Below are 72,089 nucleotides of genomic sequence, written 5' to 3' on the forward strand. Positions count from 1 at the left end.
GGAGTCGCAAATGGAAGAGACTGTTCTCAGTGATGACAAGCCCATCTATAAGTGCAACATAGTCGAACACTATGATAAAAAATGGTGGGCAGGACGATCCCTTGTTTCTCATTGTATAAGTAAATGTTACATTGTGCACGACTTTATACTAGGCGACAAGGCTCTTGGAGCTGCGCTTTTGTGCTGAAAGTAAGCTTCATCGCTCCAACTTCACATACACGGTCATTATAAAGGAGAGGGATCTGTTAAGTTTTCTCTCTTTCTCTCTTTAGCTTTTCTAAAAAATTAATAAAGCAAAAAGCAATCTACAGTAAAAAATAAAGCACAACTCATACCATTAGATTTTTTCAAGATCAATGCCTAAGAGTGTGACATGTGGTTCAAGGAGGGCTCTCAAAACCAAAACATGCCTCTAGGTTGCCTATTGTGAAAAAATAATCACTAATTAAAGCTTCAAAATTAGCTTAAGCCCAAACATTAACACACAATTTTTGACCACAAAATTTGAGCACATTTTAGTAGATCCTTTATTTGTAGTGAAGGGTAGAGAGGAGAGGGTGAAAAGAAAATAAGTGAAAAAAGATGAATGACAAATGTCATTCAATAGGCCTGCCCAAAATAAATGGGGAGGCGAAGGGGGAGGCTAGGGACGAGTGGTGGAGTGAGTGAAGCTAAGAGAGAGAGAGACTAGTGGTGGAGTGAGGGAAGCTAAGAGAGAGAATGGGGAGGCGAAGGGTGGGGGGCTAGGGACGAGTGGTGGAGAGAGAGAGAGAGAGACAAAATCATTAGTTGTCCATAATTGCCCCATTTATTGGGTTGACAGCTTCTAGAATTTATGAAATTTAAAAACTCCCCTATTTTAGCTTTGCAAAAGTAGAACCATTGCTAAGGCTACCTTGTAAGGGCACCCCAAAAAGAGAAGAGGGGAGGAGTGATTAAAGGTTTTAGATTGTTTAAGGGAACCGTTAGGAGGCTCTCATATCTTCATGACAAGTTAGCTTAAGAGCTTCATATTGATGATTGAAGTGCTAGTCATGTCAATTAATATTTAGGAGCATGATAGTGTGACATATTATATTACGAAAGGCTTAAGATCTAGGGTGGAGGTTTAATAAGGGAGAGGAAGAGGAGGAGGAATAAATGAGCAAGTGGGGTGCTTGTCATACTCTTAATATACCTCATGTTAATAAAGGCTCCCCAAATCTTTAAGAATCTTAAATTTAAAGCATATTAACTAATCTCAATATTACCATTGACTCAAGACGCTCACCATAATTATTAACTTTTGAGTGTAATCCATGGATAAGGCAAGAGCAAATCTTTTTTGAGGGGACGAAACCTAGTCAATAAAATATGGAATTGAGGATTTTGAATTGATTGGGAAGAGGACAATGGGGAAATTGGGCATTAAAAAGCGCGAAGCAGCTGAGGTAGTGGACAAGATGACAAGGAGAGGGAGTGGAGAGCAAATTGAATGAAGAGCAACCTAGGAAGAAGCAAAATCTGTGTGATTGGGAGGGGGGGGATATAACGACTTTGTTCGTTGTGTGAGTAAAATATAAAAAGAATAATAGTATTGGAAAGGGGAGGAGTCACAATCAGAGGAAATCTTGGGAAGAAAAGGTAGTATTTGTAGTACTACTAGTAATGATAGGGGGAGCGTTAGTTGTGAATATTTAATGCACGTTGCGCCGCCCCAGAATTCGTGCTATTTAAAGCAGCTTTCTGCCTATTTTCGGCAAACGTTCTTCTTCGTTAGCATGAGTCGCATCTTATTCTTATTCTTCTTCTTCTTCTTCTTCTTCTTCTACTGTCTTTCAAAAACTGCAACTTCTCTTAACTGCTAGCACGCATCACGCACCACGACTCAACAACATCTACGTGCTTTTCTCCCCCTCCCCATCCCCTCTGCATGCTCCCCCTCCTCCCACTTTCTCTCCTCTCCCTTTGCCATGCAGCCGCCTCCCCTCCACTCCCTCCAGCCCTTCTTCCCTTCACCACCCTCCATTTCCCCCCCTCCCTTCCCCTCCCCCGCCAATAAGAAGCCCAAGCTTGAGCCCCTCGACCTTCCCCAGTCCCACTGGGGCCTCGTTACATCTGTCGGCGTCACCGGGCCGCCCGCCTCCAGGATGCTGGATCCCATTGATGTCAAGGGGCATCAGCAGACATCGCTCGAATTGCCGGACGACTTCTTGGAGCCTCTTCCCGGTCTCCTTATCGATCCAACCCCTCTTTCTTGTAAACCTCCCCCTCTTCCTCAGTTATACCACTCCGCCGTAAGAAGTCAAAAGCGTGGCTCCAGGCAGTTTTGGAAGGCGGGTGACTACGAAGGCCAGCGGATTCCAGGAGCTTTATCCACGGGAGGTTAGCGACCTTACCTATTTCTTGCGTCTTTAGAGATCCGTGTAACCTCTCAATGTCTATAATGAGGGGGTTACATAGAATGCCTGTACTCACTAGGGCAAGTATGGTCTCTCCATTGTCCCATATTGTCAAGCATAATGGACTAAACATGACAGCGCGTTGGATTGATGTCCCCTTTTGAAATCCAATGTCCATTTCTGCTCTTCGCGTAGTGTTTTCTCAAGCACATCTCATCGGGAAGCATGCATTGCTTTGAGGTAGAGCTGTAGTCCATTTAATAACGCCTCTTCCGTAAGCTTCTTAAAATCAGCTTTTGCTTCAACCTTCGGGCCCATTGCTACGTCTTGCGTACACGGAAAGAAAATAATGATGAAACATTACCTGGTGTTGCTGACTAAGTTTTTGTCAGCGCAAGCATGTTATTAACATACGTGACCTGTACTAGTCGATAGGACACTGATGGTGTTAAGGGTGTCTAGCCCAGCGTCTGGTCCTTTCAACGTATGGCTGGTGGTATGATGTAGCGTGACGCTGAGAACTTGTTGCTTTAAAGTTGGGTATAGATGAAATGAGTGTGGCAAGTTCAACCCATGTTTCTGATATTCAATTACTTGTTCACGGGGGGAAAAGATTAGGGTAATAGCGGATGAAACCCTGCAGAGCTTAAGGAGCTCAGATCGTGCGAGTTCTTAAAAAAAAAAGTCCTTTTATATTGGCATGATTTTTAGAGTAAGAGCATGATAGCACGTGAGAAAAAGGTCAGCGATGAAAGTGCATGTAGGCATGTATGACTTGGTTGGAACTTTGAAGAAGCTTTGTTGATGAGAATGTGTAGACCGAGTACATGAAGCTGAAGCAATTGGGACCGAACCGTTCCAAAAATGATGGGTCCTTTCTTGCATGTCCTTTAGGCTGCAGTACATGCTTGTTTGGGGCTTGACTATCACTCTTTTGGGACCATTGCGCTTGAGCTGAACGCATAGGTTTGTGAACAGAATGCAGAATCGAGAAAAGTTTGTAAGGTCGGGGTGGGGCACAAATAAAGAGTTCAAGCAAAGATACTATCATATCTAGACTATGCTGTCTTCTAGGCTAGCTAGCGAGGCTATTCTTATACCAAGTATATTTATTTTTTAAAGAAGGCATGAGTAGCTTTATGCATTAAACTCCAAAAAATTGTATATTTCTCCTCAAAGAGAAGGATGCATGCAAAGTAGGTCCAACATGTATGTTTTGCCATTAAACTCTAAAAAATTGTATATTTCTCCTCAAAGAGAAGGATGGATGCAAAGTAGGTCCAACATGAATGTTTTGCCATAACTACCTTTTGGGCAAATTGTTTAATGCTATTTGTTCTTACATGTTGTGTGGGTTGTATTTATCCCTATGAATGATAATTGCTATGTACTACCACACATTTTTTATGAAAGGGTGTTTAATAGAAATGCATTATTTTGGTGACAAGATGGTTGTAGCAAAGGATGAGTGCGGATGTGTGATGTAGCAATGCCGCCAGGAGCAAAGGATGAGTGCGGATGTGTGATGTAGCAATGCCGCCAGGAGCTTGCCTGGGTTAGTAGGAAGTTAGGATGCTAGATATTATGAGCAAAGGATGAGTGCGGATGTGTGATGTAGCAATGCCGCCAGGAGCTTGCTTGGGTTAGTAGGAAGTTAGGATGCTAGATATTAGTTAGTAGGGTTTGAGTGACCTTGGTGCCCAAATAGAACAGCTAGGACAATTAGTACTAGTCCTAGGTCTTAAGTTACTAGTTTCCTAAGAAGTACATATTTAGAAAGTGACCATTAGGCTTAGAGATTTCATGCAAGGGGGGGTTTCTATTGACATGGTTGAGAGGTGAGATCTTTCTATCACACTTAGTTTTGTCAGAAGCTCACGTATGTGTAGGAGCTGTATACTTGGTTGCAAGCGTTCACAAACTTGGGATTTGTTGGTGTTCTAGTATGGACTTAGCTTGCCTGATTATCTACAGTTGGATGGTTAGATAGAATGTAGCTGTAAAACATATGTTGTGTGCTTATGCTAGTTAAAGGTAGAGAAATTGAGAAGATTGTCTTTCAATTTTAGAGTTTGCACTATAATGGTGCAAAGCACTTTACTACATACTCTAGGCCATTCATGCTAAATGTATGGATTGCAGCCTAGAGGTCCACCACATGTAGGTTTGCAAGGGGAAAAGGTACATGCAGCCAAGGACTTCTCCAGGGTGTGCATTAGATGTTGAAGCAAGCCCAATACAATATTAAGAAAGTTCATGATAGAGCTAAATGTTGTGTTAACATGTATTGAAGAAAGGTGGAATCGAAGAAGGTGAGTATATTTACTTGAGAGTACCAAGTCCTTTAAAAACCCTTACGAGTGGAGAGTGCCCTTCTGTTATTAGTACTTTAGAGGATTGGTGAGCTTGCTTACAAAGCTAGTCCGATTGGAAGGATGTATAATGCATCTAGTATTACATGTTAGCTGTTTGAAGAAATGACTCATTGAAGTGCTTCTTGTTGACTTGATTGAACCTTAAGTGCTTTCAAGATGAGCCAAAAAGGATTCTTGATGTAATAGAAAAGCATACACACAATACAATTTTTTAAAGAATATTCTAGTGAAGTGGAAAGATGGTTAAAAAGATAACGCTACTAGGAACTTAGAAAGCAATTTTCTAATATTATTGTCACGGATGCCATCTCTCTTTTAGGGGGAGGAAATGCTAGTAATGGATTCTAGAGGGGTTGCAAAAGTGGACCATTGGAGTTGGGGAGGGGTGAAAGTGTTTTGAGCTTGACTATTGGTCTCTAGGAGGTGAGACCACTAGTTTTGTTAGAATCTCACATTTGTATAAGACTTGCAACAATGGGGGAGAAGTGTAGATGCATGTTGTTTAATGCCACGAGCATGTAGTTTATGGATTGTGCTTGTTAATGCTGTATATAATCTTACTTTTTTACTTTTTAAACATGATGATTGCAACGTGCTAGTCAACTTCATGCTAATGATGAGCAATTAGGGTGGCCTTAGTGAGCACATAGGAGAGTATAGACAGTAAATGTTTTCTTGTGTATCCAAGTCTAATTTTCACATGCAAAGCATTCTATTCTACTAAAGATCAAAGGATGTTCTTGTAGTGTGGATGTCCAAGAATTGGCATCCAAATGTCATTCAAATTTGACTAAGTAAAAGAACAATTGATGTAATGCTATATGCATATATTCAAAACATCCGTTTTTTGCACACCTCATTATGTTTATCTAAAGACAAAGAATGGAAGGTTTTGGGCGTGTTGCAACTAATCCAAATATCAAATTTCTATTGTGCAAGTCCTATTATCTCTTTTATCCTTTAAGCACCATGCTTGTGTAGGTTCCGTCATCATGTGTGGTATGCTACTGGCGTCCATTTTCTCAATTTTGTTGAGGTAAGCTATGAATTGACATAAAGCTTCTCCTTCTATAGGTATCAAACTTGTTTCAGCCAGTAGGATGGGGTAGGGCGTCTGTGTGTTAATCCATAGTTTCCCTATCAGGAAACGTTTATGTATAGTTTCCATTATTTCCCAATATATCCTAGGTAGCCCGGTGCCCAAGCGGGACTTCAGTGAAGGACGATTGTTTGCACGAGCATGGTGTGCAAGAACTTTCTCATTTTCCAATTCCATAGATGTGCCTTCTTGCATTTATTTTGGAAGCTATACAGAGCTTTCAAACCCCCGAGAATCCTTCTTTCCATGCATGCATTCCATTTGTAGTTGCTTGTGAAATCCAGTCCTAAGTATATTTATGAGCTAATTGTTTTTGACGGCTCCCCTCCAAATGTGACATCCACTTGTTTGTCGTGTGTCTCAATAACCATTACGTGCCTTATCTATATTAACTTGCATCCTTGAGTGTCTGTAGAGATCTCTCAGTGCATCCAAATGTGCTTGTAGGCTCTCCTTATTCGTTGCAACGAATACTACATCATCTATGTAGATAAGCATTAATAAAGCGTACCTTGCTATTTGAACCCTTTCCTTGTTATGTATTGTCATCAGCTCATCAACAAAAAGAGCGGAGAGTGCCGGTGAGAGGGGGCACCCTTGTTTAACTCCTATGTCACTTCTTATTATAGCTTCCCCTATTACAGCTTCCCCCTTGGAGCATGACCCACTAGCCATTGTGCTAACTTCGCTAGTACCTTTTCATAGAGTCGATATGTGGCTTCTTTGAGTTTTTGAGGAACTTTGAGCTTTTCCAATCTTTCCCATAACTTCTTACGCAGCACTATGTTGTAGGATTTTTTGAAATCTATGAAACAACAGGCTTTCTCGAAGGCTTTCTTGAAATCTCAAAGGTGCATCCAAATGTGCTTGTAGGCTCTCCTTATTCATTGTGAAGAATACATCATCATCTCTGTAGATAAGCATTAATAAAGCGTATCTTGCTATTTGAACCACTTCCTTGTTATTTATCCTCATCCACTCTTCTAGCTCATCGATAAAAAGAGTGAAGGGTGTTGGTGACAGGGGGCACTCTTGTTTAACTTTCCTGTCACTTCTTATTATAGGTTTCCCCTTGGAGCATGACCCACTAGCTGTGGTGCTAACTCAGCTAGTACCTTTTCATAGTTGGTATGTGGCTTCTTTCAATTTTTGAGGAACTTGGAGCTTTTCCAATCTTTCCCATAACTTCTTACGCAGCGTTGTGTCGAAGGCTTTCCTGAAATCTATGAAACAGTAGTAGACAACCTCTTTCTTCCCTTCGGCTCTTTATGTTGCAGCCCTAATTGTGAAGAATACATCATCATCTCTGTAGATGAGCATTAATAAAGCGTACCTTGCTATTTGAACGACTTCCTTGTTTTGTATCCTCATCCACTCTTCTAGCTCATCGATAAAAAGAGTTAAGGGTGTCAGTGAGAGGGGGCACTCTTGTTTAACTCTCCTATCACCTCTTATTACAGGTTTCCCCTTGGAGCATGACCCACTAGCTGTGGTGCTAACTCAGCTAGTACCTTTTCATAGTCAATATGTGGCTTCTTTGAGTTTTTGAGGAACTTGGAGCTTTTCCAATCTTTCCCATAACTTCTTACGCAGCATCGTGTCGAAGGCTTTCCCGAAATCTATGAAACAGTAGTAGACAACGTCTTTCTTCCCTTTGGCTCTTTATGTTGCAGCCCTAATTGCAACCAGATGGTTAACCATTGAGTGCTTGGAACAAAACCCTACCTCGGATGGTGCCCTTGCTTCCTATTCCTTTGCCCATTTGCTCAAGGATAGTGCCATGTATAACTTTGGTAGTAGGTTGCTTGCCATGATTGTTCGATAATTCTTTGGAATTCATTGTTCAAGTTCACTTTTGTGTTATCATGTGCTAGCATGCCCTTACCCTTGCATTCCTCCCATCTCCTCCTCCTCCTCTTCCTTGAAATCGTGAAGGAGACTAGCTCTCCACTTCTCAACCTTGAACTCCTCCTAAACCCTGTAATCTTCTCTACACTGTGGAACTCCGAGTTAGCTTTCTCAACTTTATCTCCCTTCTAAATCTTGCAATCCCCGTGGAGATGAGAACCTTGTGATCAGTCCCTCTTTTCACCTAAGCGTGCACGAGAGCTGCTTTTCACGCCTATAATAGAGGTCCCACCCTTGAGATCCCCTACCAATGTAGAGACTCTTACCCTAGAGGTCTCCTACAAAAAAGGTCCTACCCTTGAGGTCCCCTACAAAAAGTAGAGACTCCTACTCAAGAGGTTTCCTACTCAAGAGGTCTCCTACGAAAGAGGTCCCATCGTAAAGTCTTCTATGAATTGTGTAGAGATCGACACGTATAAATCTCTCTGAATGGAAAGAAGCTCCCACTCGTTGGCATTCAGTTTTCGAGTTGACTTTGGTATGATCTCCCTTGCATCCATGCTCCCATATACTATCGTGTTTTAGCATGGGGGGATTTTTTGTTTTGTTTTTGTTGTCTTTCTTTTTTCCTTTTTTGTTGTGGTGGAAATTTAACCCAATTTATTTGTGTGTGTGTGTGTGTGTGTGTGTGTGTGGAGAGTGAACAAGCTGAGGGGATACCCAGAGAGTGTTGCATATGCACGATATGTGAGCGACATGAAGTCGAGTCAGAGGAGCACTTTGCATTCAAATGCCCCGTCTACTTTGAGATCCGTGGTCGATATCACTGACTCTTCAAAGACGGTCTTCGCCTCCTCTCTAGGCTTCCTTCATACCCAGAACAGGGGTGCCTTGTTGCTTTCCTTCATGAGGCCCTTCGGAGCAGAGGGCACCTATCAGAGCACGGAGACAAGCCTCAGACACATAGTTTGATTCCTCCCAGAGTAGGATCACAAAGGCTGTTCACTTAGATTGTATGGATCACACAGTCCTTGATGGGAAACGCATTAAAGACCCAGAGTTTGAGACACGCCATACTCGACAGGGGACGGACACACAAGTTACACTTAGTGACCTCTCATCCCTATTTAGACTTGGAGCACGGCTCTCATGAGTTACAATAGCTTTGGTTAGGAGCAATGTCATGGCCAGGAGATCAAGATGGACTATGCCTAAGGATAGCCGCCAGTGCTCCATCATTGGGTATACATTTGCATGACCTCGTCCTCTCCCTCGAGCTCCCCTTGACACCTACACCATTATGACGCATTGTACTGATGAGGATGATGATGATGCCACTACTGATGATATATGACTATGCATCTTTTTAGGACTTAGCACTTAGCATGGGTGATGATGCTCGCTTAGTAGCTCAACTCTTCTGCTTGTTGTATCAGGTTATGTACTAGTCTCATAGACCCATCGGTCTTTCGTAGACTGTAATAAGCTTTCTCTCTCTCTCTCTCTCTCTCTCTCTTTCTTTTTCTCTCTTCTTTCTTTCTCTCTCTTCTTCTTTCTTTCTTTTTTTGCATTTCTTATACTTATTTTTTTTTCTTTCTCTTAGGATTTCTTATACTTATTTTTTGCTTTGTAGCAAAGTTACTGTGGTTTGGTTTGGATTTCAAAGCTGAGTGCGTTGGTTTTATCCAAGAGATTCCAGAATCTCATATGGCTGCCTATGCTTGGGTATTGATGTGAACATAAGCGTAGCTTTGTTAGCTAAATTTTATTTTTCTCATATACTTATAATTTTTTCCAAACTCGCTTGCAAACTCCATTTTCTCTTTTGTCCTTTTGTTTGTAATATGAAAACTTTTAATTTGTAAGATTGGATATATTCTAGTCTTATGAAGGTATATATTTTCTCTCTTTTTTTTTTTTTTTTGGGGTTCTTTGTAGATTTTTGATCTTTAGAACGACAAAATTTCTAAATTTGTATGATTGGACTTATTCTAGTCTTATGAAGGTATACACGGTGTGGCATTCTATGTCTCATTATCTAAGTTAAGGTCTTGCATCCTCACATAGTCTTTTGAAGGTGATAATTTTCACATAGTCTTTTGAAGATGATAATTTTCACATATTGAAAAAGATGATGCTGTTATCAACTTATGAGCTTTGGCAAAATCATAGATATTAGGACATACCATTGAGTACATTTGAGGATTGTTTCAAGTGAATGGTGATGTCACCTCTTAGAGCCATGATCTTTCATCATTCATACCACAACTTGGAATATCTTATGGAACCCTATGGTGACATGGTTTCCATATACTTCACCTTTCCATACCCATGCAACTCACCTTGGGGGATGAGCTTTACATTCTTACCTAGACTAAGATAGCAGAGTTGTCCTTTGGAGCAAGGTGTTTAGGCTTCCCCACTTATTTGACATTTCTTTTGAAAGACCATAAGGGTTTCTTTTGAAGGTCTAAGGTACAAGTCTTGTCATAAAATTATAGGTTATACATGTTCTAGAAGAAGAGAGAAGACATCAAACAATATATCTGACATAGCAAGACAACATATGGTGTTGAGGTGTTGAAAGTTTATGACCATTGGACAATAACCACAAACAAGAATCAATTTCACATGCCTCCGGGTCCTTGTGAGTCCCATTTAAGATAGTTTGTCTACTTGAAGCCATTGTTTTCACTTCAACTATGTATTTGCGCTTTTATCCATATATAGCACATTACATTTTAGATTAGATTATAGTGGTTTCAAAATTCTATTCATGATGTATATCTTTAAGCTCTTACTCTTTTGGGTGGAATCTTTGTTTTTATTACCATTCAATGATGACTAATTGTTGGATAGTTAGAATCAAAGATTAAGGTTTGTATGGGCTTTTGATGCACTGTTTTAGCCATGCGACATGGCTACTACATGAAATGTGAGAGCACATGGGTTATAACCAATTGGCTTTGGTGGTTTCACCAGAATCGGTGTGGCTTCTCTCTCAAGCACTGGCCAACGTGTGCATAGATGGCATATATGAGATCTATAAAGCTTTCATGTTGCTTGTCTAGTTTAAAGCTTTTTCAATCGCTATGGTTCTTTTGAGAGATGAGGCTTTTCTTCATTGAGAGTATTCTGCAGTAGATAGTTTGTCTAGATGAGAGTCTCTTTCCCTCCATGCTTTGTATCTAAGGAGTTGTAGCTTGAATGAAGAGATTTTGGACTACTTTTTTTATTAGCCTTCTCCTTTAGTGCTAGCCTTCGTCATGGCAGAGTTTGCCCTTCACCTTCGGAGTGCTGATAGAAACCTAGTACGAAGGCTTTGTATAAATGGGTGCTTGGGTGTGTGGATTTGTATGTGTGAGCATATTCTTATACTATGGTCTACACCCATCGTTAGGCATTGATGACGTCATTGGGGATGTCATAGTAGCATAGTTCTTGTTATGCGTGATGGGTTTATGGTTTTGAATCTTATGAGTGACTATTGTGAGATTGAAATTGCACTATGTTGTGTTTTTAGAGGATGAGTTTGGGAATGTTCCTTGATTCATTTAGGTATATGCTTCTGCATTTAGGTATATGCTTCTGCCATATTAGTGGACATGCAGATTTCACCTTGTTAAGTTTTCGTCCATGTTGCGGCCTGGAGTTTGCCCTTCTCCTCCGGAGTGTTGACAGAAACCTAGTACGAAGGCTTTGTATAAATGGATGCTTGGGTGTGTGGATTTGTATGTGAGCATATTTTTATACTATGGTCTACACCCACTATTTGGCATTGATGACGTCATTGGGGATGTCATAGTAGCATAGTTCTTGCTATGCGTGATGGAGTTTATGGTTTTGAATCTTATGAGTGACTATCGTGAGATTGAAATTGCACTATGTTGTGTTTTAAGAGGAAGAGTTTGGGAATGGTCCTTGATTCATCTAGGTATATGCTTCTGCCATATTAGCGGACATGCAAATTTCACCTTGTGAAGTTTTCATCCATGTTGCGGCCTCTTGGTATTCCGATAATTCTTTCCATCTTAAATGGTGTGTTGCCCTATCAGTTGGATTTAGATTCTCGTTTGGGAGAGACTACCGGAGTGTTGACAGAAACTTAGTACGGAGACTTTGTATAAATGGATACTCAAGCATGTGTGGGGGTGTTGGTCTACACCCATTGTTGGGCACGGATGATGTTAGTGGGTATGTCATAGTAGCTAATGCCTGCTATGTGTGATGGAGTTTATGGTTTTCTATCTTATGAGTGACTAACGTGAGATTGAAACTACACTATGTTGTGTTTTTAGAGGATGAGTTTGGGAATGTTCCCGGATTCATCTAGGTATAAGCTCAGTGGGGATGCGCTCTTGTGGTTCTTTACAGTAGACATATTTTCTTTCTTATTGCCTTTCTTTCATGTACTTTTAAATTCTGGAAGTAATCCAGTGTGAGAGCGAGTCGCAACACTTGCACTAGTTTTCAACAATTGGTATTAGAAAAGCAATGATGGAGACCTCACGCGAAGGTTCTAATGGCTCGAATTTCCTTGCGCGGCAACTTGGGGTTCCGTTGTATCTCATGGAGAAAGGATTGTGGTCGAAAGTTGTGGGAACTTAGAAGAAACTTGGGGGGAATGATTCGACAGAAAATATTGTAGAGTGGAAGACCAAGAATGAAAGGGTGCGATGGACTCTTCGGAGAGCACTTGGAAGTCAAAGCTTGCCAATGAAAATTGGGTGGCCATAGAAACATTGTTTGGGTCACGCTTGAAGTTTACGACCAAGTTGCAGTGAAATTAGTCTCAACAAGATGATAGCTACTTTATTTGATGAGGAGTATTGGCAATTCTTGTACCATATGAAGGTGCATAAAGAAGTCTGGTGGAAAGAAGAAGAGAGAATACTCAATTGACGTGTGGATACTATGGTAAAGGCGGCCATGTTGCAAAGTTTTGCTATATGAAAGCGTACAACACTCAAAGGAAGAACGAAAAAGTTTGTGCTATTGAAGAAACACTACGAACCAATGAGTTCGCTTGGAATGGCAGTAGTAGATGAGAGTTTGAATGAGGAGGACATTTAGGCCTTCTAAAATTTCGTCAGTGTTGCTTGATTTCTTGGTCTTACCTTGTGTGGCTGACCTCAGCTTTGTGTGGGAAAATTCTCATTTCATGTTTTGCCCTGTGTGGGTGGTGTGCTCAAGCTCTTGTTGAGGTGCTTCTTGTGAGAGTTATTTTCTTGAATTTTTACCTTGTCTTCTTCTCTGATCAAGGGAGATCGTTGGATAATTATAATCAAAGATTAAGGGTTGTAGGGGGGAGTAAATTTTAGAATTGGCTTTTGATGCATCGTTTTAGCCATGTGATGTGGTTACTACATGAGGCGCTAATGCACATGGGTTGTAACCAATTGGCTATGGGTTTCACCAGAAATTGTGTCTTATTTCTCAAGCAGTAGCCAACGTGTGCATATATGCGTAGAGGAGTTCTACAAAGTTATTATGTTGCTTGTCTAGATTACAGCTTTTCTAGTCTCTCTTGTTCTTTGAGAGATGAGGCTTTTCTTCATGAGATTATTTTGCATTAGATCGATGGTAATGTCTTTATCTGAGCAACAACCCCAGTAGGGGTGCCTCCTATGTTCTTTACAATTAGACAGCTTTTCCTTCTTATTGAGACAATTATGTTGCTCTTTCCTTTTTTTCATATACGTTTAATTATGGGAGTAATCGAGTGAGAGAGAGAGAGTTGCAACACTTGTACCAATTTCCAACAAAAGCTATCAATAAAATCGGTTAATTTAAATAGAACAGTTGCACATTGCAATGATGCTTTTGTTGAATTCTGGATCTTTGCAACAGTTCTTTGTTCTAATTTGCTTGTTTAAATGGATCTTGTAGGTGGAATTGACCATGTGCGGGTGCATCCTAAGTTCCTCCACTCAAATGCTACGAGCCACAAGTGGGCCCTCGGTGGTAGCAATTTTCTCAATCATGTCTCAGATTTTGATATGCAAACTCTTTGTAATGGAATATGGAGATACGTTTACAAGTTAGCCTTTTTGACAATAAATGGGCTCTAAAGGGATGAGATTCAAAAATAAGGCTAGAGGGATCATTGAAATAAATCAGGATTTTGTAGCTGCATGATTTAACCTTTTCAATGCTAAGTGTTGATGTCCACTATTTTCCCTTTGGATGTTCACTTCTTCATGTACTTATATACTTAAGAGATATGAAAGCATTGTAGTGCTGTAGGTAGTGCATGGTCTACGTGTATGTGTGAGATAGCCTCACAAGCAATGCTCAGTTTGTTTCGTAGTCTTGAGTAGAACATAACATGTCTTTATAAAATGCCATTAGATATTTCACATATTGTTATCTTTCTTTGCAGCTGTTGCTGAGCTTTTGGACAATGCTTTGGATGAGGTGATTGTATTCTGAGACAATTTGCATGTTTTTGTGGTCTAAAATGTACGAATTGTTTAATCGCATTACATGATCTATCCCACTGACATGTATGGACGGTGGATGATTTAGGTCGTAAATGGAGCGACCTTTGTAAATATCAATATGATAAGGAATCTGCAAACTGGAGGACCTTTATTATTGATTGAAGGTACTGTGTTGATGCTTTTCAACTTATTTCATGTAGCTCCATGATCATGAACACTACAATTCAACTCAGAATGCTACTGTTATAGTTAATAGAACAAGTTTCTTTAGTCTTTAATATTTTCACCATGTGCTGTTTCCAACAGTGACACAATGCCTTGCATAAAATATTATGCCAGTGTGCAAATCGTCCCATGTGTACTACAGGAGGATTCCTGATCTTCTTTCCTGTGAGAAGCATCCCGTGAGAAGCATCCCAAACAGATAATTGTAGATATGGTTCATTCTCCCATAGAGAGTAAAACACCAGTTAGGAGTGTTCCCAAGTAAATCCTAAAACAGGAAAACACCTGCTCTATTCTCAGTTTAGTAGAGTCAAGTATCCCTTGTTATTTTGGCTCCAGTGTGAAGATCCATTCTTAGTATCAAGAACAAGGTTCAAGGCTGATTGGTAAAGGTCCAAGGCTGTGGAAGAGCCTGATTCTTTTCAAGTGAAGACCTCTTTTCTTCCATAATCTAAGCATTAAAGCCTGCAGTGGAAACATCAAGGCCATTCCATAGAGGTGTTTTGCTCTAGTGGGTGCACACCAAGATTAAAACATGAAGAAATGCAGTATATAGTAGGATTTGATCAGCAGTTTGGCCTTGTTGGGTGCCACCCTAAGTTAGAAGGCTACGGTTGGTGAAGGGTGATCTCTTTGTATGGTCGGTGTAGAGGAATTTGTTTTTTTGTTCATATTTTGGACTGATTCTTTACTTTCCTCAGGTAAGTTCAGCTCACACGTAATTGTAATGTATTTTATTTGGATCATGTGGTTTGTAGATGATGGTGGTGGAATGAGCCCTGATCGCATGCGCCAATGTATGTCACTTGGGTACTCTGCCAAGAGCAAGAGTGCCAACACAATTGGCCAATGTATGCTCTCCTTTATCTAGATCTCGGTCTTTCTTTTGTCTGCAGCTTGGTGCTTTATTGCTTGTGGTTTTCTATATTTTTGTGTGTTTTTTCATGGTTCTTTCAAGTATGAATAATTTAACTTGTCATTTTAGTTGTGGATTGACAGATGGAAATGGTTTTAAGACAAGCACCATGCGTCTTGGAGCTGATGTCATTGTTTTTTCACGATGTCCTGCACGGGACGGTGGCAGGTAAATGGCCTTGAGAGATTTACCAGAATGGCATAAGTTATTTTTACTCTTCCTGCTCAGCAACATTACCATAGCAGATGCGTTTATTGTTCCTAGCACCATTTCCATTTCTGATTTTATAGTCATCCCCATGTATCAAAGAGTCGTCAAATATGTCTCCTTGAAGGAACACCAACTGTCTTGTCAGTTCCTTCCACACTAGTTGTTATATATATGGAACATCTTTTGAATGTTGTGCCATGGCTTCTCTCTCTTCATGTATTGCTTCCTCCACTTCATGGCTACTATGGGAGTACCTTTAAACATTTATTGTGGGTTACTTGTTATGTGTGTGCTGAATTCAGCAAGTGGCCAAGGTGAATTCTCAACCAAAAAAACATCGATGCTGTCATCTATGGTGCAAGGCTTCTTTATTTGGAAAAGGATTACTACTCCTTGTGCATGTAATGCCTACGATATTTGCTAGAAAACATGATTTTGTTCTAGGTTCTTGCATTTGAAGTTAATATACTCTTTTTGAAATGGTGGATGCTTTACTATCAATCATTTCATGTGTGTCAGTGGTATTTGGGCTAGCAGACTGCTGGCAAGGATCGTCACTCACATTTGTACAGAGCAATGATCACTCCTAATCATTGTAACATGCAAAGGTAATGAGATCGTGTAATCACAGTGAGACCTTCTTGAAACCTTTAGCGAGGAATCAACGTCATGCACTATAGAGAGAGAAAGGAGATAAAGGTAAAGAGAGAATGGAGTTGACAACCGATTGGGTCCCTGTACCCACTGAGGGTCCCCTCCCCCAATCAAGGGAGAATTTTCTTTATACTTGGAGACAATCTTTGAGAGAGCACGAAAACGCGCTTCTGAAGAGTACACTGTGCACACATATTGCAGACCCGAAGACCTGAGAGGCAACGCCGACCAAAACCAAGACCTTGATGCTGTCCACAGTGACAATGTAGGACACTTCTACAAGGCAAGGAAGAGGCTTGTGCTGTCCACTAGGATGCAGGGTTACTGTATGAGTGAGAGTGAAAGTTGGGAGTAATAGATTCTAAAGAGAGCTGAGAGATGACTGAAATATAGAGCTGAAAAGTGAGCTGTGCAAAATTGTAAAGAAAGGTGTAAAGAGCCGCTGAAAGAGTACCCTGAGACCCCCTTTCTATGGCTGGTCCCTTGGTCCCATAACTTGGCCCCATAAAAGGTGGCCTAGGGAGGGGTGCAGGATAGCCTATAAAGGCAACCCTTCCCTTGCCATTTTTCCAGCCCTGAGGGGGCCCAAAAGGGATCCTATCTTAAGCTGGACCTAAACCTAACTCTAAAAGATGGAAACATTGGGTACTAATGATCCTATTAAGGAACTATTATGTACTTTTCGATGTAGCCAATGTGTCACATTGCACCCAAGTGCAGGGGTGCATGTGACAATCACAGATGTATATAATCGAAAGAGCACAAGTTGGGCTGAGAGAACTAAGTGCTGTTTTGGGAAGCATGGTAGCATTATGCATGGAATGAAAGAATAAACTTTTCCTCCAAAGCGTTGAGTTTTTTCAAATAAAGTTTTTGTATGCCTCTAAAGTAAAAAGAATATAACACTATAATAATACTTCCAGTTTGTGAAAACAAATAAAACCATTGGAAAAAGTAAGCTTGGATAAATAAGCTTCAAGTGAAACAAAACTATCCTCAACTGTTTTGGGAAGCATGGTAGCATTATACATGGAATGAAAGATTAAACTTTTCCTCCAAAGCGTACGAGTTTTTTTAAATAAAGTTTTTGTATGCCTCTAAAGTAAAAAGAATATAACATTATAATAATACTTCCAGTTTGTGAAAACAAATAAAACCATTGGAAAGAGTAAGCTTGGATAAATAAGCTTCAAGTGAAACAAAACTATCCTCCCTGTGAATAAAACTATCATTCCTGTCAACTGATTAATGATGCTACATTTTCTGGATAAAATAAAAGCTTATTGAATGCACTATCGTGCAAAAAAGACATGTACTGAAGAGTTGCAATACGTAGCTTTTGCAGATCTTTTGATCATAGGATGTTTTTAGTGTGAATACATTATTCAAAGCTATGATTTACTTCTGGCTTGCTGTTTATGCTCTTACATAAGACATGATATTTTATTCAACTATTAAAGAAAGCCTCGAAAAGCTTATCTCAAGACTGAGAATATACTCCATAGGACTCAACCCAATCATGAGAAATCAACAAGTACAACAGGGGGGAGAATCAAGAGTGGTGAGTCTTGCCATTGACCAATTTCAAGAAATATCCAATAAGGGGAGTTATGCCACCCTCACTGAACTCGAAAAAGACACTCTCCAAGGAAAGTCCAATGCTTTGTTTGGGTGGCTGAAGAGTTTCAAGTGTATATCATCGCCTATCCTCTTGGCAGATGGTTGTATACAATGGGCACATGAGATCCTTTAGAGAAAGATGCTAGGCGTAGATTTGATACAGGAGTGAGGATGAACACGTTGCAATGGGAGTATGTATAATGGCAATAAACATGGTAAAACCTAGTAGTGTATTGAGAATTTATAGTTGCAAGCTTTGGCTCAAGGAACATTGTGGAAGCCCAAAAGGAAGTGAATCATTGTCGAGAGTTGATTTAAATTGATTGTAAAAGCTGATGTCCAGTCTTAGTGCAAGCCAAGGGACAATGTGGAATGTGAATGACAATGTTGTCACACTCACATTGAACATTGAAGATGTTCCTATCATGCATAGCCATGCACTCACAACTATGGCTCAATGTTGAGTAATCAAACAAAGAATGAAATCTTTCCTTTCTTGTCTAGTGAGCAGGGATGTCTCTTGAGTGGTGCCCTGATTATTCTAGTGAGGATCGTTGCTAGGGTGAGGCTTTTTGGAAGATTGAAGAATCCTTTTGCAATTTTGGAAAATGTAGCCTTTGCTTTAGCAGAATTTGTTGGAGGAGAATGGGGGAATTTTTTGCAAAAGCCTTGGTCCGAAGTCATAAGTTTATGGTCAATTTGCTTTGGTCTTAGCTCCATAAAAACAGGGCTTTTTAACCCCTCTTGGTACCTGCAACAATTTAATGAACCACACCACTGCGGCAACCATTAACTGTTAGCTTTTTGCATGCAAAAATAATCTCTAGACTAATCCTAGTCTTTGTGGGTGTCCCCATCAAGAAAAACCAATGCTCACGCCAAACATTAGTTCACTGGTTGACCAAGGTCAACCCTCTTGACTATAATTAAGGGGCTTCCCTGACTGAAGTCAAGCCTTCTTGACTGAAGTTAAGTATCTTTGACCAAAGTCAATGCTTTGACCAATCAAAAGAATTCTTTGACCATAATTAAAATAAATAAGGAATTCTTTAACTAATGTCAAATAGAAGGTCAACTCTATATTGCACTTGGATTATAAAAAGGATTCAAGAGAAGATGGCAAGTCAAAAAGCTTAAATATTATTATTGTCCACAAATGAAAAGTTGTGATAGAGACTATGGACAGCAGGTCCTAAGTCTGGAATGATTGAGGACTAGTCAGAATTAAATTTGGATAAGAGTTCAGCAGATTACTTGTCAAATCTCTTTTAGAGGGCCTTGAAAGAGAGCTGAATACCTTAGCATTTGACACATGACACATGGCTGTTCTGCAAGTCACAAACCAGCAATTCTTATCAAGGCAATCAAAATACACGGGGTAGTTTCACCATCTTCTTGAGAATGGATGTTCCAGATGTTGATTCAGTTGTTTCAAAGATTAGGAAAAACAATCAAACATACCTAGTTGCAAGTCTGTCCTGCTCATGTAAAAGTCATATGTGCAATTCCAGTAGAATTTAGATTGTGATAAGTGCCCTTCTTAGCAGCTGTATTTTGGTGGGCTTTCATACTTTTGGTAAATTGAGCTGTCTTGCCCACCTGTACAGCACCAGGTTATATGTGCTGTTTGCTGCTTTCTTGTATGCAAATTTGTGTCAGTTTTTCCACAAATGAATCCTATGTTTAATGATCTCCCCCTTAACTGTTGCAGTGCTACTCAAAGTATAGGCATGCTTTCTTATTCATTTTTGCGGGACACAGGCCAGGAGGACATTATTGTGCCCATGGTGAGAGAAGTGTGTCAGAGTATAGTGCAAATATTTCGGTTGTGGATGCATGTAATTTTCAGGTTTCTTGGTATAGCTTATTAGCCAAGGTTTGATCTTTTGAGCAGAGCTAGGAACATACAAATTTCCTTGCGCATGGAACTTTATATGATTTCAGTTTTTAAAAATCTATTGCATTGATGCTCCTCTCTTCCCAGGTTGACTATGAAGTTGAGCCTTTTGGGTTGCGCAAGCTTATACGAAGTAATGTAGATGATTGGAATTATAATATGAACACGATCAAGCAGTGGTCACCATATGACACAGAAGTGGACCTCTTAGATCAGGTTTGTCGAACTTATGCATTGCAGTGTGAGGTTCTCTTGTATATCATGGTTACTAGACAGAAATATTGTATCAGAACTCCTCAATAAAGGAATGGGCATCTCTGCAAAGAATGCTATGTTTAGTTTTGACATAAGAGAAAGGTCAGTTTCATGCTTTCTTTGTGGTTGATGATCTGAAGCCTGGTCTCAGCATTCTTGCTGCAATATCTCTTGTAGTGATTGTCTTTATGAATCTCAATAGCTTGTAGAGTTCTGGAACCTCATGGTTGCAATCTTATGTCCTCCTCAATGTTTGCAGTTCAGAGGAATGAAGCTTCAAGGGACACGAATTGTCATATACAATCTTTGGGAGGATGATCAGGGACAGCTCGAGCTAGACTTTGAATCAGATCCTTATGTAGGTCTGCATATCTGTAAATGACAAACATTTAGCTAGCTCATACATCAAGGATTTTCCAGGGTGAATTATGCGCCTTTTGAAAGAACCGCCATGCGAGTACTCATAACATGGCCAATAATTGGGGTGAAGGTTCGAAGCAGACTTACTCCTGTTTTTTGCAGGACATACAAGTACGAGGTGCCAACCGTGATGAGAAAAAAATATTAATGGCAGCCCGTTTCCCAAACTCTAGGCATTACTTGACCTATAGGCATTCTTTACGGGTGTGTTGATCAGAGTCCTGCATGTTTCTGATTCATTGTGTGCCTTCTTTGCAGCATGTAAGCCTGTTATGTTTCTTAACTACTGGTGCTGGTATCTTTTGTGAACAGTGAAGATGTTTTAAATGAGAAATGCTTTACTTCCTGCAGAGCTATGCATCTATTTTATACCTGCGACTCCCGCCAGGGTTTAAGATTATTTTGCGAGGGAAAGTTCTGGAGCATCACAGCTTGGTGGATGACTTGATGTTTACACAGGAATTGACATACAAACCGCAAGGTGCAGCTGATTTTACTCAAAAAGATATAAACGTAAGCTACCTGAAAGTTGCATTTCTGATGCCAATTCCAACACTTGCATTTGTTGTACTCTTTTATCTCTGCCTTCTCAATTTATTCATGTTGGTCAAGCCACATGATCATGTTTGTATATATTATACTGCCTGCTAGTGTCTTCTCTTAAAGGCTTGCGGCTTCGATAGCCTAAGGATTCTTGTTGGTGTCTATCAACGCCACCTAAACTTTTGCTTCAAATAAAGTAGGCGAGTATCGTGATAGAGAAAGTTGGATATCAACTACTCACAGCTTTTTGATGAGCCAAAACTAAGTAGCTAACTACAAAGGGTATACACTCCTGTAGTTGTGAGTAATTAATGGAAGATAAATTCTTGTGAGTGATATGGGGAGTAAACTTCACAAGAGAACGTGCATCAAGGAAGGAGTGGCAGAGAATAGAGGTATGAATTGATGAACTCTTTCTAATCACTCTAGATGCACTCACAAAGAGAGCCTCATTGCTCGAGCGGGGCTTTGGACCTCGATGTGGCCTCCCTTGGGAATGGCTCCTGGTGTTGCTTGCCCTCCAAGTAAGCCCTGCAGATGTAGGAATAGGGTTGGTCATCTCCCCACCTGTGAGCCCCCATATGAGGAGTGCAGGGGGGGAGGGGTTGGACCATAGATTGATAGGATGGGTCATGGGGCTGCCACATGGGCTGCCATGTGGGCAGTAGAGAGAGAGTGGAAATACCTGGAAGATCAGGGCCACCATGGTGTGCAAAAGTGGTGCAGGAGTGCCACAGGGCTGTCCATGGATGGAAAGGACAGGCATGTGCAGGGAGACCAGCAAGAAACGACTGCGTGGACAGGCAGGATGACCTTATCCAGGATATGGAGCAATATGGACTCCAGTACAGATTGTTTAGAGGCTGCTTGGGACCTGGAACAAGGCTGAAGGCGCTGTGTGTCGGCATTTTGGAGGGCCTATGGGCCTGGAAATCAGGCTGGATTATGGGCGGGCCTGCCTGGGGCAGCCTGCCAGTTGGCCAGGCAGGGCCATCCAAAGTTTGGAAGTATGCTGCCAAAGGCGGGCTTTATAGGCTGCTGGAAAAGTCGGCTGATTTGGCCTGTTTGAATCGGCTGGCAGGGGCAGAAAAGTTGGCTGATTTGAAGGGGCAACCAGCCCCTATAAAAGTGGGTCATTTGGGCTCCTTTGGCATCACTTGGAGCAGCCCTCAGACAGCAGCAGTTAGGGCTTCCTTGGGCCTATACTTAGGAGGTGAAGGAGATGTAGAGGAGCTGCAGACTAATCTTGAGGTGTTGCTTGCCTAGGCTGGCTACTCGGACAACAAGGTGGAAGGGATCACTTGACAGGGAGTCTACATAAACTCAGAGAAGCACGCGGGCTCGGAGATCTAGAGGTGCCATGCATATAGTAGGAGGACATTTTGGTAATGTACTGTGTCCAGTTTGTGGACAGATAGAAATATATGTGTTGCTTCTATATTTGTCTTGGATGCATTGTCTATTTTGGCTTGTACACGCACATGAATGGTTGTGAAGTGCACACACTATATGAACTAAGACCTCTTGCCGTCAAACTTTACCTTCATCTCGTTGTTGGCCATTTGACTCCGAGATAGTAAGTTCTTACAAAGATTACCTTCTCTTCTCGTCTCCCAATTCTGTCTTAAATGGAATGTTGCCAATACCCATTCTAGAGCAAGTCCTACTGTACCTCACCGTCACCTTTGACTCTGAGTGTGGAGGCTCCATGGCTTTGAATGATGCTTTCTTGTTGGACATACGTTCTAATGCTCTGCTGCTTACATACCAGCCTTGCTTGCCTTTGGTCATTGCATGAGCCCATCAATGCTCAATGACCACCTCTAGCTCTCCTGTAGTCATGTTGGCTGATTTGGATTTGGACTCCTTGAGCTTGGACTCATTCCTCCTCTTCTGATGGGCCTCTTTCTTTCGGCAATAGAAACAATTCTTGTCCCAATTTCTTACTCTTACCATGGCTAAAGCCTTTACAAAGCATAATATATCAAAGTTTTTGTTTGCTCATTTCAAAGGCTAATCTTTAGCTATATTCCCATTTGTATCCCACAACATATCCAAGGCACCCAAAGCCTACTCTAAGCTCGTTCCAAAATGAAATAAAGGCAAATTTAGTCTCCCTGAAAAGCATTCTTCCAAATAAGTTTTGAACTAGTTTTCAAGCAAATAAAGATATCCATCATGGCAAGAGGTTCCATTGTTTTAATCACGGCCTTTCAAATTGGAAATCTTATGAGGTATTTCAAGGTGCTCCAAGGCAACCAATAAAACACAAAGAAGGTATTATTCACTTGAGATATCTAGATGTCAAAGGCATTTCAACATCTAGATATCTCAAGTGAGAGATTGCACGTGAAGGATAGTTGTGAGCAAATACTACACATTAAGAGCGATTCATAGGATGAAGTTTACATGCAATAGCAACCAAGTTTTAAGAGAAAAAGAAATTAACATATGATATATTAAATTAAAGAACAGACTTCATGTTAAAACAAGCTTCAAGATCTTGATATAGTAGGACTGATGTGTACTTTATGTCAAAAGAATTTATCAATAATGAAGATGGTTACAGGTTATACACTTAGATATAAAATGTAATCTAGCCATTAATACATTATATGTGGATAATGATTTGATCATTGCAGGTAACATCATAGAGATGATGAATCAAATCAAGGTAAACTTATGTAAGCAATATAACATGAGAGATGTGTTAGAAATGCATCGCATTTTTGGCATTGAATTCAACAAGAATTTAGATAAAGTGAAGATGTAATCTTTCTCAATTAGAGAAGGTACATAAATGAAATGTTCAAGCAACTTGATATGCGAGAATGCAAATCTGTCAACACATCAATTGGAATATGTCACAATACCTTTACGATTGAGAGTCAATACGTCAAGATGCTACATTGTATTGAGAAAAAGCTAGCAAACTGATGTATCTGATGGCCACACCTAGATCATACATTTGTTGCTTGGTTAGTTGGCTTGTGGAAAACCCTTGTGAGCATGATTGGAAATTGTTGAAAAAGATCTTTAAGTACCTAAAAGGTACAATGGACCATAAATTGCCATGTATGAAGGATAGAAATAAAAAACCAAACCTATATAGACTAGGGTGGAGTTAAATAGGAAAAGTGAACAATTTTTTTTTCCATTCTTGCTCCATGGTATGGTTAAGCACAAAGCGAGACATAGTTGTCTTGTCTGCAACATAAGCATAGTATATTGCTTTATCAAAGTGGGATTGTGAAGCAATATGGCTAGGAAGGCTTTTACTTTAGTTCAAGGGGAAGAAATTACGACCTTGTTTTATAACAGGAGGCATTTGTTTTAGGAAAGAATCCCAAAAATCATGGAAGGCAAAGCATATTGATATTAGTTTCTCTGTAGACTTATTCACCAAGGGTAACGTCTCAAGCATTCAAAGAAATCCAATGTCTATTTTGTCAAAGACAAAAATTCAGGCATTCATAAAAACTATATGTATCATAGAAACCAAAATTGCAACGAAAGGGGAAGTGTAAGAATAGTTAGTATTATGGTCTCATGGTGTACATAGGTTAGTATGCCGGTTGAGTTGTACACCACGGAAGTATCCCAAGTACTAATAGTGCTACTTGGCTTTTTGGACCAGCTGAAGCCAAGTTGATCTCTCACCACTTTCACCTGCATGAGATGGTCATGTACTTGATCCCCTTCCTCCATGTTCATGTTGAACAACCTAGTCTAGGAGAGATAGGATCCTCGACGTGTTGTCCATCTCATACAAACCCTTTAGAGCTGTCCATGCCTCACCAGACGTATTAGTACTCTAAAGATGTGGAATGACAGAATCCGTTGTCTTTCTTATGATCGATGCAAGGGCTTGGGCATCTTTGTCTTCCCATGCTTGCTGAATCTACAACCATTGTAATCATTCTTGAAGCATCCTTCATGTCAGTGGGCTTCGGATCCACCCCTATTGTGATCTTCCAAAGCTACCTACCCACAACGCCACCTGGTGGTATGGGATACCAGGTTGGTTTGGATCTGATTGGGAGTTCGTGCCAGTAGCTCAGCTCGTGGCTCGGAGGGGACATCTCCTGATTCGGGATCACATCCCGTAGATGTCATGGTTGGGTGGTGAGCAGCTTGCTCAGTTTCTCACGTTGCGTGTGTTTGTTTTGTAGATCAGGGGTTTTAGGAGTGCTGGGATGTGTCAGTGAGTGTCATGTGCACGGATTGGTATCTGACGTGTACTGGGTACACAAGACTAGCTCAGGTAGCCTGGGGAGGCTTAGAGCTAGGCAGGCTTGATTCTCGGGTTGAGTGGCAAGGGTACGAACCATTTATAGGTCTTCGCTATTTTTGGCGTTGGGACCCAAGTCTATAAAAGGGACCCAGGGGGTTCAGTTTTGAGTGTGCCGATGGGAGCAAGTTTCGTTCCTAGGTGCTAGGTCTGATCCTGGATTGAGTCGCGGACGCACGCTTGCATCTTAACATAGCCCAAGGCCCAGTGGCAGATCCCAGGCTTCACAGCGCCACCTGGACACCAGGCTGGTTTGGATCTGATTGGGAGTTCGTGCCAATAGCTCAGCTCGTGGCTCGGAGGGGACATCTCCTGATTCGGGATCACATCCCGTAGATGTCATGGTTGGATGGTGAGCAGCCTGCTCAGTTTCTCACGTTGCGTGTGTTTGTTTTGCAGATCAAGGGTTTCAGGAGTGCTGGGATGTGTCAGTTGGTATCGGAGCCAGCTCCTGAGGTAGGAATTTCTGATGCGAGTACTTTGGACGATTTCTTCCTCCAGGTATGCCCTAAAATTCGAAATTTGCTGCTGCAAATTCTGCTTGGTTCATGGGTTATTAGGGGTGGTCAGGATGTAGGGAAAAGGTAGGAGGAAGAAGGAGAGTGTTTCGAATTTACTGAAGGGTTTAGGAGAGAGAAGGATGAGCATAGCTGGGAGACAGCGGAGGTGCAGGAAGGAGAGGCGATAGAGTAGCTGAGTGCAGGCGTGCAGATCGAGGCTGATCGGGGCTGCGTGGGAGAACGCCGAGGTGTGAGGCTGTGTTGGTGCGCGATGGCTAGAAGGAGTTTCGGCCAGGGCAGGGAGATGCGCAAGGGGCTGGAACAGGGTGCGGCCACCCCACCCTGTGGGTGGTGTTGCTTTTTTCGAAAAAGCACCACCCTCCAAAGTTGGGAGGGTGAGCCTTTCTTGGAAGCAGGGCTTCCTAATTTGGCTGCCCTATTCCCTATATAGCTTGGCAAAGTCCCAAGCTCAGCCATAGCCTTGTGCAAGCAGCCCTCCCCGCCATCGTCGTTGATTGTGCCATCAAGTTTCGGGACAGCCAGCGTCACCTGTCGTTCTCCCGCGCCAGCTTTTGTACATCTGCGTCACCAATTGTACAAACTGCGTCAGCATCCGTACAGCTTGCGTCAGCTACCGTACGCCCACGTGAACAACTGTACGGACTGCATTAGCGTCCGTACAGATCACGTCAATAATTGTACGGATTGCGTCAGCAACCGTACGGATCCCGTCAGCAACCGTACAGCCACGTTAGCCATCTGTACTGATTGCGTCACCTGTACGGTCAGCAGGAGGATTCCGTACGGTACAGATTGCTGCAGAATTTTGTACACTGCAGCCTGCAGCGAATTCAGCAAGAGGAAGACTTCGGGTTTATTGCGCCCGCGGTTCGTCAGTTTTCAGCATCTTCTTCCGTCAGCATCTCTTGGGACGGTTTACGGTTTTTCTCTGCTCTACTCTCCTTTCAGCTTTGATTCTCTCAGTTATTTCTCTCAGTTTATATTCGTTCAAATCAGATTTTAGATATGTCTGATCCTGCAAATCCCGAGTTCACCATGGGAGAACAGGATCTGGATTACACTCCTGTGGGAGAGGAAGACCAGGGTCTTTATGACTATTTGATTACGAAGAAGGCCTTCAGTGAATTCACCACTGCTCTGGATGGAAAATTCGAGCAGGTTAATACGAATCAAATGGGGTTGATACAACAACTCCAAGGGATTCAAGCGACTCTCACTCTTCTGGCTAGCACTGTGCAGGCACTCACGCATGTGGATGCCATGGCTTCAGTGCTAGGTCCGAACATAACTCCAGGCCCTTTTCCGGGAGATCAAAAGTCTCGAACTAAGGAGGTAGTTGACACTTGGTTACACAAGTGACAGGTACACTTCCAGTTCCACCCGTACCCAGATGAGAAGAAAATCCAGCTTGCAGTCGGTTTCATTTCAGGAAAGGCGTTGCTATGGTGGAAGGAACTCCAACCTAAGCCAGATACATGGATAGATTTTGAAGGAGTCTTCAAGAAGGAGTTCCTGAAGAAGGAGGACGATTATGATATCGTTGGCAAGCTTAAAGCCCTCGATATGTCAAAGCTGAACTTGTCATTTGAAGTTTATCTTCAAAGGTTTCGGGATCTGTAGCCCAGGGCCACAAAGATGGATCCAGTGACCTTGTTAGGTTTCTTTGTGGATGGTTTGTCAGATTCGTACAAGTTGTAAATTAAGAACAACAAATGTATAACGTTGCAAGAGGCTATGAATTACGCGCGTATTTATGATGATAGCATGGCCGGTGCAAAGGCAACTACAGTTTTCGACACGAGTGGAAAGAACAAACGCAAGTTCTTTCAGCCTACGACTGGTACCGGGGAGACGAAGTCTACGGACAACGCCTCCAAGATAAACTTGACTCAATCAAAGAATGGTCGAGTCCGTTTCCTTCGCACATTGAAGCTTAAGAAAGAAGGACGTTGCTTCTATTGCAAGGAGCAGGGCCACACCAAGAATGAATGTCCAAAGCGCAAGAATCAAAAGTTAGTGCTTGGATCGAAGCTCCAGGCGGATCCAGGTACCAAAGCCAAGGGAGCGAACCAAGTTTCGATGACAGATATTTCTGCAAATGTCATTACCTGTTCACTTTCTTGTAATTGCACTTTCAATACTTCGTTGTTTAGTTCCCATGATGTTTTTCGAGTTTATATGGACCAACAGGTTCACATTCTCTTTGATCTGGGTAGCTCTCACAACTTTGTTAATTACAAATTTGTGCAAAAGATGGCACTGTCTACAGTATCTAGTGATCACACCTATGAGATGCAGCTTCTAGCTAAGAAGCAGTTTTGGGATCGCAAGGTTGAAGCGCTTCCTATCCGGATTCAAGCTTACACAGGGACTCACGTGTTATGTTATGCACTTGGAGCATGTAGACTTGTTAATCGGAATAGAGTGGTTTAAAATCCACAATATTCAGATTGGATCGACGGAGCATACACTTTCTTTTGTAGATAAGGACACCCAATTTTGTATTTAGTGATATAAAATTTTCTCTTCTCAGGGACCTATTGTGTCTGCGATGCAGCTTCGGAATATATTAAATACTTCTCATTATGATGTCTATCAATGTGTTTTGATTCCGCTTTCTTCATTTGTTGTCTCTGTAATAAACAAAACTGATTTAAGTGTGTTTGAACACCGTGAATTGAGAATGTTGTTAGATAGTTTTCAGGATGTATTCCCTGCTCAACTGTCGGAAGGTTTACCTCCTGAACGGGAAGTAGATCATCGCATAGACTTAGTCCCAGGGGCTCTAGCTATTAGTGTACCACCTTATAGGATGAGCCAGCTAGAGGATGATGAGTTAGCTACCCAGCTACAAGATTACCTGGATATGGGCTACATACGCCCAAGTAAATCACCTTGGGGTGCACCTAGTCTCTTAAGAAAGAAAAAAGACTCTACATGGCGAATGTGTATAGATTATAAATGATTAAATAAAGTGACAATTAAGAATCGATACCCTCTACCTCGTTCCGATGATCTGATAGATCGTTTGATCGGAGCGTAGTATTTCTCTAAGATTGATTTGCGTACGGGTTATCACCAAATTCGTATCTATGCTAAACACATAGATAGAACCGCATTCCGAACTAGGTATGGTCATTACGAGTTTCTTGTATTACCTTTTGGTTTGACCAATGCTCCTGTCACATTTCAGCAAATGATGAACGATTTGTTCAGGGATTTTCTGGGCAAATTTGTTGTAGTGTTCTTAGATGACATCTTGGTATATAGTCAAACGCTTGAGGATCACATAGGACACCTCCGGATTGTCTTAGCTATTCTAAGACAGCATAAGCTCTATGCCAAGATGAGTAAATGTGAGTTCTTTATGAAGGAGATCATTTACTTAGGACACAAGATTTCTTCTGAAGGTATTAGCATTGATCTGGATCGTATCCAGAAGGTTTTAGAATGGCCTATGCCTCAGATTGTGAAACAACTTCGTTCTTTCCTTGGATTTACGGTATTTCTACAGAAGTCTGTGCGTGATTATTCACATATCACCGCATCCCTGACAAACATATTGAAAGGTCGTGGACGCAGGTTTAGCCAGTCAATCTCTTGGAATGATGCAATGAACATGGCTTTTGAAACCTTGAAGTTTTCTATCAAGGAAGCACTCGTTCTTGCATTACCCGATCCTACCCGGCCTTGTGTTTTAGAGGTCGATGCGAGTGATTATGCGATTGGGGCAGCTCTATTCCAAGAGGACAGACCTGTAGCTTTCGAGAGTAAGAAGCTAGACGACACTCAATATCGTTGAACCACACTCGAGAAGGAACTTTATGCTGTAGTGTATGCTCTTAAGGATTAGAGATACTACTTGTATGGTTTAAAGTTCCTTGTATTGACTGATCATCAGTCAATTAAGTATGTGTGTGATGGATGAGAATTGAGGGGACAGAAAGCTAGATGGGTAGAATTAATGCAAGATTTTGATTTTGAAATACGTTATTGTAAGGGTTCGTTGAATAGTGTGGCAGATGCCTTAAGTCGAGTTAAGTTTGTAAATGCTTTGTCATTTATGGAAATATCCTCAGACCTATTTCAATCCTTGAGAGGGCTATACGCAACTGATAGTCATTTCAGTTCTTATTGGCAGAGAGTCCAAGATGGGAGCTCCATGGTTGACCAAGACTTAGGGATTGTGCCACCTACGGTACAGGCGGCGGGAGGTCAGTGGATGATTAAGAACGGCTTGTTGTTTCGGAATGAAAAGATTTGTGTGTCAGATGTTTTGGACCTTAAATCCAAGATTCTCTGGGAGTGTCATGATGCTCCTAGTGCTGGACATTCGGGTATACATAGGACTCTTTTTCTTGTGAAGCATACCTTTTATTGGCCTAAGATGCGTGCATTTATCGAGAACTATGTAGTAGGTTGCTGGGTTTGTTAGGTTACTAAGGCAAAACGCCTTAGAAGCACGGGCTTATTACAGTCATTACAGATTCCAGGTAATAAATGGGAAAGTATTTTCATGGATTTTATTACTGGGTTGCCTCGTACGCGCAAAGGTCATGACTCCATTTAGGTCATAGTCGACCGTTTGAAAAAAATGGCTAGATTCTTATCTACTAGAACAACTATTTCAGCTGTTTAGCTGGCTCACGAGTTTGTGGACCACTTGTTTAAGCTGTATGGTTTGCCATCTGACATAGTCAGTGACAGGGACTCAAAGTTTACAAGTAACTTTTGGACACTTGTTTTTGAGAAGTTAGAAACTACTCTAAGTATGAGTTCCTCGGATCATGCACAATCCGATGGCAGTACAAAGAAGGTTAACCAGTTGGTTGAAGACATGCTTCGGGCATATGTATCTAAGAGACAGTCTTCATGGGAAGATTATCTACCAATGATAGAATTTGCTTACAACAGTGCAAAGCATTCTAGTACTGGTTACAGTCCTTTTATGCTTATGTACGGGTTTCAACCTAAGTCACCAGCTATGGTTGGATTAAAAGGAATTCAAAATGATGCTGCTAAGAACTTCTTGCTAGACATGCAGGAAATGTTGCAGTTTGCCAAGGAGTCTATTAGAATTGCCCAAGATCGAGACACATTTTATGCTAATAGACATCGTTCACCTAGAGAGTTCTCTCAAGGAATGATGGTATATTTACGAATTCCCAAGGAATCCAAGAGCCTAAGTACTGGTTTGGTTTCGAAATTATCGCCCAGATACTGTGGCCCATTCAAGGTCATTAAAAGAATTGGACCAGTTGCATATCGACTAGAATTGCCTCCTGATGTTAAAGTCCATCCAGTCTTTCATGTCAGTAGACTGAAAGAAGTCTTGGGTGCGGATGATCAACTTGTTTCTCCTCACGAGATAATAGAAGTTACAGATTTGACTTTTATTCCACACGAACTTGAGTGTATTCTTGAATTTCGTGACAGACAAATTCGTAATCGATCTATCATAGAATACAAGATTAAGTGGAAGGATCGTGTTGAGGAGGATGCAACATGGGAGACATTACAAAACCTCCAGAGAACATTTTTGAGTTTTTTAGCGAACTCAGGAGTGAGTTCTTAGAGGAGGGGGAGTATGTCATGTGCACGGATTGGTATCTGACGTGTACTGGGTACACAAGACTAGCTCAGTTAGCCTGGGGAGGCTTAGAGCTAGGCAGGCTTGATTCTCGGGTTGAGTGGCAAGGGTACGAACCATTTATAGGTCTTCATTATTTTTGGCGCTAGGGCCCAAGTCTATAAAAGGGGCCCAGGGGGTTCAGTTCTCAGTGTGCCGATGGGAGCAGGTTTCGTTCCCAGGTGCTAGGTCTGATCTTGTATTGAATCGCGGACGCGCGTCTGCATCTTAGCGTAGCCCAAGGCTCAGTGGCAGATCCCAGGCTTCACAGCGCCACTTGGTGGTATGGGACACGAGGTTGGTTTGGATCTGATCGGGAGTTCGTGCCAGTAGCTCAGCTCGTGGCTCGATTCGGGATCACATCCCGTAGATGTCATGGTTGGGTGGTGAGCAGCCTGCTCAGTTTCTCACGTTGCGTGTGTTTCACTTGCAGATCAGGGGTTTCAGGAGTGTTGGGATGTGTCACTTGGTTAGTCCACACTTGGAAATGAGCTCTAGAATAGGCTGGAATTCAAATCACAGCAGGGGAAGGCAATCACAGTTGCTTGGCACAAATCGCATATGGGGATGGGGCTTCGAAGCCTCAATGGGCTGGAGCAAAGAGGTGCTAGGGTCCTTGCTGAGTGCTATATTGATCTAAAGAGCTCATTAGCTCGAGCAAAATTAATAATAGATCAGATATTAATTGAAGTAGGCTGATCATGTATGTGTTGCCTCTAGTATGTTTGGGTGTGTGGATTTGTATGTGTGAGCATATTTTGATACTATGGTCTACACCCATTGTTGGGCGTAGATGATGTTAGTGGGGATGTCATAGTAGCTAGTCCCTGCTATGCGTGATGGAGTTTATGGTTTTCAATCTTATGAGTGACTATCGTGAGATTGAAATTGCACTATGTTGTGTTTTTAGAGGACGAGTTTGGGAATGTTCCTTAATTCATCTAGGTATCTACTTCTGTCGTATTAGCGGACATGCAGAGTTCACCTTGTAAAGTTTTCGTCCAAGTTGTGGCGTGTTGGTATTCTGATAATAATTTCTATCTTAAATGATGTGTTGCCTGATCAGCTAGATTTAGATGCATGTTTCGGAGAGACTAAAATGAAATCGTTTAGACTTCACAAGCTGTTGTAGCTTGAATGAAGAGATTTTAGACTACATTTTGATTAGCCTTCTCCTTTAGTGCTAGCCTTTGTCATGGTTGAGTTTGTCGTTCACCTTCGAAGTGCGAGCGGAAACTTAGTACGAGCGGAAACTTAGTACGAAGACTTTGTATAAATGGATGCTCAAGTATGTGTGGGTGTGTGGATTTGTATGTGAGAGTATATTTTTATACTATGGTCTACACCCACTGTTGGGTGCTGATGACGTTAGTAGGGATGTCATAGTAGCTAGTCCTTGCAATGCGTGATGGAGGTTATGGAGGGAAAGTGAGTGCCTTGATATTATCGGCCTTTGGGAAAGGGACCATGTCATAAAGGACACGTGTGTAGTGACTGTAGCTAAGCTAGAGACCTCTTTCAAGACTAGTAGGTTGGGTTGATTCAAAGAGATGATTTTTTTAATACATGTTTTTCTTGATCATTGATATTGAGACAATTAATACCATGATTTGGCTAGAGGAGAATTAGTATTTTTAGAATTTCAACCCAATCATAGAGCAAAGGGTTTGCTTTGTAAAAAGGACTAACTTTGAAACATGGATTGAGTGATTCCGAAATCATGATTAATAAGGCTTGTAAGCCCCTATTGATTCCAATACCCTAACTTTCAAGATGCTCAAGTATGTGTGGGTGTGTGGATTTGTATGTGAGAGCATATGTCTAGTATGGTCTATATCCACTTTTGGGTGCTGATGACATCAGTGGGGCTGTAATAAAAGCTAGTCCTTGCTATGCGTGATGGAGTTTATGGTATCAACCTAATGAGTGTCAATCATGAGATTGAGACTGCACTATGTGTTTTTAGAGGATGAGTGGGGCATGTTCCTGGGTTCATCCAAATAGCTTCTTCCTCTTTGGAAGGATCCTTGTGTTGATCTAAGTTTTATGGAGCTGAGAGAATCGTTCAATGTTTATCAAGGATGCAAGGTGTGCTCTTTGGTTTGGGGCTAGAGGCAAGTAGGGCTAGTCAAGGTTGGGGTTGATAATTTGATGATTAAGAAAGGTGGGTATTTAACATTAAACTACATGACTAACAGTGTTTCGAGAATTAGGATTATCCCGTTATTTTTTTAAATCTTTCAGTATTTAGTTGTGGGATCTAGCATTTTGCCGCACAGTTGATGCAACGTGTGCACTACTTACGTAACGAGCGACGGTATGTGTAGTAGTGTGTGCACCATCCCTAGCCATGGCTAGATATATATGGCTATGGCCATATGAGTGTGTACCATTGTGTGCATCACTTACGCGATGACAATATGTGTAGCAGTGTGTGCACCAACCGTATGATTTTATGCATGCGAGAGTAAGTGGTGTTAGTGTGATTGATGGGAGCCCATGAGGCTTTCAAGACAAGCAATAACTCTTAAAACATCTTCTCCTGTGTTTCTAGGTGTAAGCTTGGTGTCATTTGCAAACCGTTGTTTAACCTTTTGATGGCCCCATTCTTCATTTCATGTTCTAGGAGCCATCCTAAGCATCTGTAGCTATAGCAATTAGTAGAGGAGCGAAATTAGAAATTATTGCCTTACTAACCTCTTCAAGTGGAATGGACTGGAGAGCTCATCGTTGATGTCCAAGTAAAAGCCTAATGAATCCCATGAATTCCATCTCAATTCCGATCCCCTTATCCATCAAGGATTGAAGTAGAAAGTCCCAATCCATCTTGTCACATGCCTTTTCAAAATCACCTTTTATAAGGTGTATATCTTGCCCTGCATACTCACAACCAGCTCACAGAGTTTAATGAGAACTTTCAGTATGTGCCTTCCTTAATGAATCATTTCTGCTCTGGCTTAATTCAAGATTTTATTTTTCTACTGATTTTGAGAGCTAATGCCTTGGTCAGTATCTTATTGTTACATCAATTGAGACTTGTAAGGGGTCTTCAGTCCTTCAGTGCCTCCATGGGGTCTCACTTTAGGTATATGTTTGGTGATCATGCCAAAGTCACAAACTCGAGCTTACTGGTTTGTGATCATAAAGCATCAGAATCATAGGGTGATTTAGAGGCATAAATTTTGCCTCTCTTGGAATTTGCAAGTTGTATGTAGACAAGCTAACACCAAGCTCAGCTAGCTGCAGATTCTCTTTAGCTTCGTCTCACTTTTGGAGCTCATCTCCTCTAATCATTATCTCTTTCCCTAGCAGTCTGTCCTTTCCCCTAGCAGAATGAAATGATGTCCATGAAAAGGTAAATCAGTCCAAAGGTCCTTCCTCAAGATACGAGAGGTAGGATAGTAAAGAGGGACGTGATAGGGACGCAGTGATTGTGTTGCCGCAGACAGCACTAAAGGAACATTCGTAATAATCATTCTCCAAAGAAATCTGTCTGTCTTGGGGGTCTTCAGTGAAACTCTTCAGGAGGAAGCCAACTAGATTGTAGAATTCAATGGCTCTACCCCCTTTGCCTTTAATATGGTTAGAAGAGAACCATGTTCTTTGGAAATTCTCTTCATTTACCTAGACCTCTCAAGGGGCAAGAAAAGTGGCAAAGAGCTTATTGTACCCGAGCCATTGAGATAGCTCCATAGCTCTGAATGGTCTGTGAGACTACAAACATTGTAAATAACCATTGAGATCTGGTTAATTAACATTGATTTTCTTTTGGACTCACCTCCAAGACATCTAACCTGGTTTGGGGTGAAGAGTGGCCATTGCCTGAAGAGAAATAGCATCCTTTTGTGAAGCTAGCTTATGAGCTCTATCTAGTAGTTCATCCTCTAAAGAGACTTCATCCGCATGCCATGGGATTAGCATCCTTGCTGTTCAGGCTCCCATTTAAAAACTGAAGGATTCCACGCTAGCATTATTTATTTCTTAGAATCTTCCTTTTCAATTTCATCTAGTAGCTCATAATGTGAATCTTGAGGTCTTTTGTGACAAGTGACCTTTAGGGAGCAATGAAGGGCTATGTGGTATTGTTGGAATGCATCATCCTACTCTCCTTCAACTTAAGTTATCCTTGGAGTTGTTCGCTTTCTCAGCATCCACTGTGGTCCCTTCTGGTCCTTCATCCATATCTTAACTCTGAAGGATATCAAAGGCATTCTGTAATGGGAACATCTGATACGTTTTTATTGTTCATGTCTGCAGTTTTTTGAATTTGAGTGCACTTTCACTATGAAGGGGGAGATCAATGTTCTTGGACTTCCACTTCTCTGCACCTGTTTACCCTTCTGAACATCAGCACATTGACAGACTGGCCTAGCTTTTCTGGCAGGGCAATCTTTGACAATGTGCCCTTGGTAGCCACATAGAAAGCATGATTACTGTACACCACTGGCTGGTCCCTGTAAACATCATGGATATTGAGCTAGGAAAGCTTCCAGTAGTGTCGAATTCCACACAAATTAGGGTTGCCCCTTGGTTTGATGAAGCTTTCCTTCTCCACCCTTTCTTATTCCCTGACAAAGATTAGCAGCTAGATTTGTTATGGGGAGGGGAAGATCTGGTAACATCTAGGAGTATCTGCAGAAAAGTCTCAAGGCAAAGCTGTCAATTCTTAACTATAACCGGTCGTTTGGCGCTACCTCTCTTATAATTTTGGGTTTGCCATGATATAATTGTGCAATTCCAAATACAGTTACAACTTTTGCATATTTCAGAGAAAGTGAAAAGATTAAGTGACCATTTGTAATGTTTAAGATGACAGTGTAGTACGACATCAAAATCCAACTGAAACAATGTGGAGTTTCCCCCCTTGTTTTGAGATCAGCAAAAGGATAAAGATACTGTTAATAGTTATTTATTAGTTTGAGCATGTGTAAATTTTGTTGATATTTGTGACATCTGCTTCAGATGTTGCAGATGATGGCTGTTGTGACAATTGGCTTTGTGAAGGATGCAAAGGAGCATATTGACATTCAAGGTTTTAATGTTTATCACAAAAATCGGCTCATTAAGGTTTTACCTAATCGTTTTGTCCTAATGGAATAGCATTCTAACGACTATTGGTCATGCCTTGTAATTTTTTAAGTCGATATTCACTCAGTCTCTATTTGAAGTTCAATTTGCCTCGCACACAATGTTCATTTCATGGTTTTTTCCCATTAACTTTGTGCCTTTTTCACAGCCATTTTGGAGGATCTGGAATTCTTCTAGCAGTCAAGGGCGGGGAATAATTGGTATGCATGGAATACCCAGTCTCTTTTATTTTCATTGGATCAAATTCTCCTACCATTTGAAGTAGGTGGATACGACTTCAAGGCTCTCTTCTGGGATAGTCCTTATACTTGAATTGAATTTTTTGTGAATATGATGGCATATCATTTCTAATTTATAGCAGCATTGCACAAGTTCAGAAGTGTGGAAGTATGTGAAGCTCATCAGAGCCTGATCATCAAGAGATGGGACTCTAGTAAAGACACAAGTTTGAAAAGGAACTCAAGTGATTGAATAGTTGTTGGCATAGATGCACGCTCTATCTGAAGAGCTTTTCTTTGCAAATGAAGAAAATGTACTTGTATTAGGCTGGCATGCTGATCTGGATTCTGTTGCGCAGGTGTTCTTGAAGCCAATTTTGTAGAGCCCGCTCATGACAAGCAAGGCTTTGAGAGAACCACCGTGTTGGCTCGTCTTGAGACCCGCTTATTACAGATGCAGAAGTCCTATTGGTGTGAATTTCTGATACCAAAAAATTGAGATGTGACTATGTGTCAGAAGCAGTCCTTTAGACAAATCAGGAGATTCTTGATATTTACATTGATTGCATTCATGTTGCAGGTCTAGTAACTGTCATAAAGTGGGTTATGCCAGTGGGAGTGCCAAAAGAGGACGGCCAAGAATGGGTTATCCTCATAAGGGTACCTTTTTAACTCTTTCCTTCAGTTTGAAAGCAGTGTCTACGTTTCTTCGAAACCATGCTCTTCGGCCTTCTTTGTTATGAAATGTGAATTCTTTATTTCTTCAGTGAAAATTTACACTCATTGTAATTTTTGGTTCTCTGTATGGACATGAATAGTACAAGTTTTCTTGAGCATTGTGCCCTTATTTATACATTTCCTGAATCTGCTCTTTGCAAGAGTAAAGGGGGCTCGGAGCATGCAATCCACAAGTTACCAGAGAATAACTTAGAAGAATGTATTGGTAAGCAAACAAGAGTGATGTGGTCTGAAACACGCTGTGTCCGTGACCAACCATATGAAAGTGAGGCTATTTCAAGAAGATCAAACACATTGGACGAGGACCGTTCAAGATGTACAGGATTTCCAATGCATAAAACCTCGACAATAGCACAGGTTGCTGGAGCATATGCAAGAGCATCAGCATTTTCAAAGGTAACTATCTATTTTCTTTATGGTGCTTCAGAAGTGCAGTAAATGTCACAGTTCTCAAGAATATAAAGAGAAAAAGTTTTCATTTTGCAAGCCTTTCTATATACGAAATTTTCAATGCGGAAGGGAAGATTGGGATGTAGCCCTGTGTGTTTTGAGAAAAGATTGAATGAGGTAGTTATCAATGGCATCAAATGCAAAACTAGGATATATCTCAGTTGTTATGTACATGGTCCTTGGTTGGTCCTTGATTCTTGAGGATGTGCACCTTTGATGGGATGGTTTCTAGTCCTAGCGAGCCTTAGAAGAGGTTTGGAAACTTTGTAGGATGAGGTTAAGACTCATACCAAGCCTCCTTGCATGCACACATAAAAGATAGGTACTGCGGAGTGACGTTGGAGTAGGGGAACGCATAGTCCAAGGAATCCGAGTGTCTTGGAAGGCTCCCGAAATGTTCTCCTGGTCTGAATCTCTAGGAAACGCCGTACTGGTGTTCGTGGAAAACATTTTGGAATGCTCATTTGGCATTCATGGTTGTGTTAGAATTATTGTTATAATTTTAGCAGTGACCAATGTAATGTAATAAGTAGGTTAGGGGCACTTTTCCCTCACTTAGAGGTTTCTCCGCCTAACCACAGTTAGTTCACTAACTACGGTTAGTGAAGGATAAGGTTTTGTCACTTAGACAACCTATCACTCTATTAAGTTGTATCGCACTCATCTAATTGCAACTATCGTTTCAGCTCTCTCTGCTCTTGCTCTCACTTTGCTCTCTCCCCTTCCCACATTGGTATCAGAGCAGGTTGACCCTGCTCTTTGCTTCTCGCCCTCCGGCTCCAGCCCGCAAGCTCCCTGCTCCATCAGTTCGTCGTCCGTACAGACCGTCCGTACAATATGTATGGACTGAATGATCACGACTATCTCCGCTACAGCGTTCCAATGCCCCAAATTTGTTTATGCGTAGCCTGCAACTACAACTTGCACCTCGACGAATTCCCAGTAACTTGTTGTCAAACGCATCGCCCCTTTTTTATGATTCTCGAATCGGGCTTTAACCGCCACCGGATTGCCTGTTATGACAGATACGCAATTCAATTTCTTTTCATGCACATCCATAAGCCCACAACTCCCTAGATGGTTCCCCTTGCCACATGTCATCATTTTAGGCCTTTAGCTTGGTACACCATTTACCCCTCTCTTGGGACACAATTAAAACATTTGCCCCTTGGCATTATTACACATTTAGGTGCACCTAGGCCTTAGCACTCAGAACCACCTAGTCGATGCCAATACACCCTCACCTAGGACCTTGGCAGTTACTTCCCTTTGACCATTTAATTTATGCACATTAAATATTACAAAAGTCGATCATCTAAGAGAAAATGCCCACCGATCTTTTCGAGGTCATGCTATCTCAGCTAGAGCATAACATGTACGAACGGGCTGCACGCTGATAGTACGGAAGGTACTAAGGCTGTACTTAACAGTCCGTACGTCTTGTACGGAAGGCAACGCAAAGAACAGCCAACGAGCTGTATGGAAGGATACGCAGATACTTGTACAAAATGGGGCTGCAAGCTGTACAGCACCTCTGTACGAAATGGAGCTGCAGGCTGTACGGCGCTGAAGTTGTACGGGCGACGAGCTGTTACGACGGCGCAGATACAATACGGGCTCTGATAGCGCAGATACAGTACGGGCTGTACGAAATGTGGTGCAGGAGCTGGTACGGCGACGCAGATACAGTACGGACTGTACGGGCATCGGAGTGCAAGGGATTTCGATGTGTGCTTTTAAATGGTCACGGGATTTGGCCGTCTCGTCTGGTGGCTTCATGCAAGGATTAGAAGTGGTTATTCATTTGGTAAATCAGGCGTAGCGATGGACGTTGCACGGACATCGATATAGCTCGTGAGCGAGGTGTTGGCAGTGTCAAGCGTTTTAGTGGCCTCATCGACGAATTGACGAAAAAAAATCAGAGATTTAGTTAGGAGCGTATCAATTGGTATCCCGCTCTTGTGAAATCAACGTGGCTCAGGTTGGCGATAGGCAATTACGTTACAAGGAGAGGTAATCACTTGAAGCTGGCAGCGAGGTCGTTCGGTCTAGCAGACAATACTGCTCAGTGCTACTTCTGTGCTTTGTCAAGCCGCTCATCATCAATGCTTACGTGAGAGTCCCTCGACTATTAGAAGTAATACGAATACGACGGTTATTTCACTCTCGACTGAAGATAGCCCGTGGGTTGAGGCGGATTTCGAAACAAGAGAGGCTTTGGCAGAAGAGAATTCAGGACTCCGGGATATTTTAGGGGCCATTTTTTTTCTCCCTTCTATATAACTTTTTAGTTTTCAGTTGCAGTCTATTATTCCTGTAGAGCAGAGTTTGCAGTCGATTTATTCCTGTACAACAGAAGGAAATTTGAAGTGAAAAAAAAAACTATTTTTTCTTTTTGAAAGAATGGAGATAGAGGGACAAGATTCCAGGGTAAATCCTGGTGAATCTAGAGCGCGGTCTACGCAAGAAATGTCCCATCTAGTGTACCAAGCTAAATGGTGTACCAAGCTAAAGGCCTAAAATGATGACATGTGGCAAAGGGAATCATCTAGGGAGTTGTAGGCTTGTGGATATGCATGAAAAGAATTGGAATTACGTATCTGTCGTAACAGGCAATCCATAAGGAGGTTGGGAGGAAAAAGATGATGCCAGCGCCTGTGACTTGCCTTGCCCGTGATTGACGAAAAGCAAGATAGAGAATTAGATAATGATCGTCTCAGTACAGGTGTTAGTACAGGACTGCTTCGTTTGCAGGTGTTGTGCTAGAGAGGACTCTCTGTGCAGGTTATTTTCTTTGTAGGTACATTTTGCAGGATGCCATTGTTTGGCAGAGCAGTTTTTTGGGCAGATTTGAGCATATTCTTTGAATTGGGCATTTTGCAAAATTTGGGGCTTTTCTTGGATTTGCCCCAATTTCAACTCAATTTCACTTCAACATTTGGGGCTTTTGCAACTACACTGCAATTTGCAGTGAAATTTGGGGCTTTTGTAATCAAAGAGCAATTTGCGCAACATTTGGGGCTTTCAGACCATTTGCCCCTTTCTGGTTGCAATTTTAAGCCACAAATTGGGGCTTTTGTGTTGGGAGAGCAATTTAACAGGTTTCAGTTCATACTGCCTTTTTGTGAGTGTTTTGAAGCACTTTTGGCAGGTTTTGGGAGAGATTGAATGCTCTGGCAAATTTCTGACAGAGACATTACAAAGATTTGAGTTGCATTTTTAGTCAGTTTTTGGCTGTGTTTTTTGGGATTTGTGCACTCCATTCCCAGCAAGGGAATTCAGATTTGCATTTGCTGTATTTCTGTGACATGGCTTAGCAAATCAAAATGATTTCGGTTTCAGTGGTCTCTCACAAGAGGATAAGCTGGATGGTACCAACTACTTCCTCTGGAGTTTTATGGTTTGCAATATTCTGATTTCTCGTAATTTGTGGGACTATGTAAATGGGGATGAGTTCCGGCCAGCAAATGTGGCACCTAATACCCCTCCCCAACAAGGAGGAGGCAGAGGTCGTGCACAGGGTACAGCTGTAGCACAAGTTATTGGTGCAGTTATACCTACCACTCCAGAGCAGAAGAGATGGGATTCTCGTGATGCTTTAGCTTTGTTGTGTATTTCTCTTTCAGTGAAAAGATTCATCATTCCGCATATCCGGTCGTGTAAGACCTCAAAGGCAGCATGGGATATTTTGGAGAGCATGTATGCTGCTCGGAATGATGCCAGGGTCTCTTTTTTGAAAAGAGAATTGTCACATACACATATGGAAGAGGGTGACTCTATGTCAGTGCACCTCACAAAGCTATAGGATTTACGAGAGCAGTTGCTGAATATTGATGAGATCATTCCTGATTCAGAGATGATTACCACTACTATGAATTCTCTTCATGAGTCTTATCTCAGCTTTCATACCTCGTTGAATTTGTCGTTGAGGGAGGGTGCAAATCCTCACTTTTCACGAGTTGATAGGACTTCTGTTGCAGGAAGAGCAGACCAGGAAAAACATGGCTTCATGAGCAGGTGAACATGCCATGCTTTCAAAATTCAAGCCTAAAGTAAAGGGACAGGCAAAGATTTCAGCAAATTAGCCTTCCAGTGGTTTAGGACAGCCTTCTCAAAAGGCCAAGGGTGATGCAGGTAAGCCCAAGAAGAAGGGAATATGTCATAACTGCAAAAAGCCAGGTCGCTACATTGGAGAATGCAAGAAAAGGCTTGCAAAAGAAAAGAAAAACAGCTCCTGTATGGCTGTCTCAGATTCAGCTCCTCATGCATCTAACAATGAGCAAGCTACAGCCAACGTAAACATGCCATATGTACACGGGTTTTCAAAGTTAAAAGAAAGCCAGATGGCACCATTGACTTGTACAAGGCAAGGCTGGTCGCAAAAGGCAGAAAAAGGCATAGACTATGAGGAGAAAACACTTACTCTATTGCTCTTGCTCTCACTCTGCTCTCTCCCCTTCCCACAGGTTGTGCGTTGTTTAGCACCGTTGCTGCAAGTTTCAGGTAAAACATCAAACTGTGCTGTTTTGGCACTAGCCTACTCTCGTTTGAGCCTTCTCTCAGCTCGTTCCGAGTCCTCTCAGACCCTCCTCAAATTTTAGAAATTTTACAGCTTTTAAAGTGATTTTTTTCATAACCTCGTATATTTCCATGTGATTGTGGCATTCTCATCATCACCCAACCCAAAACATTCCTGTTTCAACATTGGATGTTTTGGAAGAAAGAAGGAAAGATTTATCAGTGTATGCGGAAGGCTAAGATAGCCTTCTATTGATGAAACCGTTGCGGATGGAAATCATCATGAGAGCACATTACCGCCGTGGTGGGGAAACTAGAGATGTCTATAACAACCCCTAAAAGAACTATAAATGAAACTAAGGGATGCAAGAAAGAAACTCCATGTGTTGGGAGAAGTTCCTATCATGTGTTCACATGTAATGTATCGGGCATAAGTTTGAGCTCTATTTGGGCCATAGTAAGGTCCCACATGAGTTGTGTTGTCTTTGTAACATGTTTGAGTTCTATTGCTGGTGTCATCTACTTCTGTATGTGGGATGTAATTGTTGGCAGCTTGAGGTGTATTGAGGTGGAGATGTTGAATGTTGGCATCTGTCTTAGGGCTGGTACTCGTTGGAATTGTGTCGAGTCTCTTGTTGACTTGGTGGTCCTAAAAGTCAAGGTCTTGGTCTTGACATCTCCCATTACTACTTTTGTGGTGAAGAAGTTTGTGATCTTCAGTTGTCTAGGGTTTTGTTCCATGGTGGTCGGATAAGTCTAGACTTAAGCTGGTTGACCTTGTGTACTAATAGATCATCACCTTTGACGTATCCATGGGTTTTTCCCTTGGATCTCATAGTACTTGGGCCATTGTATCAAGACATGCTCCTTGGTCCCATCTCGTGTATATCACAAAGGATGCAAATCCCAAATCTCTATTGTGTCGTATGTGTAATCTTGCGGCTTGTTTAAATCTGCATCTATGAGATAAGGTTAAGAGTTGGTCTATGGCGATCTGTTCTGCATGGAGGAGTAAATTCTCTTTGTAGAGGGCCATTTGGTCCCATGCGGTTTACTTGTTATAGGTCATCTAGGATGATATGATGTGTCTCCTACCGTGTCAAGCGCAAGAAAATAGTATCTAGTGAGTATTGACATGGTGGTAAATAGTCAATAGGCATGCCTTGTGATTGGAATTTATGTAGAGAATCATGCATACTAGCACTCCTCAACCCCCTCAGTTGCGACTTGCATGGACAATGGGAGCTCATCTCTAGTAGTGTGCATTCATCTATAGCCCAAATGTGACTTGTTTCGAATAGGTAATGATCTCGAATGAGGCATTTGTATGGAGGGGTCTAGCACCAAACTTTGCTCAGATGATGTCGTGTGGAGAACACGTCTCTTCCCTCGGATCTTGTGAGATAGCATCATGGTCTCTAGTTGTTCAGAATCGGTCTAGTTATCCTCTTGAAGGTCTCTAGGCCAAAATCTCTTGCATATATGGTTGCATAAATCGCTTGTTGAATGTATTCAAATTGGGCAAGATCTCACTCATATCTTTTGAGGTCTCTAGGCCAAAATCCTATGCATATATGTCTGCAAGACGAATTGGGGAGTCGAAGAAAAGTGATTTTGTGCTTACATACTCAAATTGTGCTTGAGAACATTTTGAAGAAACCGAGTCATGTGCAATAATAAAAACCAATATAAACAAAATATGTATAAAAAGAGAAAAGTAAATTGCTATTTAAATTGAAGAAGATATTACCCACATCTTTTCTAGAATACTCCACAAATACGTATGACACAAAATTGTATGTTGATATTGTGTGTGTGTACTTTGCACGATACTCATCCAAAAGACTTTAATATTTCTTTAAAATTGATTTTGCTCATATATTTATTTAGGCTGCCCAAGCTCTACAAAGGAAGTATACCTACTTCTAGAATTGCTAAAGGAAGTCATTTAATCATATTATGAGTCATGTGGAAAATTATTGGAGGTTGGCACTGAATATTATAAAAGTAGTGCAAGTATGATGTTGGAAATGTAGACTTTTAACATTTCTCGGTCCTTTTACCAAGTTACAACTCACAAGCAAGTTCTTGGATGATTTGGACTCTTTTCAACCTAATTTTTAATTTTTTGGGCCCACCATACATGTGTCTTGAAAATTCCATGTGGATCTTTGAAACTTTTTGAAGCATTTCAAAACATTGAAACGTTTACCCCTTCAAAGTGCCTTATGATCTTCCCAAACAAAAGCTTGTTACTTTAGATTTAAGTTGAAGCTTGAATATACTTTTTTGATAACGTCACCTAGGGCCGCAAATCAATATAGACCTCTTGTCTTTTAGAAATAAAGCTAGAGAGCAAGCATGATTTGATGTCCGATGGATCAATTGTTAGGAGGTAAGTCTTTTATGCCAGCTAACCTATGTGTTATCACTTTGCCGAGTATATTACGGAGGACAATTACGAGAATGGGAGACATAAAAATGCTATCAAAGTGCCAAACTTAACAAAATAAAGGGTCACCTCCGAGCTGTATGTCTAAGGTTCCCTTACAAAGCAAACAGTTCGCGGCTATGGCATCTATACTTACACGACACATTATGAGGGTGTTGTCTAGCTCCACAAACCTAAATTAAGGAAACCATGCCTCACAATAATAAATAGCCAAATAGTGTGTGCCAAGCCTCTTACATAGCCTCAACCCTCAGCCTTATATATGCAATTTTAAATTAGCTAGAGAAACTATATCACCCAAGTGGAGCATAGGCTATAACTATAGCTAGCTTGAGAGGATTTTTATTAGGCTGTGGCATAAAGACAGATGACACCAATATAGTGTGTAGTAATAGGAGAGATTGCATGTGCTACATTTCAGCTAGTTGCTTTTACAACTAGGTGCCATGCAAAGGCTGACCATCATCATCATCATCATCAACAGCTTCCTCACCCTCATCCTCATCCTCCATTGGATTTCCAATTGGAGGTGGGTCAGTGTAGTAGACTATCTTATTGAGCCTCCTTCTAAATTATGTGTCACCTACCTTCATACTCGAGCCACATTAGTAGGAGACGATCATGCATACCTAGCTTTTAGGGGTTCTATATAGTCTACTTGTTTTTCTTTGAAACTTTACGCTTTGCTTTTTTTTTAAACGATGGTTTTATTCTATGTTAGTTTAATGAGAATGTGCAATAGGTTGGCATACCTTTGAATTGGTAAAATATAGAAAGTAAGAAAAAGAGCAAAAGATCATGTATGGCATAATTGTTTTTTCCCTTGAGATTCTTTACCGACGATGACACATGCATGCCATGCACCTTTCATGGTATCATGTGAATTTTGTTTTCTTAATATTGTTGTGTTTATGGAATGTTATTGTTTGATTGAAACATAGATTGAAAAAGAGGAAGCGCCAACAAATGAAAGGGTGGACCTTGAAGCAAGCAGCGACACTAATCGAAATTCAAGTAGTGTCCTAATTGGTGATACAGAGTTAGTGGCTCAAAAAGTAGAGGAATGCACATCGCCTGTAGACAGGTCACCTCTTTTGCCCAAACGTCTGAGGTTCACTGATTGGCATGAATTTGCATACATTGTTTTCTTTCATTGTACGATATCTTTAGGTGCTATATCTTTATGTAACAGGGCATGATACATGAGGAAATTCGGAATTGTGTATGTAGGTGTGAGATACACATGCAAGAACTTGTTAAGGAGGTTCAAAGAAACAAGCAATTGGAAGCTAAGGTGAAACCACCCACAATGTCCTTTTGGTGTTTTGCTTGGTTGTGATGTGTGCGCACGTGTATGTGCATGTGCGTGTGCAGGGCACACTTGGAAGCTAAGGTGAAACTATCCACAATCTCTTTTAAAATGTGCAGTCACCTTCTCTATGTATGCTTGTTGTATGTGTGCATGCATATATATATATATATGTATATATATAGATAGATAGATAGAGTAATTGCTTGGGCTTTTTTCATAGGTGCTGGATTTAGAGGAACGAATGCGAAATACACAGAGACTGATAGAAAGCGTTGTGAAAGAGAGGAACACCCTAAGGTTACAGTTAGAAGAAGAAATAAACCACAAAGCTACTGAAGATGAAGAGTTACGGAAAAAACTAAAGGTGATGCTCACAGAATTCTGTTAAATGTTATTGCATTTTTGTACTCTTTGTAGCAAGTTGATTCTTGACCCTCTTTTATATAGAACAGGTTGGCATTTTGCTTTCTTACTTATCCCTATTCTGAATGGGAAAAAGCAGGATGCACATCTCCGAATCAGACTTCTTGAGGCCGAAAATCAGCGATTGCTTGTACCGTATTGTTAAAAAGTAGGGAGATCGCTACCTGTACTCTACCAATGTACATTCACAAAGAGGGCTCCAAACTTCACGAAATGTAAATTTGGAACCGCATATCTTTTAAAGATATTTAAAGATAAGACGACTTACAGAAACACAAGGGGAAATACATGCTCTCATGGCGTTCATCTACTCCTCTTTATTTTACTGTTTCAACCGTAATATGTTTGGTTGGGCTGCTCTGCCAATTGTTTATGCACTGTTTCAATGGGCGTTCTCTTCTCTTATGATTGAGTGGCCAGCTTGTTTCCGAGTTTATATCTATCAATGCAGATTTGGTGTTTGCATTGTTTGTTGGTTAAAGTGGGGTTTCAGCTAGGCAGCTGTAAAGAAGGGGAAGCCGAGTTGTGAGCTGGTGGATGATGGATGAAGTTTACACTTAAGTGCTCAGGTTATAGCCCGAATTATGAGGGGAGGACATGAAGACCTGACCTTTCCTCAACCTTGTGGAGGAAGAGATGACACAAGCAATCTTGCGGAGGAAAAGATAGCACATGAAAGTAATTTGGATGACCTATTACGATTATGAAACCACCTCACCTATGGAATTGTGATGAGATGTGGTGAGAAGCAAGGCATGCGGTTGTCACAAAGAGTACTTGTGAAGAGGACTCCATGACACCTCAAAGATGTAAATTTTCCAAAGGCTTGCATCTCAAGCTTTCATATATTCTAAGGACATTGAAAAATAGACATGCCTTGTGAGTGTGAGCATGGTTGTCCAACATTTTAGAGTGCTATAGGGTTATGAGCCCGATTAACATTTTAAAGTGCTATGGGGGTTCTCACCCCTATTAATAGTCACCTTGTACAGAGTTAGTGAATCCCTAAATTGTAAAATTTTAATATCGCAATAGTAGGAATGGGGTTGGACGGATTGGCATTATTGGTTGGGGCACAAGCCATAAGCCACCAAAGTCAAGGAAGTTCATAGGGGAAAATCTTACCCAATGGCTTTATGACAACCTTTATTAGGCCAAGAGAAGCTCATAAAAGTGGCATAATTGATCGGGGGGCATGCAAGCTTCACTTATATTTTCTTTAACAAATCCCCTATCAGCATGACGGGGTTTTCTAGGGGAACAACAATGTTAATTTGTAGAGGCAACATGATGATTGTAAAGCTATGGAAATTACCTCATAAAATAGAAGTACAGAGACTGTCACCCGTATTGATTAGAGGAGACATCAATAAAACTTCATTAATTGCTTGAGTATAAAATTGTGGATTTGTATATGATGGATTTGAATAAGAAGAGATTGAGTGCGTAGCCAAGCACATTTTGAGTACTATGACATAGAGTTCACATGGAGGAGAAGAAGGTAGCCCAATTATGGATTGTTTAACGAATGAACATTTCCACAATATAGCAAATGTTGAGGAAGACCAAGGCTAAATGTGAACAAGGGTAGCAAATGACCTCTCCAATTATAGGAGTGCACTATCTGAGTCCACTCTCTCACTACACAAATGTGGCCTTGACTTTGTGAGCTAGGCAATTGTTCCTAGATGATGAAAAAGGTACCTGTTGTTTGTTAAGTATGCGCCAAGTTTGCAATGCTATACCAAATCCTCAAGGTTGCTTTGCAACATCATATGTAATGTTGAATAGACTTTGTGGTTGTCTACAAGGCATAATAGGCGTTTGAATAACATCTTGTTAAAGTTTAAAAGGAAAGCTACAAGAGCTAAAAAAGATTGAGTTTGGTCTCTTTTGATAGGATCTCCATAGATACCCCTAAAATCAACAGGGGAGATATTGGAATTCTCCTAGCGTGCTCTTCAAGTAGGGGATCATAGGATATAGTTTGTAGGTTGAACCATGGTCATTGTACCCTACCACAATGCCACAATAATGCATTTGTTGGTAACTCATTTAAATTTCATCCTTGTTTTCTTATGTCAATGCAAGCTTAATGTATATTATTATCTCCTTCTCATTCCTTTTGTGGTAGGGATACTAAATATTATTCATCTCGCTCGATAAAAATAACCATTGCTCCTTGCCTCATTGCCTTTTTAAAAACGTCTCTCCGAGCTTATCTTCACCAAGGTGCTACCACGTTGCTCGCGATCACCTCTTGTCGCTTCAAGTTTCTTCTTTTGCACTGCACTCTTTGCTAATCATGGTTGCCCATTTGATCTCTCAAAGCTATTCTCCTCTGCTTCACGTCCATTTCATGCATCTCCTTCTTCACATAGGCAGTCAAGCTACTTGGCTATTCGCATTGATTTCATGATGTGAGATTGAGAAAGAGCAAACACAAAAGAAAGATCACTCAGAAGACTCGCATTAGGAAAAAAGGGAGCTCATTTTGGGGCCCTGTAAGAAATTCACTATTTTCTCTTTTCTCTCTCTACAAAAGCAAGAAAATAGGGATACTTGCGTGAGAAATGTTAGTGTGAAAAGGAATAAATATATTCTTTCACATGCTTTACATTCAATGTTCATATAAGAGCAACACTTTTTTGCGCAGAATTTGGTGATTCCGACACCATAGATGCGTCCGGAACGGTCCAAAATTCCAAGAATGGCACTGGAAACGTTGGAATCGGACATCCGAAGGCTCGGAAATGGCCAAAACTGGTCAAAAGGTGAGATTTGCAAAAAATGCGATAGCCTTTTTTCTCACTTTTGTAAAAAAACGCGATGGTCTTTTTTGGCCGTTTTCGAGCCTTCGGATGTCCGATTCCAACGTTTCCAGTGCCGTTCTTGGGATTTTGGGCCGTTTCAAACGCGTCTGCGGTGTTAGAATCACCAAATTCTGCACAGAAAATAAATTTTTTAAAGATTCAAATTAGATCACCTCATTAATGTGACATGCTTCTACGAACATATAGTACTATTTCTTTTTCTTATTTTCATCTTCTTTTGTTGAATTTTCAACGTTGCGTTGGCCCACTCTTGATTGGTTGAGAGCCTATTTTCTCTCTCTTCTAAAAGGCCCCAAAATGAGCTCCCTTTTTTTCTAATGAATGCAAAGGCGAATGCTCACAGCTTGCGTCAATATATTACCCAAGGTGGTGGATACATTAAGAAAGGAGGAATAGGTTGAGTCCAACGAACTCACCCGTTGTAACAAACTACAGCTATGCGATCATATCAGGAGATCTTCTCAGATACTGAGTTGCCAATTTCACAATCCCCACCTCAATGAAGCGTCTGAGGAGATGAAATTAAACCAATGCCTGTGCGGAGAAACTCAAGTCGATCTTTGGGAAATCTTTCGTGAAGAGGTCGACCAACATGTGTTGAGTTGGGAAATATTGGAGTTGTAAGGTATCGGATTGAACGTCACAAACAAAATGGTATTGGAGATTGACGTGTTTGCTTCGTTTGTGGAAACAGCCGTTCTTATTGAGGCATATGCATTCATTGTTATCATTGTAGAGTATGGGATTACAGATTTGGATGCCAATTTTGTTGATGAGAGTAGTGAGCAAGATGTGCTCCTTAGGAGCTTGGCATACTGCAATGTATTCAACCTCTCTTGAAGAGAGGGCTATGGACCTTTGTTTTGTGGAGGTCCAAGAAATCAAGCCGCCGGTCAGAAGATAGACAAACTAGTGGTAAAATGATGATCGTCAATATCATTGCCCAATCGGCACCGGCAAAGCCCATGAATTGAGGTGAATGTGCATGGTAAGAGATGCTAAGATCAGTAGTGCCTTTGAGGTAGCGTCGCACGTGTTTGGCAGCATGCCAATGTTGAATCCTAGGTTAGACATAAGTTTGGTGATGGCCATGGAGATGTCAACAAACAATTGCATATATTAGAGATTCCACGAGGCTTCGATAAGAGATGTTGATCATTTCATTGCGTTCAGCGTCAACTTGTGAACTCATGTCCTTGTAGAGTTTGACATTGAGATCGAGCAGTGGTAAACAATATGACATGTAGCGGGATAGCATTTGATGGATATATCGTTGTTGAAGGAGCCAAGTTCTTCCACAATCAACGTCTTGCACTTGTATGCCAAGACAATAATGCAATGGCCCCGAGTTGGTCATGGAGAAGGTGGCTTTGATGTCGGCTTTGAGGAGATCTAATCGTGGAAGATCATTGTAAACAACAATTAGATCGACCACATAGAGGGCCATGACAAGAAAGAGATCTTTAACGTGGTAGACCCACAAGCTAGAGTCGCTGTAGCAATGTTTGAAACCATGACTCAAAAAATAAGAGTCGATCTTGAGATAGCAAGATCCGCTGGCCTGTTTGAGTCTGTAAAGAGATTTTCGCAGACGACAGACGTGGGATATTGCCAAACATTGCGCTCTTCACATATGTCACGTAAGGTCTCCCAAGCATCATGGGCGGTGACACCTGGACTTGGCTGGCGGGAACCTCTCCTAAAGTCAGGCAAATTATAAGTTAGGCCTGTCGTTCTCGTGCTTGAAAAGCTAAAGATTCAGAACTGGGCATGGTTGCGGGTATCTCATGGGGAGTAGCTACATGAGCCGGGTGTACTACCAGGGTGGATGATCCACTCCTGGTGTCGGGGGTTGGTGACTGAGAGACGACGGGAGTGCATGATGCACTACCCAAGTCATGAGAGCTCGGGTCTTTCTCTTCCCCGAGGGAGTCGTTCTAACACTTGGGACTTCAGAAGGGCTATGGGATCGAAGGCCATGACTAACGAAAGAGGCGAAGTAAAGTAATGGCTAGCAGGCGAGAGCAGACTTGAGCGGAAGAGGAGGTGTTTGGGCCCGTAACCAATGTGAGATTGCGAGAGACCAAACACGAAAGCAAGATCACTCAGAAGACTCGAATGCACACAACGAATGCAAAAGGCTGAGTGAGGCGAATCCTCACAGCCTGCGTCAATATATTGCCAAGGTGGTGGAGACATCAAGAAAGGAGGAATGGGTCTCGCCCGTTTGTAACAAACTACAGCCATGCTATCGTATTAGGAGATCTCATATACTAAGTGCCAATCTCACACACAAGCCTTAATAGCTTCGTTCAATAGTAGCTCCAACAAGATGCTATGGCTCCTTCTACATGCTTGATGTTTACACATCATGTTGATAGCCATTGTTCGAGCTTGTGACCTAGTCATACCACTTCCATTCATGAATAGTCTACAGCTCCAAGTTTGCTCTCCTTCAATCGGGCTCCCACAAGCCCTTGTCGGACGTTGTTCATCACTTGCTGTCTGATCAGTCTTGCTTTCTTTTTGGCAAACCTAGGTTCATCCATGTGTGTTCATCTAGAGCTTAGGCCATGAGCTCTCTGCTTCTATACAAGTTCATCGCTCGACCTCATGATCTTCTTGCTCATGCTTTCTTTACAACAAATCCCATCAAGCTACTTAAGCCACTTACGAGATTTTGTAATCTACTTTTTTTAAGCAACCATTCCCATGTTTTTCTTCTTTTTCACCTTTCTCAGCTCCTACTATTACATATTGTGGCCTTCTACGTAGGATTCTCTCATATCTTGTGTGCTCGGCCATTCTTCAGCTTGGTGGCAACCTCTAGCGCACCTTCACTTGGAGTTCTTTTTTTCTTGACCTTTTTTGCCTCCTTTAAATCGTCCTCACGATACCCAAAACAAGTTCAAAGGGAATATTCTGCCACCATCGATGAGTCCTTTGACAAGAATCTTGACCTTAGTGATTCTGAATTTGTCAAGATGGACCACACTAGTCGCTATCATCATGTATGTCCCACTTCTCCTTCGTTGTCGCCTTGTTGTTATTGTTGGCCCTTAATTCATTAGTTAAAAGGTTAAACCACAGATACACCTTGCAACATGCCATGCATATTAATGGCAATACTCGCTTCTAGATGGCTTTGCACTTTCTTACCCTTCTAGTTTTTGTGAAAGATTCCTCTCGGTTTTTTGCCATGTTTTGCGAATGTCCAAAGTTGAGGTGGAGATATGCATGTGTGAACAGGGCACAAAATTTGAAAAGTTTCATGAAAGTTGCCAACCATCCTCTATTCTTTCAACACTTGTTGGTTTACTAGTCACGTACATGATTAACACACATTTTGGCTTTTCTCAATGCACCTTAGTTTTTATTTATGGGTCCATCATGCTCTTGATTTGATCTTTTTTCAGCACTATGTTGACTGAACTATAATGTTGACTTGCAGTAAAAGGATGTGTTGATGAGTAAGGGGGCTTCAAGATAGTGTATCCATATCATAGTGTGATTTTTTCTTTTTGTCAGCAGTGTAGGCTTTCTTCTGGTATGAATTGTAGATTCCTATGCGGTATGCATATACTATGAATGAAAATTAGTATGTGTTGAATTCAACATGCTATAAACCCAAGGAAGGGCATGTTACTTGGTCTTATAATTTTTGGAGACATGCCGACTCTCCGCCCACACGAATGTGTCGTTATGTGCTCAATGCAAAGTGCTATGTTCAAAGTGCAAAATGCTTTCCAATTGTCTAACACAACATCTACTCTCATTTTTAATATTCGATTTCAAAGCTCACTTTTGCAAGGTGGTATATGCTAACTGTGAATTGATATGTGCCCAAGGAAGGGCACACTCCTTGGTCTTATAATTTTTGTAGAGTAAGAATGCCAAATCTCCTTTTCAATATTGATAGAGCTGCTTCTTGGATCTAGTTTTTAAAAAAATCTCCAAAACCATTTTTAAATTGCCAGCACATAGGGCATCTCAGGGCTGTATCTTGGTCACCCCGTATGGGGGCATTGTTGGCACTTTCAATTTTAGTACAATGCCCCAAAAAACACAACGGTTTTATAATCTATAATAGTGTTCATGGGGAGAACTTCTAAGCTATATACAATGAACCTGCACCATTTTCATTTTCACCTGTAAAAAAGGTTTTTTGGATTTTGTAAAATCTACCAAATTTAGGCAATTTGGTTATACTTTAGCTTTAAAATCTGCAAGTTCTCAAGAGAAACCTTGAAATTTTGGAAACCCCTGGTTTTGTAATTTGTTGAGAAAAATATTTTCTTTGAACATCGACCTATAGCTATATCTATATCAATAATTTGTTGAAAAAAAATGTTGCCTGTGAACATTGATATATATCTATATCTATACTATCAATAATAGATGATGTTCTCTCTCTACAACTAGACATTCTCTCTTTACACATGTCATCTTTAGAAAGCTTCCACTATGAGTTCTTAAAAAAATAAAGTGGCAAAGGTTTCTAGAACTCCTTGCGCCCCTGCTAATTAATGCCCCAACGATCTCCCATCCCTCCTTCCCTCTCTTAAGTACCCCTCTCACAAGTTGATAGATGCACTCTTGCAAAGATCTTTGATGAGAACCACAATGGGAAAATAAAAAACAAGAGCTTGCCAAGATTTTTGAGAAACTTTACATTTATAAAGACAAAACAAACCATTCATCACTACTAGATTCCCCACAACTCAAAGACATTTCATTTAACAGTTGTGCCCTAGCAATGCGTGGATGTCCTACTAAATGAAGGATGGGAATGCCCCGAATTCAACTTGAGTATCTAAGTCGGGATCGATACCGGTGAACACGTCTCTGAACAAGGTTCTAGCATCGTGCCAGATGTGTTCGAAGAAAGGAATAAGAGAAGGTGTGGCATGAACAAAAGTGAACCGACCTTGACTACTACTACAAAAGACACCGTTAGATTTCAAAGTGGCATGATTAAATTCAGAGATCTCGCCGACACATCTAGCATATTGCTTCACCATAGCGGGGTCGCTGAAACTAGTCCCATCTAGTTCACCACCATAAGATTCGATAGTTACACCTACTTGTTCGACACTGTATTTTGATTCTGCTCGTCTGAATGGAACATTCACACTGTAGATGCCTTCCCTGTATCTTTGAAAATGGGCTTACGATGCGCAAGTAACTCATGACCTTCCAATTCCTTGGAGACGGCATGCCCTAACCAGCAGACAGCTAGTGCACAAAGGCATGATAATCATCTAAAGTACGCCTTGCCATTTGATTTGATATGTAACATGACTCCATTTGGACTTGTAAATCAAAACATACAGGGATGTGAAAATGTCATCTTTTGGGCCAAAATAGGGAGCGCATTAATGCGCTCCCTATTTTGGCCCAAAAGAGGACATTTTCACATCCCTGTATTTTTGCAAGATGTCAATATTTGATTGTTTTGGCCCAAAAGATGAGTTTTATCATCCTTGCATCTTTTGATTGTCAAATATAAATGGCATAATGTTACATATCAAACCAAATGACAAGGCATGATTTAGATGAATATCATGCCTTTTTGCACCATCTAAAAAAATTGCGTGCATCAGAATATGAGTTTTGTGAAATTCTGTTCAATTTCTTGCACCAAATTTAAAGCAAGGTTTCCCATAATAGGGAGCGAGAAGACATTGTCTATTTTGGCCAAAAAAAACCAAATTTTAACATCCTTTACCTTTTAATTGCACTCTGGGAATCACTGCTCATAAACCCATAAAGCATGTGTTTGAAATTACCCCTATTCTTGCATTTTTACATTTTCTCATGTAAATAAACAAACCCCTGTACATGTTTACATTTTCAATCCTCAAATTGTGGCACTCTTTCATAAATTTACACATATAAATTACATTAAGTTGATATTTTATAAATCCCCTCATGCATATAAATAGCATGCAAGTCCCCCCACTAAAAAATACCCCTCAATGCACTAAAGTGCTATGTTACCTGTTTATGAGTGACTCCCTGAGGTAATTGCCAAACCAAAATGCGGTCATGTTACAATAGTCCTTAACTTTAGACTAAATTTCAAGAAATGTGACACATAGCCACCCTTTTGAATAATTTCTACTTCAAGCAATTATTATATATAAAACTTAGATTCTTTCTTTGCTTGCTTGATTTTCCAACCACTTCAACTAATTGTTGCACTTGCTTTTTTGGGCTCACTCGCTTTTTCTCGCTCGCTCTATTGACTACCTCCAGGCGGTGCAGGAAGGCTCTGGACACTTTAATTTTTCACTTGTGCCACCTTAATCGATCATGCCACCCTCCCATTAATTGGGATTTTATTTTTGGGAACGTTAGGGCTCCTATTAGATTTTATTATGTAAATAAGTATGTGTTACACGTGCACACACACACACACACACACGTGTATGTGTGTGTGTGTGTAAGTGTAAGTATTTCAACACAAAATAGGGGTGAAGAGGTGTTGTACTTTGTCTCTAAACTTAAATAAAGCATAGGGAATTTCCACGTCTATTTCACAAACATTCAATATATTAACATGAGAGAGAGACCAAGAAAAAAAATATTATATTACTCTATGAGATTTAGATACTTGTATTCAGATTTTACTTCATCACTGAGACCTTTTGATCCTTACACTAAAATTGACATACTTCAATGAGGTTTTAAAAACTCAACCTACAAAAAGTTAAAGATAAGCACAATAGCTTCATTAGTAGTGTATCATTGCATACAGCTACACAATAAGCTCATTTCTGTTGAGCCTACCGATTTGAGTATTAGTCACTATCTTTTAATTAAAGGCCTCTCACTTATTGTCATTTTATCAAATGGAAGAGTGTCAAGAATTGGTATTGGAATTGAAGTAACTAGCACACGTATAGTAGAGTTCCCGATGTTGTTGCTTGTTGAGACATTGAGTTATTTCTTTTAGATTCAATTCCTAAATCATTGATTGTAGTATGTCACGTCCTGGCATTGACCTATTTTGCCTCTCATTCATCCCAAAAGATAGTATATCATCTTTGCAAAGATTGCTTAAATTGGGCATAAAAAGCTCAATGGACATGTAATTAAGCTTGTATAGTGCCCATACAATGACAATAAGTCTACACAATTTTTATTATCATGGAGGTATCCAAGATTTCATAAGACTAAACAACAATGTTATTATAATTAATGTTGTTGATGAGTAGTGTATAATCAAGGAGCAAATTGGATCATATATTTAAGATTGTCGATTCAGCTCCTCTCATATTTCTATTAATTAACATCTACACTCCCCCCCCCCTCCCCCACATTCCCCAATTAACCTATGCCCCCCCCCCAAAATTAGCCCTCTCTCCCTGCTCCCCTATTCCCACTCGTCCTTCTTCTTCTTCTCCCCCTCCTCCTATGCTCCCTCCTTCTCCCCATCCTCCTTCCTTCTTCCCTTCTTCTCCCTACTTCGTCCCTCCTGCGCTCTTGCTCTTCACCACTCCTTTTCCTCCCCTCCTTCCTGCGCTCCCTACTTCTTCCCACTCCTTCTCCCCCTCCTCCTTCCTACACTCCCTGCTACCTCCTTCACACTCTCCCTCCCCCCCCCTCCTTGTTTTAGGAGGGCTTCACAGCCCCCTTGTTATACTCTATTGTCCCCCTCCCCCTCTCCTCTTATAATAAGCAACCGTAGAACATTCTCGATTTGGTGCTTCTCGAGAATCCAGCCGATTGATTCATCTCTGGCATCTGGCCCCTCCCTCTGTGCATTAATTATTTAATAAGCCCGCTTCTACCTACAGAACCCTACTGCAAAGCTTAGGTTAATTCACCATTCTCCTAGCTCCACGTGACAACTAATTTATTATTCCTTTTTCAATCTAGGGGGCCCTATTGGAGTGATTTTTAGTAATAATTTTAGTGTGATCTTTGGTAACAAATTTGATGTGATTTTCTTCATGCGATCCCTTTCTAAAATTGTCTACTTCCTCACATTCATCAAATGTTTCAATTGGATGATGTGGATCTACGCTCTATCAAAGAAGTCTAGGGCTTCTACAAGTTCAGGGGATGAAGGGTGAAGCAAGAATGTGAGATCGAGAAGAAGATGAAGACACTTCATAGTAATAGCGAAGGGAAGTTAACATCAACAAATAGAGTTAATAGATGTTATAGGGAAAATGGGAATCAAATGACAGTTAACCATGGTCTGAATGTCCTAGCAAAACGGGGTTGCAGAATGGGAGAAATGGAGGGTAGTGGAGGTAGGATGAGTATCTTGAGAGAAAGAATCGTTAACAGTCATTACACGTAGATGCAGCCAACATTATTGTACATGTGTTGAATCAAACACAGAGAAGGCAATCAGAGGGAAGGCACCTTTGGGGGTGGATTCCTAAAACAATCCCATCATCAAGCATATTTGTGTATATGGTTTTGAGGCATGGTGGGTCCATGTACATAGAGACATAGAGACATGGTGGGTCCATGTACATAGAGACATTTAGACTAAGCTAGATTGAAGTATTTAAACATATTTCATACACATACTCAACACATGGTTTAAGAATTCGATTGTAGACATTATACATCACATAGAACATTCAAATTAGATAGATACTAGTTACCATTTTAATGCTTCTAGTTACTATTTTGCATTCAAGTTGCAACCATGTAAGATTTGGGATGTATTCTAAGAGATGGACTTTCAAGATAGTGGAGTGTTCCCAACATTCAATGTAGACCCAAAACCAAGTCTAGTACCAAAATTAGAATCTAGGATTTGGTGATAGAGAGTTAAAGTTGAATCCCAACTTAGAGAATGGAGAAATTCTTCATGAAAGAGAAGAGGGAACCGCTTTGATGTGTGAAGGCATTAAAATACTTTAGGAATGTTGGCATCCTAGAGAATAGCTCTAAGGGGGGTACAGAGGTCAAGGAAACATTGAGATGTGCCTATAGTGAACTACCATCTAATGGATTGTCAAGTTGATCAAAGAGATGATATCTTTTTAAAAAAGAAAGGACAATCTATATTGGTAATCTGATATGGAAATAACAAGGCACACTCTATAATAAACCTATTATTTCTCTCTATAACTTTATTTTTCTCTCTATTCTAGGAGTGTATCTACCATATGTGAAGGAGCTACATTTAAATTCTAATATTATCTTCGCATAAAAAAATTATATTATCCTTGATTGTCACATCAACAAAGTTGATGTACTTACCAATATTTTTTCCCATAAAGCTACTTTGAATTTTTTGAACAAATTTTTGATGGAGCCATTTAAAAATTACCCTGATGTCATCTTGGAGAAGTCATCAATGAAACTGATGAAGTGTTAGGCATTATTTGAATATCTAAATGGATGGTCTAAAGACTATTTAAATTCCTAAACCATGAAGTGGGAAATGGTCGTTGCCGTTGCTTATCCATGTATCACAATTTGTAAATATCTCTTTTAGAATATACTTGTACACATTTAAGATCTAGAGAGAGATTAAGCTTTGGAAATTAAAGCTTTCAAAATTTATGCCATAAAGTGTTGAAATGTGAATCATTATTTTGACAATGAGAAACCAATCCTCATTTAATTTGAAATGATAGTGAAGGGAATTTAAACACTCTGCTAACCTTAGCACCTTCTACAAAATTGGAAACATGGCATTATCAAGCTCCATGACAATGCATTAATACTTGTTGGGCTTAAGTTCCATATATTTTTGAAATTATTTGAACTTGAAGTAGATGTCAAGCCATTTAAGGAACATAAAATGGAGGGTAGTTGTCTAGAGGACTCATTTGGGCCAGTCCCATAGGGAGTTTGAGAGATACCCATTCATTTGGCATCTAAACATGCGGGACCAAGAGGGACTCATGCTGGGGCAAGGGGTACATATTGGTTGGACACAGTGGGACAATTGGTGAGCTAGGCCTTTTGGGACCTAGTGGTACCTTCTCATGGAGGTAAAGTCATGACAGTAGGCACACTCTCATTTGAGGGGGGCAGGCACCTGGACGGTAGAGATTGATGCAGTAATCCCCACAGCATGGTTGGAGGTATTGCATAGAGCCTCAAACCTCCACCACTAGTATGGGCAATTTTCAAGGACCGGGGTGCCCCTTAAGACACAGTCTTAACAATAGTCTCTTGGCTCCTACTATTGTAGGCTTTATAGCATGGGGCCCATGGGCTTTCTTTAGCCTAAAATTGTGAGGAACCTTGAGAATAACAAGCTTTTGGATTCTTCAATTGGCATAAGGTCAAAGGAGTAGACCACTTTGGCAAGGATTGACACATTGACCCGGTTTCTAGTCTTAGTAAGGCAAGAGGAGGCGAGGTGGTGCCCTTGGTTATAGGAGGGCTAGCCTCTTTACAAGATTCAATGGGATATGGGTGAGAGATTATGGCCCATTTGTATAGGATGCTCGGATAGAGTCCCTTGTTCTCATACATGACTCGTATAGGGCAGTTGGAGTCGAAAACTTGGTCCCCCTCAACAGAGCAGCATTGGTTGGAATAGCAGGTTCTCTCCATTTTCGTTAACCTTTGGACCACCCTTAGGCCTTAAAAGATATCTTATTGCTTCTATATCGTGGCTCATGGAGGCATGCCCATGGACTAATGAATGGAGCAGATGCTGCAAGATGGAAGATGCCACTATTGCATAGATAGTGTATCCCAAATTGTCTATGGGGCAACCCAGCATCGCAAAGGATCTAGATGGGAGTGCCCTTCAGTTTGTGGCCAACATTTAGAGGATGCATTATGACTTCAATTATGGGATAAGCTATATGGTTCATGGAGTGAGGTCATCCCTTCTCCATTGGCCTAGCCTACAAGATATAGGGCTAGCAAGCAAGTTTTCAAGATAGAAGCATATGATGCGATGCCCACTTCTTGCCTATTCCCCTCGCCTTTGCCAGAGGATAGTGTTTGGGAGATGGTGTCCAACGTCGCAGCGTAGAAATCTAGGATGCCTACTACAATTTTGTGATGGGAGGCCATAAAGCCCCTAACAACTACCCTTGTTGCCATCTAGCGAGACATCATCTACACCTTGTTGCCATCTAGGAGTGTGGCACTTCATGAAGATTCTAGAGTGGCCATCGAAAGATGAAAGCATTTCTACAAAGCTTGGCCTATAAGTATCTTTTATATCATTACCACAAGAGGTATTCAATGGATGCATAGACCTCCACCCTAGTTAGTGAGAAAGATACGGATCGTGCTAAGCTTAGTCTACACCAAATCCTTGGGAGAACTAAGGAGGCTCAAAGTACACTAAACAAGACATGAGAGGGAGACAGTAGGAGGCACACTCAATCTATTGCAATATGTGTACTTGAACAATACAAGGAGGCTTCTTATATAGAGAGATCCTTTAGAATAGTCAAACTTCCTCTAATCCACATATCATCTAGTGGTAGTCCTTGCTCCACATCTTCACATCATGTACTCCACATCCTTGGGTGGCTACTTTAATTCTTTCTACACCATACCTTAGCCTCTAATTTATGTGCACATGGCATCATAGCTGAACACCTCCCCTTGGTGCCATGATCCATTGGCTACCGCAAGGTGGTGAGATGTGAGTTACTAATCCATCACCTCCCCTTAGTACATACCTTGCTACTTAAGGTGGTCAAGTGTGGTTTTTACATGTCAATACCTCCCCTGAGTGCTTGCATGTCTACTTACAGGTGGTCAGGTTTGATTACAATAATATAGGCTAAAGGTGGCAAGGTTTTTGCTTCTCAGTACATGTTGTTGTTGTCATTTTGCTCATGGCAGCTTGATGACGACTCCACGTAGTTGACCTACTAGATCTTCAATATGCAGTCTTCTTCTTTGTGTCCTAGCTTCTTGCAATGGTGACAATTTGGTTTGTTCTTCAATCTATAATCACTTTGATAATGACCCATTCTTTCACCAATGGTAACACTTTTCTAAACAATGCTTGTTCTTCATGATTGTTGCTGCATGTTGATGTAGATGTTGATGTCGATGCGTTCAACTCTCTTTATTTTTCAAGAAGAGATGATACACATTCCTCATAATTTGGATTTGGAAGATTCTTTAAGGTGGTTGTTAGTGCATTGTACTCTTTAGGCATGCTTTCAAGGAGGATTGCAAGTGCATCCTTTTCTCCTATTTTTGCATTTATGCCTTCTAACTAGGTCGTAATGCTTTTGATCTTTTGACAAATTGTGCCATGGATTCATTGAAGCTCATGTGCAAACCATAGAATTCAATCTTAAGATGAATTTCTTGGTTCTTTGATTTTGCACCAAACGCTGTGTTCAACTCATCCCATGCATCTTTGGCATGATTCTTAGAGTCAATGTGATGAATTTTGTTTGGACCCAAGTGCAAGTCAATGATAGGAGTAATAGTGCTGCTTTGTATTTTTCTTTCCACGTTTCATTTTGTGCAGTGGGTGTCTTCTTTTACAATCTTCCAAAGCTTGTGATGCATCAAGAGATATCTCATTTGTGTAGCCCATGTGGAATCCTTTCCAAGTAAACTTCTCAACAATTGGGGTATGTAATGCCATTACAAAGGTCTTACTAGTTGAAGAAACTTTCAAATCTACCAGTGTCCAATTGCATCAAAATTGACTTGACAAGCATGTAGAGCTTGAAAAGATGATCAGTTTATCTATTTGGAGCGAGTGCAAATTCTTTTTGGATTGCAAGTGATGGCTTGTCAAAGTTTTAAATCAAGAAATAGCCCTTAAAGATGTGGCATAGGGATTCACATGCAAAATACAAGTGTGCCTAGCAGGGGCTATGTGCTTATGTGGCTAGCCTACTGATGTGGCATATTGACACGTGTCAAGATAAGCATATGTTCCATGTGGCACTCTACTAACCTCTGCATGGTTAACTAAGCCTTGAGAGTGATCATTCTATCTACCACGTGTCGCACATGGAGCAAGAGAGCTTGGAAATCTTGTCTGCAATCGAGATATCGAAGATGAAGGCAATGATTGCATAGAGGTCCTTGCAGATTGAGATGCGTTCATCATTGGTGGCAGTACGATTGATGGAGAAAATGGAGTCGAAGCTCTTGTGGGTCATGTTGCTTGCATGTGTGCAATCCGTCAGAGTGGCACTATCTGCCTAGTATATGTGCATGTTTTTGGTAACTATTGTAAGCCGTGGCTGTAGCTTCCCGAGCCTCATTCTTTGCTATGTTATTGGCTATTGCTACCTTCAAGTCATCTTGTATAGGGTGGCTTCTCGGTGCCTCTGTGAGTCGAATTTATCTCGTCTGTCAGCTCGTCAAGTTGGGTCGTCTTGCTTTTAGTCTTTCCCACTTGGTGTTGCTTGTGTCACGATTGCTTCTTTGGATGAAGCGTGACTCGCGATTGCTTCTTTGGATGAAGCATGCCATTGTTGTTGTGGGATGCTTTGCTAGGTCGTGGTTCTCCTATCAGTGCATATCTTAACGAGCTCTACAAACTAGCAAGAGCAGATGTTGAAGATCCATGCTCCATTCTTGGCTAATGTGTGTTGCCAATTGAAAGAAAGCTAGTTGGAGAATAGAGTAAAAGTCTCTTCCTCTCTCTCAATGGACTTATGTCAAAGGAAACATACCTCTCTATCTCAAGACCTCAATAAGGACGCTCTAGGAAGCGCATGCTCAAGATTTTCATCCCAAAGAACAAGAAGAACATGAGTAATCCTGATGAAAAGACAATGAACTAAGCTATGAGGGCAAGACCTAAGCCCTAATACCAGGAGAAAGATACGGATCATGCTAAGCTTAGTCTATAGTAGGTCATTAGAAGAACTAAGGAGGCTCAAAGTACTCTAAACAAGACATGAGAGAGAGACAGAAGTAGGCACACTCAATCTATTGCAATATGTGTACTTGAACAATACCATATATAGAGAGAGCCTTTAGAATAGTCAAACCATGTGGAATCCTCTGATCCACATATCACCTAGTGGTAGTCCTTGGTCCACATCTTCATATCATGTAGTCCACATCCTTGGGTGGCTACTTTGATTCTTTCTACACCATACCTTAGCCTCCAATTTATGTGCACATGGCACGATATTTGAATAGTTAGCCCCTCTTCCAGAGATTCCCTAGGCAGTAAGGTGGGCTCTATAGAAACAGGTTGGTTTTTCTGACAACAAGCTATTTTTCCCATTTTCCCTATGATTGGAGCCTTTGGATTATTGATTTATATGGTTGGTTTTTTCAAGCATTAATAGTTGTTCTTTTCACTAGAAAAAGAACTGTAAACCCTTGATGGTGATAAATAAATTTTAATGATGTAAACTTGTGTTTTGGAAAAAGTAGTCAAAGAAGGTGATAATTCAAGTTGATAGCGTTAGTACTTGCAATGCCACTAGTCCTTGCAACTTTTAGAGTTCTGGCATAAGAGGTATGGTCATGTGAATTTTAAAAATCCGAAATAGTTCAGAATCCAAAAATGGTCATTGGTATTCAAAGGCTCAAATTCCTAGGGAAAGTTTGTAAATTAGTTTTGGTAATAAATCCAAAGAAATTTTTAGTGGGACAACTAAAGCAAAGAGTTCTTGATTTAAAAAAAATAATCATTATATGGGGTCACCTTTATACTAGATGTAATAGATATTTTTGGGTATATTTTATCAAAGAGAAATCAAAACCATTAGAAATCAAAGCCATAGTAGAAATTCAAATTAGTGCGAAGGTCAAAGTATTGAGATGAGATAATGATGGTAAATATGTCTTCAACATTCTTTAAATTTTGCATAAATTATGGATTTAGAAGGCAATTTACATGTGTAGAGACACCATAATAACCTGACTAGAAAAAAGTAATAGAGCCAAGTTTAATGAAAAACTTGCCAACAAAATATGGGGTGAATGATAATACAAAAGGAATACAAGGCAAGACTCCTTATGAAGCTTTTATTGCATAGAAACCAAAGATGCATATCTTATGCTCACATTCAAGGAACTGCAAGATGCATCAAGAGCAATAGAAAAGCTGCTCCAGGTACCCTTGAAACCAAGAAACCAAACGCAAATGAAGATGGAGCTCTAGGGAGCCAACTAAGCTACAAAACGGTAGTTCAAGGCGGACAGTCGATCATGACCAATGCAAGGAGCTGTCCCAAGTGACATGAGACTAGCACGGCCACATGTAAAGCTTGGTAAAGGGGACGAACATGGTCTTTGATGCTATTGTGAAGTCCAGGGGCAATCGTGACCAAGGGAGCTTGCAAGCTGCTCATAGATGAATGTCTCACTACCACAAGCTTTGCTGTTGAGGCTATGGAGGCTAGAAAACAAAGGGGGAAAGAGGCAAAACAAAGAAGGAAAGAAGGGGGAGTAGGGGTGAGAGCGAGGAAGGGTGGAAGTAAAGGTGACAAGGAGCAAGAAAGGTAATGGGCGAGCTATAAGGGGGGGAGTAGGGACCTCGAAGTTACGGCCTAAAGAATTCTTCATAACAAGGTAGAATATTGCCCCTGTCGGCCTGAGTACCGAACATTGTAGATGAGCTTTAAGAGGGATGCATCGAGATGCCGAGTGTGGCAAAGGTTGAAGAGTTGCTCGGCTTTGGCCATGATCATCATTGTCGAGGCTCATGAGCTCCATGACAAGGATTCTAAGGGGGGGATATCGGGGCCAAGGAGGGAATTGGCAGTCCATTGCGAGGGGGTAAGGTCAGAGACTTAGGAGCCATGGCTACCCTACATGAAGGAGACAATGCGATGACAAACTAAAATGTGATGCTCGATACATGTTGCTTGATGAATGCCTAGGCTAAGCTGCAACAAGGTGAACAACACATGGAAGAGAGAGAGGCATTGCAAAGGAGCGAGTGGACCGGAACCCGAAACCAATTTAGAAATGAGCAATATTTAACTCACCCTCACTAAGGGCCTTATGTCACAGAGGGGGAAATAGCTATTTTTGTTATGTGCACCATGGGAAATAGAGGGGAAATAGGGGGGAAATAGAGTGGGATAGCACCCCATGCTCTACACCTCATGGTGCTATTTCCCTTACCCTTGAGAACCTTTGATGTGACATTTCCTTATAGCCCTCTCTCATTTTCCCTCAGATCGTTATGTCATGCATCATAGGAAAAACAACAAAATTAAGCTCTTTCAAGGGAAAAGCATCCAAATTAGCCATCATTATTTCCCTCCTATTTCTCCTCCATGACATGAGCCCCTAACATGACATGTGGACCTATACCCAATTTTGCGGCTCTCAGGACGACGACAAAATTCAAGCATTGATTTTAGGCTATGTTCACACATTGCATTGCCCATTCTTGAAAAGGTGGTGTGAAGGGCTACCATCTAGTTGGCCCAATAGGATGGATTGATACAAAAGATTTGTGTCTAGTCCATGAAAACTGCCCACTCCATGGCCAACTCTTACAACTGCTACATGATTGGCCCATTCCAGCTCCTTAAACAGTTACACCAATCACAGGTTGGTGACACAAATTGGCAGCCTGGCCAATTCTGCGGATGGTTTGAACCCACCCTTACCTTTTGAAGGAACACCATCACTATCGCCACCAGCAGCCATCCTCCAATTCTCTTTCCTCCTCCGTCAACAACAGCAATCGCCAAAAGATGAATGTGGATGGTTGGATGAGGTCCCTTCTGTAAACATATCCATCACCTCCAATGGTACTGGGCGCCCTAGGAAATGATGAGTCTGAAACCTGGTACAACTGGTCACCACAAGGATGCGCCACCCGCCGCCGTCGACAAACCTATCATGTGCCTTTCACCACTCATCAAGTCCTATCGCCATCTGCTCGATGTTGCGGTTTTGCCACGTGTCTTGATCAGGGGTCCGTTAGACGGCCAAAAATCGCCTTGGTTAGCAACAGGTTGAAACCGTCTCCAAATGTTCACGTGAGTCACCGGTTATGCCGGTTTCCGAGGGTAGCCGTCGCCTTGGCACGTGCTCCATGTGACGTGCCTAACACCATCACTCTTACCACTCTACTGATTGCATTTGGCCAATTGGACGGCTGGAAGAAGAACAGTGGAGATGGCTTCCTGCACTACGGTGTTGGCTAAGCCAGCCTCGCCCACCTTATCGTTTTCGCCTCCGCATAGCTTTCCCCCCTCCTCTGCCTTTTCTCTCCGCTCTTCTCCTCGCCTCTTGATCATCTCTTCCATTAACCTCTCACGATCTGCCCCAGTTCTCCCTTGCCGTGATAGTAGCCGTAACAATCTCGAGCCTGATAATGACGCAGAAGATGAGACGGGTGCCAAACTGGACCTCAGTGCTTTCGAATCAGCTCTTGGAAAGTCTTTTGGAAGCGTCCTGTGGTTTTCGGTATTGATTGGAACCTTTGCAATCTGTGCCGGCGGGTATGTGTATCTTCTCGTAAATTTTGGAGATTTTTCGGACATACCCATCTTCAACGGCTCTTCAAAGTGATTGACCCTGCAAGTCAGGCCCCGTCTTAAAGGAAGCGTGTGTTCCTTTCTTGGGTTGTCGCACAAGTTGCCCAAATGCTCTTGGACCGGCAATCTTTCTTGAACTATGTCTGATTGAATAATATGTGCCACAAGCAACGCACGTTTGTCTCGCAGGATGTCATGGAGGGACTTCCACCTACCATATGGAAAGTTGTTACCAGATTGGTGCATGGTTTATGTTGATGATGATGCCATGCTTTACGTTGGTGAAAGTGAGCATAATGTTTAAAGCTCGTAGGAGTGGGAGGTTGGTTTGCTTGTGTTGAAGCGTAATCTGAGCGTCGGCGTAATTATAGGGCGTGAGTAAGAGGACATAGTTCACACCCTGGACGATCTCTAAAGGAGCAGATGTCCTCCGTCGTTGGTACCATCCTAAGATGAACAGGTCAATCAACAGAACTTTCTCACAGTACGGGGTGCCAAGTGCCAAGCGATCGCCATAGCCGGCCTTCAACTTACCAGACTGTATTGTCATTTGCTTAGTTATTCATTTCAATTGGGTGAAGAGTTTGCAATGCTGGATTAAGGTTTGAATGATGATGTTAAAGAATATGTAGACCTATCATGTGTAAGGTTTTAAGTGTTGGAAAGACAAATGTTATGTCTCTTTTGAGCAGTCTGTAGTGTGACCCTCAAAACTCAGATGAGACGTAACAGGCAGCAAGATACATGATTGTGCTACACTTAACATGAGCAATCTTTTAGCTGATTGGCCCAAATTCCTCCTAAAGTTAACAGGATTTAGGCGGTTTCAGAATGTTTAGTTTTGAAGACAATCATATAGAAACTGTGCTTGCATGGGTTCCTCGGGAGTACACTTGAATTTCACCTTGTTTGGTAAGCCTTTCCAACATGGCAAAAGGTAAAGCTACTCTATTGGGATGAGAGTTTGACATTTCTTTTTCGACATACGAAGAATCAACGCTGAAATTATGGAGTCATGAGTCTATATGATGACAGTGTATGCCAGAGTGATTGTGTAGTTTGAGCAGCAGCCCAGGTCACGTCTAACGTTTTTCAGTAATGTTTCTTTATGCTCGCAGTTATGCTACTAATGATTTATGAAGAATCAACGTTGAAATTATGGAATCATTAGTCTTAGTAGTTTGACCAGCAGCTTAGGTCATGTCTAACGTTTTTCCGTAATGTTTCTTTTTGCTTGCAATTATACTAATAATGATTTGTAATTTGAGCGGTAGGTATATTGATAGTGTCACATACTCTTTTATTGCTTCAAAGTGTATTTGGTATTCTTCTCCGTTTTGGAAGTTGTAATGAACCCCCGCCCCCCCCCCCCTCCTCCTCTCTCTCTCTCTCTCTCTCTCTCTCTCTCTCTCTCTCTCTTGCGCGCACACACAAAAAGCTGATAGTACATAGATGTACTATGTACTATCGGCACGTGCGCGCACATACACACACAAAAAGCCGATAGTACATAGATATCTATTTTATTTATTAAGGAGAGGATCCACGTGCAACGTTGTGGAGGTTTGGAGAGAGGAGTAGGGAGGTAAGGAGGAGGTTCGAGAGTGTGGACACGTGGCAAAGCCACACAGACACATGCTGATGTGACGCGATCCATGTAGACTCGTAGGCTGTGTGCAACATGACGTGGCGCAGGCGGAGGCTACACGGCTTGCATCGCATGCGGAGCGGAGACGATTTGGCGTGCAAGCGAGGAGCAACGTGGTGGAGTGAGGGTGTGTTAGGCTACGTGTAAGATTGCGAGGAGCAGAGGGCACGAGATTGTACATTAGATTGAGAGGGCCACGTATATGATGTGCCACGTGTCACGTTGAGATTTGTGGTAAAATATTTACAAGAGATGCGATATGTACACTTCTACATTGCATGATGGAAGATTCCATTCCAAGTCAAGGGAATGGAAACTGTGTTGTGCCGATGTCATGAGGAAACAAATAGGGGAGTTCGTGAGTGAGCATCTAGTGAAAAAGAAACATCTTCCCCATCACATACTTGTATACTATGCCATCTTCTTGATGGAAAACTACTCCATATAGACTTCTTCAGTTAGCTCCATAGTTTTTGTTGGTCTACATCAATGTGCAACTTCAATACTGTCTTTTAAACTATTGTTCTAATACACCCTTTTCCATTTTAGATTCAATCACAGCCTTTGTGCTGTTGTACGTATTATACGTGAATAAAGCTTTCCAAGAGCACCTTGCATGTAGCTATAGGCAATAGGAACATCGAATTCTTCTATTGTGTCTTCGCAATTCCTTTCTTCACATTGCCATCATTTGTTGTTCATCATTGCAACGTTTAAGGGAAAAAATTTGAGGGGGAAATCAGAGTATATGTAATCCCTTGTGAGGCTCTTTTGAATAACTAAAACAACTTCTTCAGTCACACAAGGTGTCTATCTAACTATGAGCTTATAGACAGGCAAGCCACTGGCCTATAGATGGGGTGATAATTTATAATTGAGCATTCAATCCCACATCCAATATCACAAGTTTGCATAGCTTAGAGGGGCTTAATACAATTAGATTGAGGAACTTTGGCCACCTTTGAGCATAGCATCCCATGTAAGACAAAGTGAGGTCAGTTGTCTGCTGTTGGTATCTACTTCTTTAGCTTTGTACTCCGCCTTCCAAGCATAATGAGCAAATGACTTTCACCCTTCATGGACAACTCATAAAGGACACTCCCCCTTTAAGAGATGCCATGTGGTGTCTTCTTTTATCGTCACATGGCAAGCAAGTAATAGATTTGGTGCTGCGGATGAAGAATCTTTTACATTAAGTGTCCAAACTTGTGTTGTTTGGGGTGTGGGTTTTGTCCCAACGAGAGATGTATCATTACGTGGAAAGTCTTTATGGGGTTTGATTTAAAGGACGCATGAGTGAGTAAAGCATAAATATTTAAAAAAAGTAGCAGAGAAAAAAGAAAATCTAAAAAGTTATACTAGAGCTGAGAAGCACCAATATTATGAGAAAGTTAAAAGACCACTATAACAAAAAAATTCAAAATTTTCCTAGAATAGCTTACCATAGCTATCCTTGTACTTTCCATTAATAAACTAGGGCTCATGTCATGTTTATGGACATTAATATATGCTACTTAATAATAGAGAAATTAATGGGTATTTGACAAGCACACCCTTAGGAATATGTGTAGCATTCATGAGACAATTTAAAGGACTAGCCCTTGCCTAGTGAGATAAAATGGTACAAATCTGTTAGATATTAAGGTCGAGGGATAAAGAGTAGGCTTGTAGAAGCATGCGATTATTAAGGGATTTCATCTATGTACAATGTGATAGTCTCACATGCATCCACCAACCTTATAAACATAGTAGCATTCCTAGATGAGGACAACAAATCATGACAGAAAAATCGGTGCTTTGGGTCTATGGTGACTTTTCATCAATCTATTCAAATTGTATGGTTGAGTATTGATCAACCACCAACTTGGCTATTGACTTGTGCTTCTATATCTTTACTTGGAAGTTCCTAATAACAAAAATTTCCAACATTGTCCTAGAGAAGCTTACAATAACTATCCTCATACCTCCCACTAATACGCTAGAGTTCTGTCATATTTATGGACATCAATATATGAAGCTTAACAATTTAGAAATTCAAGGGTATAAACAATGTGCTCACCCATCAAAATATGTGTAGCATTCATCGTGAGACAATTTAAGGATTAGGCTTATGCATAGTCAAATAAAATGGTATTCATCTATTCATGTCAAATGGTCTCCACATGGACATCTCATGAGAATTCTTTATTTTAGAATAGCATCCAACAACATCTTGAAATGTGTTGTATATTAAGGTTGAGACATCTATGGAAGACTTGTAGCAAGCATGGGATTACTAACGGATTTTGTCTATGTACAATGTGGCACTGTTACCACACACATCCACCTACTTATGAATGTAGTGGCATGACTATATGAGGACTTTGAGTCTATGTGACTTTTTATCAATTTGGTCAAATTGGATGGTTGACTATACTGACTTGACTATTGACGTCTGCTTCTACATCTTTCTAGACTCGATTTTACATGATGAGCGCTTGTCCGTTTGTTACAACTAGATAGGGATACACTTGCCATATGAATGTAGTGACATGATTGAATGAGGGCAATAGGTCATGACTTAAACTTTGGTGACTTTGGGTATGTTTGTCAAACTATATGGTAGCTATTGATAACCATTGATTACTACTGACTTTTGCCTCTATATCTTTCTAAACCATTGTACATGGGCACTTGTCCTTTTACTATAACAAGTATTCTATGCTTTTGCAATCCATGTAGATGGGCATATGTTGGGAACGACATGCATGCATGTTACAACCAACACAACGGCAATAGTTCAATCAATGTTGCAGTCAAGATGAAAATGTAGGGTTTGGTCACCAATACCTTATAGCTAGGGTATGGGTATATTCACATTTGGAATTGGCCTATAAGATAAAGCCGTCAGGAAGGAAGTGCTCTTTGAAGTTCCCCCCCAGGTTGTAAGCAGATTAGGATGAGGGGCCATTGAATGTGGGAAGGTATTATCCCCAAAGTCCATCTGATCAGTCCTCCATCCTTTGGGACTAGGAGGCCAATACCTAGGTACCCATGGCTCAAAAGCCCTTGTGAAGGATGGTTCTCCCTCATAGAACTATACATGCGACCTTAAGGGTCCCTCGACTGATACGGGTACGGGGTTGCAAGTATGGGGTTGCTTGGTGAATTACCAGATACTCTAGTGGGTCTTATTGGTGGTCGCCCTATTTTGCCTGGAAAATGGATTGATTTGGTCGGGGTCAGCCAAGCTGAACCGTCCCATGAGATTGGAGAACAAACTCGCTAAAGCAAGAGGCTATGGTGGAAGGAATTGGGATTGGGGCCGTATAGGGCTATATTTGGGAGCCATAGAGGCTCTAGGATTTAGGCACATGTTTTCCCCCATCTCAACGTCGAAGCTCATAGTGTCCTCTAAACTTGAGGACTTTGTGTGCATGGGACCGTGTATGGAGTACGAGCTCAAGGTCAAGATACCGAACAAAATTGATAGTGCAGCACTAGATGGACCGGTTAGGATGTTGTTGGAAGCGCTATCCTCTAGCTCAGGTTCAACACCTATCACCCTCCCAGACCTCAGGCACATGTGTTGCCTACCCCGCCTAACTGCTTATAGTGGACTCACCTCTAGAAGATCCTCGTTTCTTCCCACACCTTCTCATCCCTTTCGGTAATAAAGGAAACACATACACATTGCACCCAAAGCATG

At 41.2% G+C, this 72,089-nt stretch overlaps 1 protein-coding gene across 1 annotated transcript; it reads left to right on the forward strand.

Annotated features, from left to right (window-relative positions):
• Positions 1-1,952: 1,952 nt before the first annotated feature.
• On the forward strand, positions 1,953-47,170 carry LOC147905710 (protein MICRORCHIDIA 7-like). The gene is made up of 21 exons (XM_087374450.1): positions 1,953-2,364; positions 13,593-13,667; positions 14,086-14,120; positions 14,232-14,310; positions 15,130-15,222; positions 15,371-15,455; positions 19,483-19,558; positions 19,756-19,884; positions 20,183-20,281; positions 20,446-20,547; positions 20,695-20,856; positions 36,299-36,394; positions 36,564-36,615; positions 36,993-37,104; positions 37,214-37,336; positions 37,452-37,767; positions 45,733-45,875; positions 46,022-46,085; positions 46,324-46,467; positions 46,606-46,674; positions 47,096-47,170. Exons 1-20 carry the CDS (start codon positions 1,953-1,955, stop codon positions 46,669-46,671), a joined length of 2,463 nt encoding a protein of 820 aa, XP_087230576.1. The 3' UTR covers positions 46,672-46,674; positions 47,096-47,170.
• Positions 47,171-72,089: the final 24,919 nt, after the last annotated feature.

This window comes from Dipteris shenzhenensis, chromosome 1 (genome assembly GCF_047967505.1).
Source record: "Dipteris shenzhenensis isolate YYH24624 ecotype China chromosome 1, Dip_SZ_1.0, whole genome shotgun sequence".
Lineage (NCBI taxonomy): Eukaryota > Viridiplantae > Streptophyta > Polypodiopsida > Gleicheniales > Dipteridaceae > Dipteris > Dipteris shenzhenensis.

Excerpts from the sequence above, each read along its gene's own strand:
- LOC147905710 (XM_087374450.1), top strand. The coding sequence starts at position 1,953 with ATGCAGCCGCCTCCCCTCCACTCCCTCCAGCCCTTCTTCCCTTCACCA. Across the intron at positions 19,885-20,182 it reads AAGTGGACCTCTTAGATCAG|TTCAGAGGAATGAAGCTTCA; the intron begins GTTTGTCGAACT and ends CAATGTTTGCAG. Across the intron at positions 37,105-37,213 it reads CAGATGCAGAAGTCCTATTG|GTCTAGTAACTGTCATAAAG; the intron begins GTGTGAATTTCT and ends TTCATGTTGCAG.